Genomic DNA, 72,089 nt, shown 5'->3' on the forward strand with positions numbered 1-72,089 from the left:
TCAGTCGACTGACATTTGACGATTAGTCGACTGATAGTTGGTTATTTTTTTTGGAGGGACCCGATAACTTATATATTTAAAAAAAAGGGAGGCAGTCGACTTATGTTCCCAGAAACCCACTCGTGTGTTTCTTTCTTCTCTATAGCAGTTGAACCCTCTTTTTCTTTTCTCTATCGTCTCTTCTCCTCTTCTAAAAATCCTCAATGAATCGGTGCCCCTTTTTTTTCACTCGCCAGACCATCTTTGCAACATTGTCCAACTTCTAGAGTGTCGGATAACCTCTAAAAACCCTCGAACGTCACTATTGTAATGTCGGATTCCTCATAGCATCCCGTCCTTCACTGCGGCAATGCCATCTTTTGCAGGTTCCATCTTCTTTGTCTCCTCTTTCTTGACGACGATGCCTCGTGAGAAAACTGCTTCCAGACATATTTCCCCTTCCTCATCCACACCCATAGCCAAGGCTCAACATAGATTCTCTCTTAACCTCCTTAGAAATCATCTTTTTTATGACACATTTGACTCTATTTATGCCCTTCCCATCTTACCCGGTAGAAGTGTTCTTTTTCACATTTATTCAAGATATGATCTCGAGGCATTGTTTACAAAGATTTCACATCTTTTTATTCTTTGTCCGATCATGATTATTATCCTTTATTGATCCATTTATTTTACACAAATTTGTAAACAGATCACGATATCGGTTTTCTTTCCTTTCTTGTTAGAGATGTTGAAATCGAGTTTGATTCCAAACTCCTTGGACAGATTCTTGACGTTCCATCTTTGAAAACTCTTTTTAATTTCATTGACCTTAATGATGAAAATATTTTTGAACAAATTCTACTTCCAGGCACTCCTTATTTTCCTCCTTTCAAAAATAAAAACCTCCAACCTTGTGCTCGAATTGCAAGAAGAATTCTTGCTCATAATGTCCTCCCCAAAACTGGATCTTTTGATTATTTTTCAATTCATCTTTCTACTGCTCTATATGTTTTATTTGGAAATATATTTGCAAATTGGGCACACGTCTTTTTTACTACGTTATGAAAATAAAAACCTTTTCTTTCGTATGGTGTATCCTTACCCGAATCTTCAAATATTTTAAAGTGCCTCTGCATAATGAAAAGTCTATTTCTCAAAATGAAATCTTTGATGAAACTATTTTTAAACGAATAAAACTTTTCTATATAGTACCTTCATCCTCTGGATCTCTCATATCTCCTGAACCATCACCATCTCCTATATCGCCTCCATCTCAAGGCAAAAGGCAGAAATTCTCTACTGGAAAAGATGATGATGAAATTCTGAAACACATTGAAGCTTTGAAACTTCAACAACATACATTTGGTGAGGATGTTACTCACCATCTTTCATCTATTCAGTATGATATAGCTGAAATCAAGGAGATGATCAAGCAATACTTCTCTTGAACTTTGTTTACTGATAACATTTTTTTTGGGTTATAATATTTTGAACTTGTATCTGCATTTTTTTTATACTCTAACTCCACCTACTCCTTTTGATCATGACAAAGGAGGAGAAGAAAAACAATATGCACGAGAAAAAAATAATGTGTTAACAATGTTGATATTATGATAACTTCTTATGTTTTGATAGCATATTGATAGGGGAAGTAAGTTTTATATCTGTTTATCAATGCTCTATCTGTGACTAGTTTGTCATCATAAAAAGGGGTAGATTGTTAAGACAAAGAAGTTGTACACGACAATTCAAGTACAAGATTTTGATGATGAACAACTGGAACAACTGAATTTCAGCTAAGGCAATGAAGAAAGATGAAGAGAATTGAAGAATTCGTTGAAGAATCTGTGAAGACAAGTATGTAAATGTAAATCTCTTTAAAAGTCTTAGATTCTTGTAAGAGGCTTACTTTGATTGCATATCTTACTTACATTTCACCTAAAAATACTTAAGAAAAACTTTTCTAAAAGAACCCTTGGCGAAAATCATTTAAAAAGCTCTTTACCCATATTTTCAGGTTTATCAGTCGACCAATAGACTCATCAATCGACTGATTTTTTGTTCTAATTTTTCAAAGCAAAACACCAACTTTTTGACTAGTCGATTAATTGACTCTTAGTCGACCGACCAGAATGTTCAATTTCTAAAAAAATTTAGCAAAAGTTGATTGAAAGTTTTTTCAGTCTACTGATGATTTTCATCAGTCGACTAACTTTTCTTTAGTCGACTAAGTTTCAAAAAACCAAAATTTAAATCTGTTTGGCTAGACACAATAGTCAACTAACTTTAACTGCCAGTCTGCTAATATTTGATTTCAGTCGACTAATAACTATTTCAGTCGACTAATATAGTTGTTTTCTAAAACTTTTAAAAGGTGCATCTTTTCAGTTTTTCAAATGATTTGACCATTCAAAACTGACTGTTTTGACACCCTTTCGTACCACCAACGTATGAAATTCATCAGCTATAAATAAGAGTATGATCTACACTCAAAATGATTGAATTGAATCAAATTGCATTTATTTGAAAGATCGAATTCTTTGTTTTTCACTCATATTCATTCAAGTATTCGTTTTCTCACTCACTGAGTATTTTTATTTTAGTTTTCACTCTAATTCTTTCTGTGAGTTAGTGAAATTGTGAGTTTAGTATTTCAGCAGTCTTAAAAGTCTATTCCACTCCATTTGCATTCATAAGAAAGGCTCATAGGTTGATTGTAAGTTGAGTATTTTAATTTTTTTGTAAAAGGACAGAGTCTCCTTGGTTTAAAGGAGAAGTTTTCTTTCAGAAGTGTTGCTGAAACTGAGACCAGTTTTGGTCTGTTTGATCTTGTGGTGACACAAGTGTGATAGTGGAAATCTCAAGCGGGTTTTGCTTGGAGACTGGATGTAGGTCTGGAAGACCAAACCATGATAAAATTCTTATGTTCTTTGTGTGTGATTGCTTTGCAGTATTCAAATTCCTTTAAACTTCAAAGACGAAGATTAAAAGCACTATTCACCCCCTCTAGTACTCGTTGCATCGATCCTACAAGACTTTCTTTAGGGAGGGGTGTGAACACCCCAAATTTTCCAAAATTTTATAAAAATGACCATTTTGCCCCTAACCCTGTTTTCTGAGAAAATCAAAGCAGTTTCAAAGCTCATTCTTCAGATTTTCTGAATTAAATTCCATATTGGCATATTCAAAGTTAATTTCGGATCCGAATCCAGTGCTTTAAAACCATATTTCTTCAAAATCAGGATCAAAACCCATTTCTGAAGAAATTTTCTCAAAATGGCTTTTAAATTCTCAGAAAAATTTCCTTTTGTAAATAATTTTACAAAAACACAAAAAAATTAGTTTTTAATTTTTTCTCGTGAATTTTAGGATTTTTATTCTAAAAATACAAAAAAAATTGAAAAATAAACCAAAGACCAAAAAAAAAAAGGGAAAATTTACAAGAAAGCGAAGGATTCTTAAGCCTTTTTGCCAAAAAACTCATTTCCCAACCATTTTTGCAAAAATTTCTTAAAAGGAGTCCTCTTATTGGAAAATGAGAAAATCTACAACGGAATCCTCCCGCGCCTTCTTCCTTCTCCTCTCCATCGTTCGATCTGCAACCGCATACCTTCATCTCCACCCTCAATTCTCAACTGATCTTCCTCTTCTCGAATTTTCCATTCTCCCTTTAAGAAGAGGCGAGCTCCTGTCTTCAAGTATCCATTTTTTTTTACACCCATATCCATTATCTTCCTGGAGGTCGACTCTCCCTTCCTTCAGATCCATCTCTTACAATCCATCATCGGTCTTTCTGCAAGAACGCCCATTCACCCATTATCGACCCACCTTCATCAACTTCCTTTCATCAAGCATCGGTTCTCTGTCCCTCACATCTACCTCTTCATATCGGGTATTTATTTTCTTTTTCTCGAGCATACACGATCGATCAACTGCCTTTATTGTGTTTCTCTCCCCCGAAATCCCCTTCTTCTTCAACAGAGAAGGGCTTCCATAGTAGGAAAGGGGAGAACCCCCCCTCTTGGCTCGGCGAAACAGGAATTGAATCCTTCTGTCAAAATCACTACAAAATCAGGAGGCTGATCTATTCTCCAGAGGAGATACCACCCCTCGATCAAGTAAATAGCAAGTAAACGATCCTCCTGCCACACGTCTGGAGGGCTCACCTCTCCGATTTCAACCTCTGTTGATCTAAGGTAAGAGTGCTTACCCTCCCTTCTGTTTCCTTTGTAAAAACATCATTTCAAGCATTTTTTAGGTTGATCTTCATATAATATCCATTTCATTCATCCTGCTTTCAATTTCGGCTCACTGAGTGCACTATTTGCAAGGTCGACCTGCATATAGCAGGACCGGCCTGCATATTGCAACATCAATGGAGTGGATACACTCCCACATTTTTTTTTCTCTTTTTTTTTGTTTCTTTCTGTCTTTTGTTATTATTTTTGTTTTGTTTCTTCCTCTTATCTGAAATATATACCATCTGTGGATTTCTACTCACGTATTAGTTTGTAGCATTTCGTTTAAATTGGTATTTCATTTACTTTTGTTTCGATCCAACAAATTTCTGTTGATCTCATTTTGGTTAATTTCTCATTTCAACAATATTCCATAGCATTTTGTTTACCCTGTTTCGGTTTTCTATCTTCCATCCCTCATCATGCTGGATTCCAAGTATTTCAACTATGTTCTATTTTTTTTCTCTCGCATCTGATCCCAGGGTATATTCCAATATTTAGCAGTTTTTTTTACATTATCATCATTCTGTTCTATGTCTCATGCTTCCCATTCAAGGGAGAAATCATAGCTCACTAAATCCTCATTGTCGATCAGTTATGTTATTGACTGTCTCGATGATCTCCAGACTCTTGCTAGTATCAGTATATGTTACGATGGTGTTAAGGGATTTTTCATCCAATTCATTTCCTACTCATAACTGTATTATTTAATGTGAATCATGTGTTTGTTTTACTTTTTACTTCACCTGCATATACGGTCTCGTGATACACATCATTTCTATCCATGGTGATTTATTCACCACTGTTGCGTTTCGTACATTAACATTCACCCCATTCATATACCTGCGTATTGAGCACAATGCTCAGCTTGATATCCATCATCACCTCTGTAGGCCACCATTTTCTTCTGTTGAAAATATGAAATGCCATTCCCCTCTTGGAGACTTAGGTTCACGTCTTTCTTATTTGCTTATAAAGACATTTGGGTGAAGAGTTACATACAACAGAAGGTAGTTCTGGTTAATGTAAATGGATTAAGATATAAATATCATATGATAGATTGGACATCTCCTGGAGCGTAGCCATGTGGCCGAAATGAAAATGCTCCTTGCAAAACCATGAAACCAGACATTTTGGTGGAAATGAAATAATCTCTTAGAAGATATTCAGTAGTTCTCATCTTACCACAGAAAATGTTTATCACACTGGGGATGTCACACGAATACACTGTGTATCTGTATCCCCTGGTCCAAATACTATTGCTTTAACATAATCTCTATTACTTTTGCTTTGAGGTAGGGGTAGTTAACCTCTCTGAGTGTACTGACTTCCCTTTAAGACCTCCTTTATCAGCCTCTTGTGAAGAAAATCTTTTTTTTAGTGTGAAGAATATACCAGTTGTTCTGCAAAAAAAAAATAGTTAGTAAAGGGAATTTAGATGATTACCTTGCACCGTTGGATCTGTGTTTTGATTCAGGAATTCTAACATGTGTTGTTTATAGCCTCTTAGATGAAGCAATGTAACATCTCTTCCTTGATTTAGAGCAACAAAGCCATTAAGAAGCTGTAAGAGTCAGATATATATTTCTCAGATGATCTACAAAAAGTTGATGCTATGCTGAAAGCATTAAATGTCCTTTCTAAAGGGATTGTGATGATATCAAATGCAACATCAGGTATCCATCAGAATAATCTAGAATCTTTTTGCCAACGGATCAAAACAGTCCCTGGAATCTACATTTCCAGGCTCGGTAATGAAGGAAGAAATACCAAAAAATAGCTATGAGTCCGAGAATCTTGTTGATATTGAACTAAGTCCAGTCATGTCACCTGTAGCCTCGCATGACAGCAGCATATTTGCCTCCATTTTCATCTCCTCACCTGCAAAATACACTGTTATATGTACACTATCTTACCTCTTTTCACAGCCATCTGCTGTATCACATCTACAGCCCCATGACCTCTAGTGAAACAAACTGAGGTTCTGCTGAAAAGAAGTTAGTAAGTGTCTATATTGCAAGGCAAGCCAGCACAATTTCTGGAATGTTATGTGATATGAACTCTCCTTGATAACCCATGTATGAAGTTGAATGAGGTTTTGTTCCTCTACGAGTAAGACTAAGTTAGCATATCCATAGTTATATCGTGTGATCATCTCCAAAACTGAAACAGTAGTGTTTAGAGTATTATGCATATAGCCCAAACATCCATTTTTTAGCATATTACATATGCATCTTTGGACATTCATTTCTTCATTCCAATACATGTGTTTTTCTCATCTATGATATATTAAAGTTTCATTGGCTTAGAGTATAGGCATGAACGTTCCCATTATCTTGCATCTTTAAAACAATGTGATGCTTTCCTTCTATACACATCCTTTGGCTGGTGCTAATTTTACCTTTTGCAGGAAATCTGTGAGAAAAGCTATCATTTAGGGTTGTAAACTTGATTTTATATGTTGTAATAGCTAGATTGGAATGAAACTTATATTTCCTGCTTTAGGTAGAATGAATGAGCATTGTAAAAATATCATGAATTGCTTATTTCTCATGCATTTTTTTTCTCTCATTTCTCAAATTCTCACAATGGTGAAACACGAATGACACGTGCACCCTTTCGTAAGAGGTAAGTTAATTCTAAGTTGACCATTTACATCAACGGCCATAGTCGGGGTGTAAACAAAACTTAGAATTTTTATCTTTTACAAAATAACACTGGGTCCACACTGGATCCACTTTCAAAATTCATCATATTTCCCTAAAATATTTTCTTCTTTTATCAGAATTTAACTTAAAATTAACTCAAAATATATACCAATGGCCATAGTCAAGGTAAATTGAGGGTTAATTTCATTTTAAATTTTATAAAAGCACCAAAAAGGTATTTTATCCTTCATTTGAATTTAGATATGACTATTATATAATACATTCAATGACCATAGTCAGGAGTGTATTATATCATTAATCTTATTTAAATTCATTTGAAGAATGAAATATGATTTTCAAATCCAATTTCAAACTTATTCAAATTCATTCATCATATAGGATAGAATTGCATCATATTTTCAAAATTTCCTTTTAAAAAATTCCAAGTGATTCTTCTTCTTCATTTCTCAGATCAAATCTTATTCAAATCCAATTCTATCTCACTTCAAGATTCAAAAATTCAATTTCAAAGTCCAATTTGACTTTGAAATTCCAAAATCATTTTATATTCAAACTTCGAATTTCCAACTCAATTCAAAATTCAATTTCAAAGTTCCATTTAAACTTTGAAGTTTCTGATTTTAAATTCAAAAATCAAGTTTATCTTCTTATCTTCAAACTCAAAAATCACAAGTTGAGATTGATTTTGAATCTTGATTCTGCTTAAATTTTAGATTCAATCTGGGTTCTCAAAACCCAGATCCATCTTCAAAAGTCCCATTTGGACTTTCAAAACCCAAATCCAAAGTTAGATCAACTTGGATCCAGTTTTCTAAATACAATTCTACCTTGGATCTCAGACTTCAGATCCGAAATTTCCTTTAGGATCTAGAATCCAATTTCACCTTGGATCTCAAACTTTAGATCCAATTCCATCTTAGGATCCAAAATCCAGCTTCCCTTTGGATCTCAGATTTCAGATCCAAAATCCATTCTAGGATCCAGATTCCAATTCTACTTTAGATCTCAGATTTTAGATTCAAAATCCATTCTAGGGTCCAGAGCCCAACTCTACTTTGGACCTCAGACTTCAGATCCAAATTCATTCTAGGATCCAGAATCCAACTTTATCTCGGATCTCAGATTTCAGATCCAAATACCATCTTGGATTCCAAATCTTGAATCTAATTTCATTCAAAATTCCAAATCCAAATTCCACTTTAATTTCAATCCTTAAAACCAATTCCATTTCATTCCAGATTTCAAATCAAGTTCCCATCCTAAATTCAAACTTCAACTTTGAATTCGATTCAGAATCCAGATATTGGATTCAGATTTTATCTTGAAATTCCAACTTTTAAATCAATTCCATTTCTCAATTTTATTCAAATTTCCCAATTCTATCTTTCCTTCTGATTTCGAACTTCAAAGTTAGAATTCAATTCCATTTTCATTTCTATTCTGATTCAAAGTCCATTTATGACTTTGAAAATTCTTTTCTTCTTCTTTTATCTCAAAACTTCAAAATCATTTTCCAAATCCAGATTTATTTTCCCAAGCTCTTGATTATTTCCAAAAACTTAGAACTTTTTAATCTTAAGTTCTAAGTTAGAAACCATTTCTTCATTCTATCAGCAGATTCATCTCAGAAACACTTGGGAATTCTTCAAAACATTTTCAAAAAAAGCATACATCTTTGCATTCGCACAAGCATGATTCTTTGTGCATTTAGACTTAGAATAATTTCTTAGATAAATTCTTAGCAAGACAAAAAGACATGAATTCGACCCTTGGTTCGATTACCCCTAGTAAAGGCGCCAGGAACGGTCGAACCTCGTACCGACGAGCGGATTCCGTCTCCCAGTTTTCCCGCAAATATTTCAAAACGGAGGCGAGTTATTTCAAAATATTTTCAAAATTAAGGTCAAGTGAGACCCGCAAAAGAGTTCCTCCTCTTCTTTTCTTTTCTCTTTCTTTTCTCTTCTCTCTTTCTTTCTGTCTTTTATTTTCTCTCCCTTAAAAAAGAGGAAAATAAGAGGTTGGAAAGGAAGAGAGAGAATATTACGAGAGGAAAAATTTTGCGATGATCACAAGGGGCAATTTTCTCTAGAAGAGTTCTAATTCAAGTTTTGGTTTTAACTTTTCTTAATTGACTCTAACCTAATTGGGATTCTAAATAAATAAACCCAAATGTGATGCCACCTAGGTGGGCCCCATATTTGATTTTAAAAACCATTTAAAGGTTTAAAAAGATTTTAAAAATGAAGTTAAAATAAAAGGATAAAATCACAAGTTAAGAAGTGAAAATGAAGTCCTAAACCAACTAATTTTTTGAAATAACAAGAAGCAAAAAATAAAAAGAATAATCCCTAGGTGATGCCACCTAGGTGGGTCCCTTTTGGAGTGAATTGGATCTATGATCCATTTTGAAGATCAAGTTTGATAAAAATTCAAATCAGAATTGGATCTGGATCTAGATCTAACACATTGAAAAAGGAGTTTTTTCTGAAAAGGGCATTTCAAAATGTCAAATGTAAAGTATTGGGTTTAGATTAAAATATAAAAATAGATTTTGAGCCCAGGTTTTAAATTAAAAGAAGGTTTGAATTCGGATCTGGATCTGAAGTTTTAAAATAACAAATAGATATGGATCTCAGATTATGAGTTTGATCCATGTTTGAAAATGATGAAAGGTCCTGGATCAAAGATAAAAACACTTAAAATGGATCCCAGATAATGAAAAGAATAAGTTGGATCCTGGATCAAAGATAGAATTAGAAAGTGGATCCAGATCAAGATAATGTGATAAAAATGGATCCTGGATATTAAATAAAAATTAAAGAATAGATCTGGAATACAAAATGATTGAATCCTAGATATTTGATGAGATAATCCATGTTTAGAAAGCAAATTGGACTCTGGATATAGATAATAGAATAAATTGAATAAAGGATCCAGGTCCGAAGATAGAAAATAGATATTGGATATCAGATCTAATATCGAATCTAATGTCCAAATTAGAACATAAATGGGATCTAGGATATAGATATAGTTTCAGAAAAGGAATTGATCCAAGTTTGTACTAGAAATTGATTGAATGGCCACTCCGAGACAATTAACTAGAATTTGAGCTAGAAATGAGCTCATTTCTCAGGAAATGAAATAAATTTAGCTGAAATGAAATGACACTACTTATCGTGAGCTCAAAGGAGCTAGAAATGACTGATATTCTTACTCTTCTGAACTTAAAATGAGTTGAGTTGACCCTAATTGACAAAAGTCTAAGGTGACCTAGGGGTAAAATGATAATTTTACTAGTAAAAATAGGTGAAATGATACTTAAACTTGAATGGACCTGGAGGCTAGACTCGTATATTGTACTACAAGGTCGGCATCTGTGAAAGGGGTTTGTCCGAAATGGACCTAAAAAATTTATGGTGTTTATAGTGATCTTTTCTTCGCCAAATGGTTTGGGTAAGAAGGGTCAATGACTTGATGAATACTTTGACCTGTTTGAATAATAGTATAAAATTTGAGGATGAATTTTTTTTAAGGGGAGTAGGATGTAAAACCCATAATTTTTAAGGATTATTAATAAGTAAAGAACTCATTTTTTTATCTTCAAATTAGAAATGTGTTTCAAGCTTTTGAATTTTATTTATTGATATATTACATATTCATTTGTTCATTTCTGGCCAATCAGGGTATAATTTGCATTTATAGAACTATTTTGGGCTATAAATCACTATTTATATATATATGTTATTTAAATATATTTTTGATAGAGTTTGTATATTATTAGAGTGTATTTGTGTGTTATGTGGTTGTTGGTAATGGTTTAGAGGGTAATTTGCCATTTTTGAATAATCTTGGTATAATTGGTATTTTTGAAGTTTTTGACATTTACGATCGCACACGAAGGGTTCGTTGTATTGCTTTGGTAGCAGTCTTTACGGACTTTAAAACCCCGCGATCTTTTGGGTTTCAATTCATTGTTCTTCACATTATTAAGGTAAGATACCTTAACTGAGCTTGTAGAGAGCATGTTTAAGTACTAATTGTGTAAGCATGATATTGTTGCGCTAAATATTTAAATGAATTACAAATACAAGTTATGTGCACACACCGTACTTAGTTGTGGATATCTAGCATTGTTATGTATGCATAAGTTGCCCTATATGTTTAACTGATTTGAGTGCAGGATATATAAAAAATGTGATACTTATGCAAAATATCAAAACGACTATAAGCAGTGTGCATTGAATGCAATGCAATGCGAAATGCAAATCGGGTAAATGCCCAAGGTAAGTATGTAGTGCAAATGCATCACCCAATAAATTTATTTTATAATATGCAACTCCTTCATGTTCACACACTTCACTTAGTTGTAAATATCTAGGACTCTTGTAATGGTAGTTTGAAGATCATGCTTGTCATGATTGTAGTTAACGGAATATGGAGTGTGTTTACTGCAGGTACACCTGTCTGTGGGTTTTAATGCCCGTAAACTTATGAATGTATAATATGTACGCAATGTGTGCCATCATACTTCAGTTTGCACATACTATGTTGCTTTGTGTGTTTGTATGAATTTGATACAAGGTGCACATATAACTACTATGGATATGTGTAAGTCGTGTTCGATGCATACTGTAAATGTTATATATATTGTCTTATCATATGATAGACTCATTTATTCTTGTATGAAAGAATGTATGTGAATATTATAAATTGTTTAAACTTGTATGTCTTGTTTGCTTAAGAAACTTGTGTGTATGATGTACGATGGGATGGTCAATGAGATTTTGACCTACTTTCCTTACACAATTATATCTAAGGTGATATATTGATTCATGTAGTGAAACAATGTATATATAACTTGAATCTTGTATGCATAACTCAAATTACGTAAGAGTTACGTATGTTGAGGTTTAGTTGCTTCGTATTATAAAATGTGCATATTCACGTATGCATGCATAGAACTAATGTTTTGTTTACGCATGCTTCGAGGTTTAATTTACAAAATGCAATGTTCTTTTTAGCGATAATATAATGGATAGGATAATATGCTTCTGTATGATATGATTTAAATGCCACGTGATATGAAATTATGAATGCAAGCAATAAATGTTTAAGTTCAATAGTGAACTATGATTCATGAAACTATATTGGTTAAATATGTGTTTTTATGATTTAAGTGTCATATGAAGTAATGTATGATGTGATGCATATTGATTATATACATGTTTATGCCCGTGTTGGTGGCTATCGACCCTGAGAGTGGTCAATTGTATTGATGCATATATCATAATAGTTTTCATTGGATATGGTACCTATTGAGGAACTATTCTCAAAAGATTCTCTTTGAGGGTGTGCATAACCAGATCAGGTAATCTGGCTAGAGCAGTAAGTCTCTATGAGGAATTGCATTATCCAAGAGCAGGTAGCCCACGAAGATGGTATATTCCTTTGAGGAAGTACATTATCCAAGACTAGGTCTAGGGTTGTAACTCCTTGTGAGGTTATACATTTCCCAAATCAAGAGATTCAACGTAGATCTTGTGAATATTTATATGATTAAATGAAATGTTATAGTGACTTGTGATGATCTTCTGAGTTGATTGAGATAGCCAGTTATGAATCTATAGATTTGGCTTTTCTATTGTAGCATGATTATATATTGAACTCGGATGTGAGAATCAAATCCTTATTGATTTTAGATCTTGATATGAGGTTATGATTATGACGTTTATGTTAGTGTATATGTGAATGACATATCACGCCTACAAATGACTAGTTTTGACTTATTAGGTGAATGATACATCACACCTAAATAGTTTCATTGCAAATGACTGCATTATGATTGTTTGAGTGAATATATCACACGTATATATTATGAATATCTAACTAAATTGCTTAGAAGGTTTGTGCGTTTGTTTCAAGCTGAAATGATCAAATATGAGTGTTACGACAATGAAGCCATACATGATACTTCAAGTACAAGGTTTTGATGATGAGCAAGTAGAATCAACTGCATTTCAGCTAAGGCTATGAAGAAATTGAAGAATTCAGTGAAGAATCCTTGAAGACTAGTGTGCAAATGTTTAATTCATTAAAAGTCTTAGATTCTTGTAAGAGCCTTACTTAGAGTGCATATTTAGGTTGCATTTCACCTCAAAAGTCTTTAGAAAAACTTTTCAAAAAGAAACTCTTTTGAAAATCTTTTTAGAAAACTCTTTTCTTAAATTTTCATGTTTATTAGTCGACCAATAGACTTATCAGTCGACTAATCCTTTCACGCCATATTTTCTAAAAAGTCATTCTTGTCAAATTAGTCGACCGAAGGTTTTATCAGTCGACTAGACAGAATGTCTGTTTTCTGGAAAATTAGCAGCAGTCGACTAATGGTTTTATCAGTCAACTGAACAGAACATATGTTTTCTGAAAATTTAGCAGCAGTCGACTAATGCTTTTTATCAGTCGACCGAACAGAATGTTTGTTTTTCAGAAGTTTTTAGCAGCAGTCGACTAAAAGGTTTTTCAGTCTATTGATGATATTATCAGTCGACTAACTTTTCTTAAGTCGACTAAGTTTCAAAAGTTCAGATTTTCAAACGGCTCGATTAACAGATCAGTCGACCGACGATAACTGTCAGTCTACTAATAACTAACTATTAGTCGACTAACTGATGTTTCAGTCGACTAATTTTGCCGTTTTCCTGAAACTTCAAAAAGGCGTGTCTTTTCATTTTTCAAACGTTTTGATCGTTCGAAATGGACTGTTTTGACACCCTTTCATACTCTCAACGTATGAAATCTTTTAACTATAAATATGAGTGCATTTTACACTAAAAAACAACAATTCAATCGATTTGAATCTTGCTTTTCACTCTTATTCAGTCAAGTATTTGTTTTCTCACTCACGTGATATTTTCACTTCAGTTTTTCACTCAAATCACTTTGAGAGATAGTGAATTCGTGAGTAGAGTGTTTCAACAACCTCAAAAGCCAATTGCATCTCATTTGCATTCAAAAGGAAGGTTCATAGGTTGTATTGTAAGTTGTTATTTCTTTTGTGTAAAAAGGACTCCTTGGTGTAAAGGAGTTGTTTGCTTTCAGTGGAATTGTTACTGAAAGTGGGACCGGTTATGGTCTGTGTGATCTTGTAGTTTACAAGGTTGATAGTAGAAAATCTCAAGCGGGTTTTGCTTGGGGACAGGATGTAGGTCGGGTTTGACCGAACCAGGATAAAATCTCGTGTTCTTTGTGTGTTTGCTTTGAGATTTGCAAAATCCTTCAATATTCCGCAGAAAGTTTTAAAAGCACTATTCACCCCACCTCTAGTGCTCGTTGCCTCGATCCTAGTGCACTTTCATTTGGTATCAGAGCGAGGTTTGCTATTACTTTGATTTGACCATCAAATAGCATGGCAACTACAACATCTCAGCACAAAGAAGGAAGCTCCTCTGTTCGTCCTCCTCTCTTCGATGGAACAAACTATGGATACTGGAAAGTAAGAATGACAATATTCCTGCAATCCATAGATCTCGATATCTGGAGAGTTGTTTCAGAAAAGTACCAAACTCCATCAACTGATTTCAGCCGATGGACCGATGATGAAAAGAAGACTGCTTCACTTAATGCCAAGGCAATGAATGCCTTATATTGTGGCGTTGACAAGGTAGAGTTCAATCGCATCTCTCAATGCTCTATAGCTAATAAAATCTGGCATACTCTTCTCGTAACACACGAAGGTACATCAAAGGTAAAGGAATCTAAAATTGCTTTTTTAGTTCATAAATTTGAATTGTTCAAAATGAAGCAAAATGAATCTATATCGGACATGGTAACTAGAATGACCGATATAACTAACACTTTGAAATCCCTTGGAAAAGAATATTCACAAGTGGATTTAGTCAGAAAGATTCTAAGGTGTTTAACTCCTGAATGGGAAAAAAAACCCACTGCTATTAAAGAAGCAAATGATCTCAATACTCTCACTCTTGAAGACTTAGTTGGTAACCTAATGGCATATGAGGTCCAACTTCAAGACAGACAAGAAGAAGAGCCTAAAAAGAAATCTCTTGCTTTTAAGGCTACTTCTGACTCAGAAGATTCTGAAGAAGATGAAGATATTGCCCTCATCACAAGGCAATTCAGAAGATTCATAAAAAATGGAAGATTTCAAAAAAAGGCAAAGAAAGCAGATTCTTCCATTCCCAATGAAGTAAAGTGTTGTAACTGCAAAAAGGCAGGACATATCAAGAAAGATTGTCCTCTTCTCAAATTCAAGCCCAAGGACCAATTCAAGAAGAAAAAGGCATTTCAAGCATGTTGGGATGATAGTGACTCCTCTTCCGATGAAGAATCAAATGAAGAAGTCGCCAACATGTGTTTTGTAGCACAAGAAGATTCGGTAAGTCAATTTGACTATGATGAGTTATTTGAAGCATTTAATGATTTATATGCTAAATTTAAGAGTCTTAGTTCTAAAAATAAAGAGTTAAAAACTGAAAATTTAACTCTTGACTCTCAAAATAAAGTGTTACTTCAAGAAATAGAAGATCTCAAGAAGGAAAATTCTTGCCAAGCACTTGAGATAAAAAAATTGGAGTTAGAACCAATCTCTTACAAAATGAAATATTTAGTCTTAAAGAAAAGTCAAATGATCTTCTTTCAATAGTGACCAAATTCATGAATGGTCAAGAGAATCTAGAAAAACTTCTTGGTTCTCAAAGATGCTCGGTTAATAAAACCGGATTGGGATATAGCTTCTTTGATACTCAAAATAGACCAAACTATGTGGTGAAAAATCAAAGACATTATTCTCAACCTTTTGTTCATAAAACTAAACTTTCTAGTTCTAATAGAAATGCATCTAGAAATGATTATTCTAGACATGTTTATTCTAAATCCTTTTATAGAAAGAATATTTATTATCAAAGGAAACCAAAATCCAAATGGATATGGGTTCCTAAGACTAACTCTCATGGACCCGAAAATAGAAAGGGGTCAAATGCTCTGTTTTCTGATTTTGTTATAGGTACACAACATAAGGAGCAAATGGATATTGGACAACGGCTGTTCCAAACATATGACTGGAAGGCCTGAGTTATTTTCCACCCTCCAAAATAAGGATGGAGGAACCGTCACCTTTGGTGACAATAACAAGGGAAAAGTGATAGGTATTGGTAATATTGGTAATCCAAAATTTCCCTTGATAGAAAATGTTCTTTTAGTAGATGGTTTAATGCATAATTTAATATCTATTAGTCAATTATGTGATAAAGGTTTTCATGTTTCTTTTGAAAATGATTTATGCTTAATTTCTGATTTTCAATCTAAAAAGATCATTTTTAAAGGTAAAAGAAGAAACAATGTGTATGAACTATATCTAGATGAATTACCCTCTTTTAATGAAAAATGTCTTATTGTTTCAAATGATATTAAATGGTTATGGCACAAGAGACTTGGACATGTTAATTTTAAAATTATTTCAAAATTATCCAAGAATGATCTTGTAAGAGGCCTACCTAGAATACCATATAAAAAGGATCACTTATGTGATGCTTGTCAAAGGGGTAAACAAATCAAGAGTTCTTTTAAAGCTAAAGATATAGTTTCAACAAAACGTCCTCTTGAACTTTTACATTTAGATCTATTTAGACCATCTAGAATTCAAAGTTTGAATGGTATCAAGTATGCTTTTGTTATAGTAGATGATTATTCTCGGTTTACATGGGTGATTTTTCTAAAAAGAAAAAATGATGCTTTTTCAGAATTTTCTAAACTTTGTAGAAGAATTACAAATGAAAAATCTACATCTATTATTAAAATTCGTAGTGATCATGGTGGTGAATTTGAAAATGAATCTTTTCTAAAGTTTTGTGATTTACATGGTATATCTCACAACTTTGCTTTTCCTAGAGCAGCTCCACAAAATGGAGTTGTTGAAAGAAAGAATAGAACTTTGCAAGAATGTGCTAGAACCATGTTTCAAGATAAAAATTTACCAAAATATTTTTGGGCTGAAGCAATTAATATAGCATGTTATGTCTTAAATCGTGTTCTTATTCGACCAATTTTACATAAAACATGTTTTGAATTGTATTATGATCGTATACCAAAGATCTCATATTTCAAAATTTTTGGTAGTAAATGTTTCTTGTTAAATACCAAAGATAATCTTGATAAGTTTGATTCAAAATTAGATGAATCAATATTTCTTGGATATTCTTCTAGAAGTAAAGCATATCGTATTTTCAATAAAAGAACATCTTGTATTGAAGAATCTCTACATGTTGCATTTGATGAGAATTGTGAGCAGGTTATACCTCTAAGCGAAGAAGAAGAAGCAATACTTCAAGAAGAACCCTTGATAGAGAGTACTTCTCAAGAAAATATTCCTCTTCAACCGGTTTGGAAAGAAGTTCCTAATCATCCACATGAACAAGTTATTGGTGAAATAAAGAGTGGTGTCCAAACTAGAAGGCAGTTAGAAAAATATATTGCAAATGTTGCTTTCATATCTAAATTAGAACCAAAGAATATCAATGAGGCATGTGATGATGAATTTTGGCTTTTAGCCATGTCTGAAGAACTTAACCAATTTACTAGGAATGATGTTTGGGATCTAGTTGATAGACCAAAGGATCATCCAGTAATTGGAACAAGATGGGTCTTCCGAAATAAGCTAGATGAAAATGGTGAAGTCATTCGTAACAAAGCAAGGCTAGTGGCACAAGGCTATAATCAAGAAGAAGGCATAGATTTTGATGAAACCTATGCACCAGTGGCTTGATTAGAGTCAATTCGTATGATGCTTGCTTTTGCTAGTTACATAAACTTCAAGTTATATCAAATTGATGTTAAGAGTGCATTCTTAAATGGACACATCAATGAAGAAGTTTATGTAGAGCAACCTCCAGGCTTTGAAAATGTGAAATATCCAGAAAAGGTCTACAAATTGAAAAGAGCTCTGTATGGACTCAAACAAGCACCAAGAGCGTGGTATGAAAGACTACGAAATTTTCTAGAACAATCTGGTTTTTCCATTGGTCGGGTAGACTCCACTTTATTTATTAAACATTTTAATTCAGATATTCTTATTGTGCAAATTTATGTTGATGACATAATATTTGGTTCTACTAATGATTCTCTTTGTAAAGCATTTGCTAAGGCTATGCAGGAAGAGTTTGAAATGAGCTTGATGGGCGAATTAAACTACTTCCTTGGACTTCAAATAAAGCAAACTGAAGAAGGGATCTTCATCAATCAGGCTAAGTATACAAAAGAACTTCTCAAGAGATTTGGGATGGACTCATCGAAATCAAGAAGGAATCCTATGAGTACAACTACTTCTCTTGATAAAGATGAAAATGGTAAAAGTGTAGATACTAAGCTCTACAGAGGTATGATCGGATCTCTATTATACTTAACTGCTAGTCGACCTGATATTATGTTTAGTGTTTGTATGTGTGCAAGATTTCAAGCTAATCCAAAGGAATCTCATTTAACTGCAGTAAAACAAATTCTTCGTTATTTGAAAGATACTTCAGATTTCGGTTTGTTTTACCCAAAATCATCTTCCTTTGATTTAGTTTCATATAGTGATGCAGATTTTGCAGGAAGTAAATCTGATCGCAAGAGTACTAGTGGAACTTGTCATTTCTTTGGGAAATTCCTTAGTCTCTTGGTTTAGTAAAAAGCAAAATTTAGTATCACTCTCAACAACTGAAGCTGAATATATAGCGGCTAGTTTAGCATGTTCACAAGTACTTTGGATGAAACAGACCTTAAAAGATTTTGGTTTGAATTACTCTACAACAACTATTTATTGTGATAACACTAGTGCTATAAATCTTTCGAAAAATCCTATTCAGCACTCAAGAACTAAGCATATTGAAGTCAGACATCATTTTTTAAGAGATTATGTGTTAAAAGGAGATATTTCGTTAAATTTTATTTCCACTAAAGAACAACATGCCGATATCTTCACTAAACCTCTTAAAAATGAAAATTTTATGAGAATTAGGTGAGAACTAGGTATTTGCTCGTTTTTGGATTTATAAAAATGCTGATTTTTGAACACAATCTCAAAATCGCACTATATTAGTCGACCGATAAAATTCTAGTCGACTGATGTTTTATATTTTGGAATGTATCGCACCATATTAGTCGACCGATATATTTCTAGTCGACTGATGATATTTTTAGAATAAGTCACACTTTTTTAGTCTATCGATAAAGTTTTAGTCGACTAAACTTTTTTTTAAAAAAAAAATTTAAGTGAAGGGACCCGACACCCCTTGGATTTGTTTTAAAACCCGTTTTTTTTTTTTTAAAAAGAGGCATCGTTTCACTTCGTACCTTTTCGTTTTTTCTTAAAAATGAAACCCTTAAAACCAAAAACCCCTCTTTCTCTTTTGCCTCTCTCTCTCTTCCGAAAAACCCTCGGAGTGCCGTTCGACTCCATCATCGTCGGGATTTTCTTACCGTAACAGGGAGACGCCGGAATCTTCTGGCCGTGATCTTGAAACGCCGGAATCCTCTTGCAGTGACTGGCGCATCTTCAAAACACGCCGGAACTCTCTTGCCGTGTTTTAAAATAGAGATACGAGTTAAAAGTCTATTTCTGCTTATGCTATTTTTGCCCTTACTCTTTTTTATTTTGACAAAGGGGGAGAAAAAGATAAAGATAGCATTACTTTGAAATTGCAAGGAGATCTTGAGAAAAAGATGATAGCAATTACATTACAGGAGATCTTGCATGAGAAATGCAAAATTAAGAGAAAAAGAAAGCTTTGAATGAATGTATTTCTAAATGCATGATGAATGGAAATGCAAACCAATCAATATGTATTATATGTGCTTTAAATGTGCTAACTTTTAATGTTTTGCAACATATTGATTGGGGGAGTAAAATCTCCATCTATGCATCTAAATGCTTCATCTTTGATTAAGTTTGTCATCATCAAAAAGGGGGAGATTGTTACGACAATGAAGCCATACATGATACTTCAAGTACAAGGTTTTGATGATGAGCAAGCATAATCAACTGCATTTCAGCTAAGGCTATGAAGAAATTGAAGAATTCAGTGAAGAATTCTTGAAGACTAGTGTGCAAATGTTTAATTCATTAAAAGTCTTAAATTCTTGTAAGAGCCTTACTTAGAGTGCATATTTAGGTTGCATTTCACCTCAAAAGTCTTTAGAAAAACTTTTCAAAAAGAAACTCTTTTGAAAATCTTTTTAGAAAACTCTTTTCTTAAATTTTCATGTTTATTAGTCGACCAATAGACTTATCAGTCGACTAATCCTTTCGTGCCATATTTTTTAAAAAATCATTCTTGTCAAATTAGTCGACCGAAGGTTTTATCAGTCGACTAGACAGAATGTCTGTTTTCTGGAAAATTAGCAGCAGTCGACTAATGGTTTTATCAGTCGACTGAACAGAACATGTGTTTTCTGAAAATTTAGCAGCAGTCGACTAATGCTTTTTATCAGTCGACCGAACAGAATGTTTGTTTTTCAGAAGTTTTTAGCAGCAGTCGACTAAAAGGTTTTTCAGTCTACTGATGATATTATCAGTCGACTAACTTTTCTTAAGTCGACTAAGTTTCAAAAGTTCAGATTTTCAAACGGCTCGATTAACAGATCAGTCGACCGACGATAACTGTCAGTCTACTAATAACTAACTATTAGTCGACTAACTGATGTTTCAGTCGACTAATTTTGTCGTTTTCCTGAAACTTCAAAAAGGCGTGTCTTTTCATTTTTCAAACATTTTGATCGTTCGAAATAGATCGTTTTGACACCCTTTCATACTCTCAACGTATGGAATCTTTTAACTATAAATATGAGTGCATTTTACACTAAAAAACAACAATTCAATCGATTTGAATCTTGCTTTTCACTCTTATTCAGTCAAGTATTTGTTTTCTTACTCACGTGATATTTTTACTTCAGTTTTTCACTCAAATCACTTTGAGAGATAGTGAATTCGTGAGTAGAGTGTTTCAACAACCTCAAAAGCCAATTGCATCTCATTTGCATTCAAAAGAAAGGCTCATAGGTTGTATTGTAAGTTGTTATTTCTTTTGTGTAAAAAGGACTCCTTGGTGTAAAGGAGTTGTTTGCTTTCAGTGGGATTGTTACTGAAAGTGGGACCGGTTATGGTCTGTGTGATCTTGTAGTTTACAAGGTTGATAGTGGAAAATCTCAAGCGGGTTTTGCTTGGGGACTGGATGTAGGTCGGGTTTGACCAAACCAGGATAAAATCTCGTGTTCTTTGTGTGTTTGCTTTGAGATTTGCAAAATCCTTCAATATTCCGCAGAAAGTTTTAAAAGCACTATTCACCCCCCCTCTAATGCTCGTTGCCTCGATCCTAGTGCACTTTCAATGAGTTGACTTATTGTTCATAAGAATTATGAATGTATATGAAAATGATGCAATGATCTGAATGTCTTAGATATATATATATATATATATATATATATATATATATATATATATATATATATGCGATGACTTATATGACTTGAATGCATATAGATTATGCTTTATTATGTGAGTTAAGGTTGAATAGAATATTAAGTGATGAAATGCTTTTAAATGCATTATGTTCGAAAGCTTGAAATGAATGACTCATAGGACGGTGTTCCCTTGTCTATCACTTGATGATTGATGAATAATATATCATGACCCCATTTTATAGAAGACAGGTAATGCGGGTAAAGTATGATGAGTAGTTGGAAAAAATGACTGGTCGAGCTGCATCCTCGAGGGTCCACTCTTACCTTGCGATCTTGGTAGACATGATCTTTTCGTTTTAAGTACTTGATCATGTAGAAACTGAACTATTGCTTTTATACTCTGATTTGAAATGAAATTAAAACTCTTTATATTTCAGTCTTATATTGCACGTGGTTTGAAATGTGTATATCCCATACATTTTGATTTGATTGTTATATTTAGTGTAACCCCGCCCAAAGTCTTAACCATTTTTTAAAATCGTTTCCGCATTATAAGATCTGATTTACTTATACTTATAAAAAAAATTGGTCTCAAAATTTCAATATTTGAAAAATAATTAAGGTTAAAATTTTTAGGGCGTTATAAGAAAGGTTTAAACCTTTACCCAAAGGTTGCGTATGATCCTTCAGTTGGCCTTTTGTTACCAATCATTCATCACGGTCATTTGCATGTCTCAATCTTGTACTTTGTATATTGTAGGAATAACTGGATCGTGTGGATATCAATCTAATTGATGTTATGAACAATGGGCTCGTTAATAAAAAGTCTATCTTATCAATTCAAAGACTAGAATCATAAAAATCTATATGCGGTAGAAGGTTATTTAGAGAGGAACTGAAGAATGAAAGTGTCAAATCTTGTTTACAGATCCAGTGTGGCTATAGGGTCTCATAAGTGGAAATCCAAAAGCCACAAGATGGTGTCGCCGGGTTTGACGACCACCTAACAGAAGTGTTTTCTCCACCCCTTTACGTCGACAACAAAAGGCTGCTAGGATCTATAAACCTCTGGTATTTTCTTAATCCACCGATTGTGTAAAACCTGAGATTTTTCATTAATAATTAAAATAAATAAATGATGGATTATTGGTGCATTTATGACTATAATTATGAATTTTTGATTTATTTTATTTTGATTAATTATGAATTTTTGTCTCAAGTTATTAAAAAAATTTCAAGAATAATTGAAAAATCTAAAATATGTGGACTAAACAAGAAAGTAAATAATTTGTATATTTTTAGATTATGGATTTTGGATTTGGTTCTAATCTCATTGGATTAGACCTATAGGGTGAGATGATCTGAATAACATCATTATTGTTTTGATAAAAATTTTGGCCGATCAGTAGCTCATATATTAAATCGGAGTTGACCTTGACTTTTTTCATTTTGAGGGCATCAAAATAGACTATCTATATGCCCAAATTGGTGTTGATTTTAGCATTTTATCATTGACCAAAGTTTATGCCTAATTATAGATTAAAAATTAACATTTTTTGACATTGACTAAATTTTCTTGTCAATCTGTATGTGTACAATTAAATCTAAGACCACTATAATGATTTACGTTTTGAGGGCTATCAAATCGACTATTTAAACATCAAATTATGTTGAGTCTTTGGGTCTGTAGGCCTCCCAAAATGGTACCATATCACTAGAGCCCTATGCAGGGTAAGAAGTTTTCACTTTTCTTCACTAGCTTAATTAATTTTGAAATTTATTGAATTAAGTGTCATAATTTTATTGTATTAATAAATATTAACCTCTTATATTAGAGATGAGACTCTTACCTAAGCCCATCTATAAATAGAGGCGCTCATGAAGAGGATTAACAAGGTTAGTTCTCCCTCCCTCTCTCTTTCTTTCTCTATTCTTTTTTCCTTTTTGTTTTTTGCTTTCTCTCTTCTCCTAAAACGTCTAGGAGATCTGGAGTAGGGTTGTGCAACCATTGAACCTGCACATACTTCGTTGGTGGAGGTGGTGTAGATATCAGATTACCTATTTTCCTCATTTTATCCAAAAAGATCTATCGATTCTCAGGTAAGATTTACGTAGTCGATGCTTTTTACGCACTTGGAGCATGCATGATTAGATTAATTTGTTTCTAACAACATATGATCATGTTCTTGATCTATTCTACACATTTTTCTTGGTTGAAGAAATTGTTTCTTAGGTTCAAAAAAGGTAAATCATGAGTTTTTCCTAAAAATGATTTTAAGAAACAGACATAATTAGGGTTTCATGTATTTATATATTAGATTCAATTATAATGTAATTTTATGGTGTTATTTATGTATTAATTCATATTAAGCCTAATCAAATAAAAAATAATAAGATTCTAAAGGTTTTATGATCTTAAAATGGGTTTTTACAAAAATATTTTCTGAGAAACAAAAATCTGTGATGTCTGATATTTTATTTCTGACCTATTTCAAAAATAAATCAATATCTTTATGAATATCAGTCCAAAAAATCCAATCCATAACTTAAATCACCAAATCTAATCTCCTACGAGATATACGAACCTAATTAGAGTTCTTGTTCAAATTAAACTATTGAATTTTGCCTAAATTTAACTTGATTTAAACCTTATTTTTGCTTGAATTTGGCTCAAATTAAAACGTTAACAAAAAAAATCCACAGGTGTTACAACTGGCTTGTGTGCAACAGTGCTACAGCAGGGCACACAACACCCTCTTGAGCGTTTTTGCTGCTCACGACAGCATGCCAGAAGATTGACAGGCCGGGTCTACTCAACCCCCAACTTGCTAGTTCGGGCATTCGCTGCGACAGTCACCATGACTGTCGCAGCGAATATATATATATATATATATATATATATATATATATATATATATATATATATATATATATATATATATATATATATATATATATATATATATATATATATATATATGGCAGACTGATTGTAGTCTACCAAACCACAACCGATTAATGCCGTGTGGCTGTCAGCATGGCACTGCACCTTGCTGAACACAACAACTCGTTTTACTGAGCAGGGTGGGCGACAACAACTGCTGCACCTGCTCAGGTGCGGCAGACTGGATTCAAACTGAACCAGCCTGCTTACCATGAGTATATAATCAGCCAAGTGCCATTACTTGCTAGTGCATTGTTTGTGATCGCAGTCTTTCTCCGGACTGTGGTGGCATATCTGTAGTTCATAGAATTATAATATATATATATATATATATATATATATATATATATATATATATATATATATGCACACGAAAAGGACATATGTGTATGCAGTTGTTGATATATATACATACGAACTTGTTGGCATACTATTTTGCGTTTATGGATTTCATACTGGTAGGAGGCTAATATATACTTGCGTTTGCGTTCAGGTGAGCTGTTAGAAAATTTTAAAAAGATTGGATTTTTGAAAGACGTTATACATCACTAGTTCAAAACCCACAAGTGTGATTTCTATGAAATGGAAGCTGGGCGTACTCCCTGGTGGGCAAAAGGAACGTAGAGTTTTTTTTTACTTTTCACACCAATGAACTTGCAACCGACTCGTTCAACTTATTTTCACCACATTCGATCATAGAAGTCCCAACCTCCCTTCAAAAAGAGAAGGCGCATTCCTTGTATCTAGTTAATTTATGAGACACATGCGAAAGCACCCATCCATACACGATGCTGTTACATTTCCCCACAAAACGGAAAAGAAAAAGCTTCGTAATAATATAGGTGCTATGGTCAATAAGTTTGCTACTCTCCCATATATATATATATATAAGGGTGGCAATCGGGTCGGGTTGGTGGGTCGGATTGTCAGCATACCTCAACCCAAACCCGACCCGTTTATTAAACGGGTTGGCTGTGGCAAACACGAACCCGACCCGTTTAATAAATGGGTAACCCGACACGACCCGCCAACCCATTTAATAAATGGGTTGGGTCGGGTAAACGGGTTTTCAGGTTCGCGGGTTGACGGGTCGGGTTGGCAGGTTGACCCACCCGCCTAACCCGTTTATTAAACGGGTCAGCCGGGTTGGCATACCCCCAACCCGAACCCGACCTGTTTAATAAACGGGTTACGCGGGTCGACCCGTTTATTAAATGGGTTGGCTTAAGCCCAACCCGAACCCGCCTAAGAGACGGGTTGGCTGGTCGTGTCAGAAATTGCCACCCCTATATATATATATATATATATATATATAGAGAGAGAGAGAGAGAGAGAGAGAGAGAGAGAGAGAGAGACTTCACGATACATTAAAATCGGTATATCATGAACAAGAAATGAGAAATAACATTTTTCCGAACCAATCAACCTTAAGATTCATTGTTATCCCCTGATTACTCAACAGGGATTGATATTTTACACACCAAATCTTTGATTTTTATTTTTAATGCCAACAATATCATCATCACTTCCATGTCCATTTTATCCTTATCAATTCACAAGCATAAATGATCTGACCAGAACAGATACTACACTTGATCTTAGCCAAAAGGCGGAGACAGAAGCATAAATCATCAATAACGAGAATGACAATGTTGAAAAATTGCACAAATCTTCATTATATAAAGCAAAAAATAACACGAGTTCCATGGGGATAAGCTTTTGCTAATCAAAAGAAACATACACATTCAATAGAAAACAAATTTCAACCAAGGAAAATCCATGTTATACATACTACCCCTGAACCACCCGGGCAGGTTATATGTGCACCCCAGGAACAAGCACTGTAGCTACAGTGCATGTTCCGGGGTCCCGACTGAGTGTCGCGTGGTGCTCAGTCGGGTGTAGGGGGTGCCGTACACTGCTGTACATCAGCCTATGGGATGTACGGCAGTGTACAGCGCCCCCGTACACCTGATTGAGCACCACACGGCGCTCAGGACCCCGGATTCTGGGGGTGCACACGCAACACCCTCTCCTGAACCACGGAGTTAAAACTGAGAATGTGTCCTTGGAAAACTTGTGAAGGCTCGACACACTTATAGGATGAACCAACAGGAACAGTACGCCAAAATTCTCTACAAGGAAAATTTGTTTATTGCATGAAACAGCAAAAGAAAATCATAATCAAAATCAAAGACCAGAAATTCAACAAAAATTGAACATGTAATCCAACCCCTGTTTAGAAAGCTAAAAGCAGCAGCTGTAACTTCTGCAACGTTTTCATATTCCCGCAACAAGTAGTACATTCTACAGTCTAGATGTTCAATGAAGGTGGCGCATCTCAATTGGACTGCAACAGAACGATGCCTACATACCCAAAGCAATTATCTCAACTGTGCAGCAGAACAAAGCAGCCCAGACGCATCGGCTCCAACCACTGCAAGATCACAGACGGTGCAAAGCTGTCCCTCGATAGCTGGAACAAAACATGATGTACAATATGGGCAAACAACGACTTTCTGTCCACGGTATATGGGAACAAAAGTAGCCCCACAAATGACAAATGGGTTCCTGAAATCATAATTGAGCTGGTTGGCGTCCTTCATATTCCTTTCACAAGCCTGCATAACTTGTCGAGCTTTGGATGCTTGAGTAGCTGGGGGGTCTGTGTCTAGAAGCCGCCGAGCAAAGTTGGCTGCCGTCACGTAGTTGCCTCCCTTGAAGCAGACACTCATTGCGTTCAACAATGCAAGTCTCAAGTGAACCTTCTGGAGATTGCAATGTGTGAAGTAAGCTGCTAACTCTTGATGTTGATTCACTTTATCTCTAAGTTCTTTCCTGCGCACCTCCATCTGCAAGCCTAAAACATACTCTTTCGCAATAACAATCAACTCCTTCACTTCATCAACATCTCTCCTTGATTCTACAACAATGAGAGGGATAGTATGCAATATGCTGAGGAAGAGCCGCAGAGCTTCACTGAATTTTCCATCAGTAGTAGCCTTATAGGCACTTCTGAGTTTTTCATCCAACTGGGAGAACTTGTAAACAAGTGCTGGAGGGCTCCTCACATTGGGGCTCGCAGATTCATTCCACCCTTTTTCAAGAGCAAGTGAATTTACTGGTGCTGATGAAAAAGCGCGTAGGTATGTGTGACTTCCCGAGTAGAGATCTAAGAACAAAGGCTTCAAAAGAGCGAAGTTCCTTATTCCCAATTGCCTGCTCAGCAAACGCATAGCAGTGTCGAAGTTACCAGCTGCCGCATGCTCACCAGCAAGAGAAGATTTCTGGGTCCATATCTGACTTACTGGCATTCCTGGTGTTGGTGCAACAAACACCAATGCACGGGAATTGGCAATAGCATTAGACTTATCAAGTTCTGGTGGAAGCTCCAACTCTTCAAGATCCCAACCTCCCTCTTCCTCATTCCCTTCTCCCACTTCCCCATCTTCAACTACAACATCACCATTCTGTCCATTTACATTTGCAATATCCAGATCTTCACCCCAATCAGCACCATCAATTTCTTCATCTTCAGGACTTTCCTTACCAACACTATCGAGTCCACCTTCAAAGATGCCTTTCATTACTCTCAACAAGGGCCAGTCTCCACTGCATGAGATGGGTGCAGGGGGCATGAGAAGTGAAGACATCTTTCCTGCAGGCAGAGCCGGAGTGTTCTCCCCCAACTCAGCTGCAAGCCTTTCTGATGTTTCTGTCAACCCATGTACAGCAGCTGTCATGTATGCAAGAGGCAGATGGCCTGACGATTCCAAAATCTTCACACGCTCCTCGATGCTGCCCAAATAAAGAGCATTATGGAACTGCCCCATTACATCATTCTTGAGCTCAGCTATCCTCAACATTTTAGACAACTTGTCCATGTTCCCAGTAATGAGATAGAGAAAGGAGAGCCTGTCAAAATTCTTTGTCCTCTGATATGCATATTCAACAATGCTAGCATTGCCTTGTCGAAGAGCCTCCACACCTAATCTGTACCAGTGATCTTTCTCATCTATCTCCTTTGCAGAAGCAACTGCGATCTGAATGTTGCCACTTTCTAGGGCCAAACTGAACCGGGTCCTCTCATCTTTGACAAGATGAAGAGCAACTTCTGGAAACCCTTTTTGCTGCAGATATGCAATCATGGCTTGTCCACAAAGCTGATCGTTCTTAATCATGCTCATAACATTGTCATATCTCTTCTTTAATAAAGAAAGCTTGAAAGCATACTCAGTTGCATCAATAGCTATAACACGGCTCTTTCCATCACGATCCAAGCAGTTGATGGTGTTACCAGAAACCTTTGTGATGTATATTGGAACATCAAGGGTCCTGATAATTCCATTATCTCCATTAGGAAGACAATACTTGATGTGATTTAAAGTGGTATAGATGAAGACACCATTGTCATCCCAGGCACCACTTTTCACACGAATTGTCTCATGCAAAGTGCAACGATGCACAAGCTTCTTGCTTGCAATAATAATTGCATGCTTACTAAGTAATGCAACACTCTCCATATCATTGGACCACACAACATACTTGACAAATGGGGCCTGAAGATCACCAAGGATGGTCCTCTGCTGGAGATCAAAAATTACCACTCTATCTTCTGCCCTACAAAGCAAATTTCCTGTGCCAGCATAAAATATTGCATCTGTAGCAATAGGCAGGCTGCTCTTCTTCACTATGTCATTTTTTAGATTCTTAACCAATACTTGGTTGTTACTCTTGTCAAGCACGGCAAATCTGTTGCGAGCAACAAACACGGCAGAACCTCCAGCTCCTCGCTTTGCATCTTGAGCAGTATCACCCCTGCAAACACTGTCTTTGAGTATGATATATAGTTCATATGATCCACCATCTACATCTGAGCAGATCAAGACTGCATTTTCTGTAGGACTATATGACAATGTTCTTGGCCCTTGATTCAAACTAGTGGAACCAGGTCTCCTGATGGGGATTACTTGAGTATCTTTCTGAGTAGAGAATTCATAAAACCGCAAGAAACGGTCTTTTGTGTAGTACAGGGAATCACCACTCACTGCAAAAGCAGGCCGTTCTCTCTCCAGCTTGAAGACAATCATGCCACTATCATGGCCAGCTGCCAGCAGATTCATTTCAGGATGTGCTGCAAGAATCCAAAACCTGTCATGCTCTCTACGAAATGTTTGAACACCAGTACGTTTTGTTACATCCCAAACTCGAATACTTTTGTCCTCCGAGTTAGACACTATAATATCCTGCTTCACATGGAACATTACACAAGAAACATTATTCATGTGTCCTCTCAAGGTGTCCACTTCCCAAGCCTTTGTATCTAGGAACAAACAAAAGAAAATGAAATGTCCATTGTCACAACTATAAATGTAGAGCCACAACCACTATTTAGTGAAAAAACAGAGGAACAAATGCATCAAAAGAACTATCCAAATCAACAGTAGTCATAGGGTTCAATTTACATACCATTCATACGCCAAAGTTTAACTTGTCGATCATCTGCTCCAGAAACAATGAGAGGCAAACTGGGATGGAATGAAGCCCAGTTGACTCCACGATCATGACCCTCCAAAACATACTTTACAACAGCATCCACACCCCCAAATAGATCAGAATTCATCTGAGTCAACCTTAAAATATCATCTGCTGGGGAAACAGTTTTCTTCCTCAATGCTCCTATATCCCACACTCTGACTGTCTGGTCCAAAGAAGCTGACACTACCAAGTCCTCTTTAGGATGGAACAAGGCACACATGACATAATGGTTGTGACCGGTTAACACAGAGATGCAAGTGCGTGATTGCCAATTCCAGATCCTGATGGTCTGATCATCACTGGCACTAACAATCCATGGATACTCATTGTGAAATTGAACAGTACGAATGTAATCAAGGTGTCCAAGAAGGGTAAACAAACATCGATGCATTTTATAATTCCAAACTTTGATTTTGTAGTCATCCCCTGCAAAATCCACAATATGGTTTACTAAAACAATAGGAATGTTTTCTATCAACAGTGCCAACTGTGCCTGCAAAATTCACATAACCAACTACAAAATTAATGCTTCTCCCCCTCGGAATAAATGCCATATATGCTACAAAAGCTAGTAGCACTGACCAAGTATCAGTTGTTACAACAGAGAATGGAAACAAGGGCATGTGATAGTGGAGTACCAGAATGTATATCACCACCATAATTAGAAGAATATATAGTAGCACTATAGTTAGAAGATAAAATTCATCTACCATACATATGGGACACTACTACAGTCTGATAGGCAATGTATGTCCCTCAAAACATGTAAATATAATGAAAATTATGGTAAAAGATACCAACTCACCTGAAGTTTGACACTTACAAATCAAGCCACAATGACAGAAAAATGTCATCAATCATGAATAATGCAATTTCGTTATTTTCTTTAAAAAATTCCAGAAAATCACCAGAAATGTCCTTGAAAGATTTTCAACTTCCATTTTTTATTCTTATCCACCAATTTCAAACCTCCCTATCCTGCCCCTTAACCAAATCAGAACCTCTTAAAGCTCTCAAGTTCCTGCCCACTGGATCACAATACAGGAATTTGTCACTATGTTTGGCAAAAAAACAAGCTTCATAGAAACAACAAACTCAGTGAGATTGTAAAATAAAAATGGGAAAAGCAATGTTTTCATCATCGATGCAAATCAGTCAATTTTCTATCGTATCGACCAGAAATTGATACGGTACAGGGATGATCCAGCTTTTTTTTAATTTAAAAAAATGGTTAAAATATATTTCTTAAATATTTTTACATATTTTTAATATTATTTTAATATTTTTATGACAGGTGTCATTTTCTTGTTAAAAGTTGGTCAATTCAGTTCAATACATCACCGAATCAGAATCGAACAATTCACCTGAATCATTTTCAAAACAATTCAAGGTCCGACATGATATTGACAACATTGGGGCAAAGCACAGCTGCAGAAGCATCAATCATTGTCACTATTCCTGAATCAAAGAGCATAATTCAATAAGGACACTAGCAAAACATCAAAATTCTCTAAAACTAATAGTGTACAATATCAGCAGAAGGAAAATGCAATTACATCTCCCACATTTATTGACATGACATATCACCCAAATTTGCTTGTTTCGACCAAACAATATAAAACATTCAATGCTGAATATAAAAAGCAATACCAATCTGAGCCACTGGATCGGTAAATGCCTATTGTGAATTCTTTTTAATATGCCAGCATTACTGTATCACAGGAATGCCCCAGTCATCTCTTGCAAAATAAACTGGTTGTGGCCAAGGAATGTCATGGTGTCCTTGAATCAACTAATTCATTTATAAGTCCTCCTGTCAATAATAATTTTAGCTTTTTCGTCAGCAGCAAATGATTTTATGGCACAAAACTGATGTGAACTATTCAGCAGCTCACATGTGCTCCACATGATATTTCATTTAAACATGCAATTACATTTTGCATTAAAAGCATTCAACAACACCACTTACTGGAACAAATGAAAAGCACTTTGACGTTTAAATTTATTGAAGAAACATCAGAAGAATAACAGATGAATTGAAATTTCATACAGGGGACTAGCATTCACTTTGAAATTCTATCAGAACTTAGGAGCGTTGGAGTTGGACTGATGCTGGAAGTAACCGTCAAATTAAGGAACTATCACTGCAGAATCATAAACAAATGAAGTTCATCATGCATGGGAAAAGAACAGCTAAATATCAGTGCATTTCCAGAGCGCAGCAGAAAAACTTAGAAGGTATAGTACTAAATGAAGAAAAAAAGACAAAATGCATCTGAGTGAGCTTAATCAGTCTGAAATGTAGTACACCAAGATGACTGAAACAGCACAAAAGGATCACACATAGCCGCCGGATAATAACTGGATTCTAAACATACATCTCACAGCCACAGTGGGAACTCTTTCTGGTGTTATTATAATCACTACAACACCCGAGAGATCTGGCTATAGATTTGCTCACCGGATCAATATAACAACATGAATAAATCCAAAATGCATATTATTCACCATGGGCTCGCATTAGACAACCCAATATAACAAAAAGAAACAAGATCTATGCAAACAATTCTTTTTCCCCGACACAAAGAGGAAAATGTAACGACATCACCAGTTAAGCAGAGTAAGAACAATAATACATCACCTGCAACTTAAATTGAACGGAGACACCACACAAATCCCAGATTCAGAAATAGGCTATCTCGACTCAACAAATTTAAGAACAAAAGCACAAAAACTCCACGTAAATGAATCACCATAACGGACACACACCTCCAGAGACGAACAGCGGCTGCGTCCGATGGAAATGGACCCCACGGACCGGCCCATCGTGCTCATCGAACCGATCGATCAGTGTCCCCATCCGGTAATCCCACAACTGAATCACTCCGCTGTGGAGACTCGCGAGAATCCATGGCCTCTGGCTGTGGAAACTCAGCCCTTTCACTCTGTTACTTTTTGTCTCGAATTTAGTCAGCATCATGCGCAAACTTCTCAACCCTACGCCTAACCCTAACTGTAGCCCTAATTATTACAACCGCACCAACTATCAAAGAAATGCAAACTCCGAACCCTGCATCGCCAAAAAGAACAATCTCAAAACTCCATTAAAACAAAAAAACAGAGAAATTCAGAAACTCCACAAAAACCAATTTTCATCTCGAAGGAAAAAGTGAAAATCGGCTCAGATCTAATCATCAATCTCGGATCAAAACAAAGAAAACGAAGACGAACGAGAAGCAGTAATAGGGTAACCTCAGATCTGAAATTGGGGGCTCGGATCAAGAAGAAGCTATCAAAAGACGCCTCGATCAACAGCAGAAGAATGTCACCACCACCCTTCCGGGGGAAGATTTCTCGGGTTTGGGGAAGGAGGATCGGAATTGGGGTTTGAAGACGATGGCTAGGGTTTAATAGAGGCCTTTCGCAGATTCAGATCTCGCGGGAGTTGCAGAGAGAGAGAGAGAGAGAGAGAAATGGGCTCCGTGCGCGCATTTGACGCGTTTGATTTATATATTATCGTCTGGGAAAGGTGGGGTAATTATTTTGACGGTTCAGATGTCCTGAATGATAGTTTATCACTCGTCCTAACCGTCCAATTCAGAACCTGCCGATATGCGGTCCCCAGGTCCTGATGTTTCTCAGGGTGCCACCGGGGTCATCCTGGCCGTCCACTAATGGTGAACGATTTAGCTCTTATCATGAGCCCTGGCTAACTAGACTCGGACCCGTCATGATTGATGACCGGAGGCCAATGTTGGTCCGTTAGGTCTGAGCTATGCTCATTGGCCATTGGGTTTAGGGGTGTAAATGGGTCAAATCGGAGTCAGATCTTGCTAGATCTAAACCCGAATATAAAATAAATACAGTGGAATTGAATCCAAATCAGATTCAAGGGGGTAAGGTTGAATCCAAACCCAAAATACATGTGGTAACGTGAGACTCTCACTAAGATTGCACGAAAAATCGAACCAATATTTTTTTAATAGAGCATACAACAAAAATTCAAATATTTATTTCTTTTAAATATTTTCTTAACCTCTTTTTTTATTTAGCAAATATTTTCTAGCACTAAGGAAGAACAAACATTTTTACAAAAGTTTCATTCCATTCATGTATTCATCACTGATTACAAAAATTCAGGGAGGTGCACTAACACTGAGTATCATAAAATTATATTCAATTACATTTATAATAAAATTCTAAAATACAAAACACTCCTAGGAAGAGAAGGGTACATGATCTAGCTCCAAAGATACTTCAGTTATGCGCATCTGTTGTTGTCAAGCTCACCTAATCATGATTTCCTGAAAAAAAGAAAATAAGTAGGGGTGAGACAAACCACAAGCCTTAGTAAGTAACACGGTCACCCACTACGCAATAGCGAACATGGATAGGTCACCAAGCTAAACTGAACTCCAACTAAGTCCATAGCTAACAACGAGTCTCAAGTCCTAACTCGGTAGGATTTGACTAGATATGACCTCTAACTCGAGAGGTCAAACAAACAACTAAACATAACCTAAATTCATATATGTAAAATTTTCTTTTCTTTTATTTAGGTTCATTTGTTGCTCTCTACCAATGCACATTACAATTTTTCTTAGTTTTCACTTTCATTGTTATTTTCGCAAAAGCACCACTGCCTGGGGTTGCTATAGGCTTGTCGGTCGATGGGGAGGTGTGCATTCAGGAGTGATTTGATATTTTATTTTGAACCCCACAAGAACATGGATCACTAGCACCAAGGTACAAAAATCTTTGGTCAAGCAATTCCTTGCCTTGGAAAAGAGTCGTAGTGCACTACCGCTAGAGTACGTAGCTGGACCTCCACAACAAAAAGAAGTCCACAACCCTTAAGCTACCGTGGTTGGGGATTGGTCCACCCTAGTGACCAAAGCATGATCCACAAAAGTGACACGCTACTGCCAATTGAGAAGGAGAGCAACTCAACACAATCCCACAGGGTTGGGTGCAAGCTTGCTCTCTAAAAAAATTAAGAGTCACTCAAGGTGACAAGTTACCCCATCTTTGAGGGCGTAACCAAAATATATGCATCTTGTTTATTTTAATTTCTAATTTATTATCAAATTCTTAATTTCTCAAAGTACCCTTTAAGTACTCAGAGCCTTGCCAAACAAGACACACTAAAATTTATTTTCATAATGTCATTTTCTAGAGATAGTATAAACATCTCGTTGCACTCTAAATGAGTTGTTACTGTGACTATCCAGTAAGCTCTCACTTGGGAAAATCATTTCTCAAGGTCCATACCTAGAAAAATAAAGAAATTTGAGGATATTAGTAAATCCATAATTTACGAATCCTAAACCTCATACACGACCCCCAGGCCCTTGTATAGGTTAAATGTTCTTTCTTCTTTATTTTATATACTTTTTTTTATTTTTATGTCTAATTCATTACTCAAGGCTTTAAAACAACTAAAAATATAATTTTTAGTTTTCTATCTTTCTTCTCTCTTTTTTTTCTTTCTTTCTGCTATTTATTTATATAATATTTTATTATATATATTGCTTTATTATTATTATTATTTTCAATAGCCCTAAGGGCTGAATGCATGATCATCTCTAGATTTACTTATTTGTATCTAGATAGATTATTCGAAGCATACCCAATTCTCTATTTTTTTTAAGCTAACTATTTTTTGTTATCATTATTATATATATAATTATTTTTTAATTTTTTTATACACATGAACTATATAAAAATCAAGCAAATAGAAATATTCATTCTAAGTGCAACATGACAGAATTATTCAACCATGGCAAAAATTTATTTTTATTCACATGTAGGGCATAAAAGCAAGAATTCTCTTTTTTTTATAACTATGACTGGCCGTACAGTCTTTTCATATTTTGACTTAGAAGTAGGCCTATTCTACAAATGAGGTCAACTTGTAAAGTGTAGACAATTTTGTCATGTTTGTATCAAGCTAAAATTTTAAATTTTTTGACCACTGGTTGTCGAGCTACGACTCCAACAAAAAAGCAAGTTGTAGACCTGGGTTTTCTCTACTTGGGATAGATAGTTAAAGACAGTCCCGAATAAGGCTGAAATTTACTGTTTCTGGGGATAGACAGAACATAAAAGTTTTAAATGTACTTGTTAGTGGTTGAACAAAAAAAAATCAGGATTTTCTGAGTTTGAATGACCCAAAAACGGATTAAACAGTGGGCTGGACTGATACAGACCTAGACAGTCACCCGAGTGGTTGTCCTCATTATTCCTGAACATTTTTTACAGAGACAAATCTCAAATATAGAAAATAGTAAAACACAAAAATTTTAAATAAAATTGTTAGTCATCCAACGCAACAAAAATTAGAGTTTTTTGAGTTCGGAAGACCCGAATACAGATTAAATGGTGGGTTGGATTGACATAACCCTCGACAGTCACCTGAGTGGTTGTCCTCTCTGTTACAACATATTTTTGACACTGATAACTTTCAAATTTGGAAAGTGTTAAAACACAAAAATTTTAGATAAATTTGTTAGCAATCTAACTCAATAAAAATCATTTTTTTTTAGTTCGAAAGACCTAGATACAGACTAAACGGTGGGCTAGACTGACACAATCCTGGACAGTCACCTGAGTGGTTGTCCTCTATTCCAGCATATTTTTGGCAGTGATAATTTTTGAATTTGGAAAATGTTAAAACACAAAAATTTTAGATAAATTTGTTAGCAATCTAACGCAATAAAAATCAGAATTTTTTAAGTTAGTAAGACCCATATATAGACTAAATGGTGGGTTGGACTGACACAACCCTGGACAGTCACTTGAGTGGATGTTCTCTCTATTTCAATGTGTTTTTGACAGTGATAACTTTCGAATTTGAAAACTATTAAAACATAAAAACAACAACAACAACAACAACAACAACAACAACAACAACTACGCCTTCATCCCAAAACAATTGGGGTCAGCGATATGAACCAAAAAAGAAATTCATTTTGGGTCTTCCACATGAATCCTTTAAAAAATTTAGATAAAATTATTAACAATCTAACACAATAAAAAGTAAATTTTTTTTGTGTCTGGAAGACCCAAATACAGACTAAATGGTGGGATGGACTGACACAACCCTGGACAGTCACTTGAGTGGTTGTTTTCTTTGTTCCAACATGTTTTTGACAGTGATAACTTTAAAATTTAGAAAATATTAAAATACAAAAATTTTAGATAAAATTGTTAGCAATCTAATACAATAAAAAGTAAATTTTTTTGTGTCTGGAAGACCCGAATACAGACTAAATGGTGGGTTGGACTGATATAACCCTGGACAGTCACTTGAGTGGTTGTTTTCTTTATTCCAACATGTTTTTGACAGTGATAGCTTCTGAATTTAGAAAATATTAAAATATAAAAAATTTAGATAAAATTGTTAGCAATCTAACACAATAAAAGTCAAAATTTTTTGAGTCTAGAAAACCCAGATAAAGACTAACTGGTGGGTTGGACTGATACAAACCTGGATAGTCACTTGAGTGATTGTCCTCTCTGTTCCAATGTGTTTTTTACAGTGATAACTTATGAATTTAGAAAATATTAAAACACAAAAATTTTAGATAAAATTGTTAGCAATCTAACACAATAAAAAACAGATTTTTTTGAGTTTGGAAGACCCAAATATGGATTAAATGATGGGCTAGACTGACGCAACCCTAGATAGTCACTTGAGTGGTTGTCCTATCTATTCATGTGTGTTTTTAATAGTGATAAATCTAGAATTTGGAAAAGAGTAAAACATAAAGATTATCAGAAAGTTCAATAGCTTTTTAACGAGTTAAACCACAAAATTCTTTTACTTCAGATGACAGAGTTATGACCAAAATACTAATAGTGAGTGTTTCTAGACAGAATTTTGAGTTACACCAATACATTCATTAAACATTACAAATAAAAATTCTATTATTCTGATTTTAGTTTTAGGGTTTATAGTGTGACCTGCACAAAAACACTTCTAAAAGTATTTTCTACAATATCAAGATCTCTTCCTCCTTAACCCAACTTCAGTTAGTCTAAATGAAAGAAGTATTGCAAAACTAAGCCAAAAATAAAAAATTGCATATTCATATTTATGTATGTTGCAAATTTTGTTTTCTAGACTATCTAGCATAACATTTCATCAAGACAAAATTTTACCCAGTCTACAAAGCTAGAGAAAATCACAGACCTTGCAGTCATTACATTTTTTTTGACAAAGCATAACTCGAAACGAGCCTATAACATGCCACTACCGCATAAAAGGGGCTAACACCTACATTGATTCACAAAGTCTGACAAGTACAATTCCTAGGCACTGCTAGACCAGATCATACTTACAACCCATAAAGGGGCATTTACAAAGGCACAAAGGCAAAAACATACACTTATAATGTTAAAAATAATAATGGCTAGTTGAACTAGCCGTTAGGTAATTCTAACAGCTGGTTGGTCTTACCCGTGACCAATATGCCCCTAATGGGCATAATACTAAAATATAAAAAATATAGAACTAAAAATAAAGAATAAAAATCAGAAAAAGGCACAAATATTCTAAACACATTCTAAAAAATAAATATATACATATATACACATATCCTAACATTCTGGATGTTCAACCATTTCCAGTATAATATTAGCTTTGGAGCATTAACTTCACAGTTATGTGAGATGAGTCTAATGGTGCTTACTGCATTGCGGTTTCATAATCAAGTCAATGACATCTCACACACAATTTGAATATTTAATCTGCTCTTGACTATCTTGGACATTTAAAGGCTTTCTATAGGAGGAGAGAAGAGAAAACCACAAGTGATGAAGCAGCCATGCAAGCACCAGCCAAACAAGGTGGTAGCCTGAATCCATTGAATGGAAAAAGAATTCTAGTAGCTATTGGCATTCCTAGAACATTGTAAACCAGCACCTATACTTAATTCAGCCAGATTGTTGACATTGTTTTTCTTGATAGATCGATTGCAGTGATGACATCAATATTTCTCTTTAACAAAACAATGTCAGCTGCTTCTATAGCCACATCTGTCCCAGCATCAATTGTCATCACAACATCAGTAGCTCTGACAAAGCAAGTGAGTCATTTATACCATCGCCACTATCATGCCTTTCATCATCAATTTATATAGAACTTGAACATGTATAAGAAGCTGCTTGTTTGTAGACATACATCATTGAACTCCATCAAGTTAAAGAAGTCCTTGAAATCCTAGAAGACAAAATCTACTACTTGTCGCTAACAAAATTTCAAAACCCAAGTTACACAACATTGCTTCATGGCAGCAAAATTTCATTATATTTTACAAAAAAATTTGAACTTCTCAATTCCAAATCCTACAAAATATAGTAGATGGAAAGGTAGTCTCAAAAGTTTCTCAAGACCAATGTGGTGAAAAGAATACTTTGTGCATTGAAAAGTCCAAAAATCAAGGTTACAAATCAGGAGAAGGATTGCCAAGATATACTGAACAAGAAAAAGAGCTTGCAAGAATATAGATGCAACACAAATTGCCATAAACACTAAAACCCCATCTAAAGTTGAAAGAAGGCTAATACAAAAGGTTTTAGTAAAAACTTGGAGCAGTACCACTTACACCCAATTATGTGAATTCAAGAGAAACTAAGTTTGCATCAATGAAAACAACGCGCTCAGTAGTATGCTATGTCACACGGACTCGGCTCCAAGGTCGCCGCACCCGTGTCGACACGCACCGACACGGGTGCGGACACGGGTGCGGCTCGGACTCGGTCAACCCAACCCTGGGTGCGGTCAACGCACCCAGGGTCATTTTGGTCCATTTTTTGGATTTTTTTTTTTGATTTTTTTTTAAAATTTTCTGGGCTACAGCTGTAAGGAAAAAAACCCATCACAACTAAAAAACCTGTACACTTTCAAGTTTTAAGTACAGAATGGGCACAACTCAAGTTTTTGTGGTTTTTTCCTGTATGAAGAAAGTGAATTATTACAGTGTATGAAGAAAGTGCCCAAAAGTGAATTATTCCTGTATGAAGAAAGTGTACAGAATGCCTTCACAACTCATCACCTGTCCCCTAATGGGCACAACTTTGACCGAGTCTTATATATATATATATATTTTATTTTTTTTTTAATATATATATAGCCGAGTCCCCGTGTCCAAATTTTTTGAAATTGTGCCGCACCCGTGTCGCACCCGCACCCGCACCCGCACCCATGTGACATAGGTAGTATGCTGGTTGTTGACACAAATACATCCTACTCCTTGAAAAGTGCCTCAATTTTGGAAATGTACCAGTCAAGAACCAATAGTTTGGGACATAACAAATTTTTTAACATTAACTAGAATTCAGGACATGTTAGTGACGTTCTTATGTCCCCAACATAATTCATCAAATACAAATGGATAATACATTGCAAGCATGGGTTATGTGATCCTTCAGATAAGATACATACTAATCAAGCATCACAACCATTTTTGCAAAATAAGCACTGAAAATATGAATGGAGATCCTCTCTATCATTACTTTTTTTTAACATTTGTTTTTTTCTTTTTTTTTAATCCAATAAATGGATTGGCCAAAATGGGTGGCACAATTAAGTCTTCAAATGTTAGCTTCATTTCCATGCAAACCTTAGGAGCCTAGATTCTGTCCTAAGCTGACATCATTGCATATAGGATCTAAGTATGGTTTGGTAGGACCATATTGAAGAACTTATTCCATGCTTAACTTAGGTCTGAAATACAACTCTCCTCAATTCTAGGGATTGAATGCAAACAATGTATGCAAGTGTGTGCTTCTCTTCATTTTAAAAACTATCTCTTTAGGACTTACATTAGAGCCATCTGATTTCTCGCATGTTGAACATGTTTTTGAAAAATTTCCTACCTATATTGTCCCAGTCTTCACGTTGCTGGGTTGTCTCACTGAACCATAGTTCGGGAGAGAGCATCACAACTGGGCCACTTATTTGGGTTCGCGCCCCCCTACCACGTACCTAAGGGCCATAGTCCGAGGTATATCGGTAGGTGCTCAAGGATGTTGGGAAGCCATTACCTTTGAACCGAAGAAATATTCTTATGCCATGTACTTTGAGTTTTGGCTTGAGTATATCGGCGTATCTTGATTGGAATCAGATGATCTGAACCTTAAAGTTAAGATTAAGGTCCTACGAGCCATTTCAAATATTGCATTTAGAGTCGGCTTCTAGGGAGTGCCATTCTGTGCATCATTGCTTGTATAATTTGATTCTTTTGTAGATATTATCTTATAAAATCCTATTACAAACCTTGGATATTTTTTTCAAAATTTCTTCTATCTTCCAAAATCCAGGATTGTATATTTCTCATTCTTTATTTTTTTCGTAAATTTTTAAAACCCTGGATATTCCTTTAAGTTTTCCTCTATTTTTCAAAAGGGCCAGGTGTATTTTTTTTCTCTTTTCTTTTCTGATTTATTCAATTTTCTTTGACCTGCCTGCAATTTTTTAAAATATTCAGGTCCTGTCATCCATCTTCAAAAATGTGTCTTTAAAATTCTATCTTCTCATCCAAGATCTCCTTTTATTAAGAAATCCCTTCTCAAAACCTTTTAAATATCTCCTTCATCGTCTATTTTTTCCAAAAAACTCCTCGAGTTTTAATCCTTCATTTATTCTACAGAAAGCATCAACATTTCATCATGGTTCAAACGAGAGCAGGGAGAAGGGCAGCTCAACAACACAATGACAGCGAAGTGGAAGAAATGAACTCTTCCAGGTTGTCTCGAAAACATGATTCAGATGAAGATGATGTTGACCCGACGATGTATAAGATCTTTCAAAAGATGATGGCAAAAATGATGTCCGAACAAGCTGGGGCAGATTCAAAGAAAGCATCCTCTAAAAACAAACTCAAGAGAAAGCCAGTAAAGAAGCATGTCAGGATCAACAAAAAAAAAGTTCAGCAGGACAACACTTCTGAGAGTACAGAATCAGCGGGAGAGGTTTCTGAGGAAGAACAGTTTGTATTCGTCCCAAAGCATCTGCGGCAGCCCAAAAAGGTGGCAAAGGAGCCTGAGTCAGTCAACAAACCTAAAGATGGGGTCCCGACAGAAGATTCAATTCACGTATTGACGAAGATGGTCAAAGATCTGCAGATTCGAGATAAGGGAAAGAAGGTATATACGAGACAGGACTTCTACCTCAGTTTAGATGGGGACAACAGCCTGGAAGACCTCCCTTGAAAGTTTATTAATTTTGATGGGTCTGGCAATCCAAAGGTTGTAAACACCCCAAATTTTCACTCACCTCTCCGACATTTCCTGTAACGCCCCAAAAATCCAGGACTTGTAACTTTTTAGAATAGTTTAGAAAGCTTTGAAATCATACAATAATCAGAGTTTAAATAATACTTCAGCGGAAAATGATATTTTTAAAACCACAAGTCAATGGACCTTGAGCGCATTACAGCGTAAACTTTCCTTTTGTCAAATCCCGCACAACCATTGAAATCAATGGTTTTGAAACAGAGTTTCAATAATTGAGAATTCGTTTGTTGAAAACAAGAAGAAGCTTACTAAAACAGTTTTATTAACTCACGGTACAAGAAAAGAGAAATTTTGAAACACACTTTATACCAAATTTACCAACATGTCCTCAGGAGCGAAACGTCAGGGAAAGAGCTCTATCTTGAACTCATCGCGCCATCGTGTCATCACAAAGTGTATCACCTATACATCACCTGCCCATAAAACGGGTCAGTTTCACTAAAAACTGGTAGGTGCACAGACATGACAATATAGAACATAGTTAAGCAAAATAATTTAATATGTCAAGTAGACAGCCAATTAAATAGCAATTTAATTTCAGTAGAGTCATAGAGCAAACTATGGTAGTTAACGTCAAACACACAACCAGCGTGATTGATGTTAACTTGGTTAAGTGTGCTACTTGCAGTAAATGAACATTCATTAATTAGTTTCATACATCATTTTATTTGGTTTAGAATCTAATTGCACTGCATATATTTTATTTAGATGTTAATTAAGATTGCATGGAAAACTGGCTAATGTGTTTATCGAATTTTCTTTATTGTGTTTTATTTATTGATTAGTTAAGTTATAAGTTATTTAATTCAATATGCTAGCCTATTTCATGGTTTAGTTGGAGTGTGTATTACTCAAGTTTTAATATATAGGGTTGGTTAGTCTACATCTAGTTTTATTTAGTTGTTGCATGCTTAAGAAGGTTTTATGTAGTTAGTGCTGGTCACATTTATTTTGATTTCCATTAGTTAGTTTGCTTTAGTTGAGTTCAAGTTATTAGTGTTCCATGTATTTTGTTTGGTAGTATTTCATAGTTTGTATTTAGTTTCTTTCTTGTTATAAAGTTTGTTAGTTAGTTCTGCTAATTTGTTCTCTAGTGATTTAGTTAGTTTGTTAGATTAGCCAATTAGAGCTTTGTTTTGTTGATTTTTATTTAACTAACCCTTAATTTTTGTCTAGTTTTGTTCATTTTCTTTCTCATTTTTATGCTTTGTGATTTTTGTTTTGCAGGGAAGCATCCGAATGTGCGATGAGCCCTTAATAATACCCTAAAAGAACCCTCTGAGGTCCCCAAAAGGTCCCCTCATAGAGCCCCTCCAGGCCCCTTAGAGATCCCTTCCACAAAAATACTAAAAACCAATGATAAAGAAATAAGGGAAGCACTGAAGATAAAAAGAGACTAGAGGCTCAGAGCACTAAAGACCTTTTCTTTTATTTTAGCTTAGGATTTAATTAATTTATTCAATTTATTGGGTTTGTAATAAAACCATTTATTTATTTGTTTAAGCCCTCCGTAGAGGGCCATACTCTTAGTTTAATTATTTAATTAATTGATTTTGTTTTAGCAATAAAGAGTAGTTTAGCTTTTATGGAATATAAGTACTTTCTCCCATTCCCTGAGATTAACCCAGACTTCACCACTCGTGCGAGCCAGTTTTTATTATTTGGTGTCTGGCTTTCACATTGTTTTTATTAAAAATATTATTTTAAAAATCTATTTCATAAAACTTACACCAACCTACATTACCTGTCCCCCATAAAACGTGGTCAGACTCTCTAAAGTCTAGTAAAGCAACCCAAACTCAAATCTAAAGAAAACATATCAAAGATTTAAAGGTAAATACATGATATATTATTCATTAATTGTCAAGTGATAGACAAGGAAACAACATCCTATGAGTCATTTATTTTAAGCATTCGAACATAAAGCATTTAAAAATATTTCATCACTTAATATTCTATTCAACCTTAACTCATATAATAAAGCATAATCTATATGCTACAAGTCATTCCATAAATAAATAAATAAATATATATATATATATATATATATATATATATATATATATATGCATATAAGAAATTCAGATCATTGCATCATTTTCATATGCATTCATAATTCTTATAAACAATAAGTCAAATCACATTTGACCATTCTATTTAACCTTAACTCATATAATAAAGCATAATCTATATGCTACAAGTCATCCCATAAATATATATATATATATATATATATATATATATATATATATATATATATATATATATATATATATATATATATATATATATATGCATATAAGAAATTCAGATCATTGCATCATTTTCATATGCATTCATAATTCTTATAAACAATAAGTCAAATCACATTTGATCATTCTAACGTGAAACATATACACATACCTTATAAATAATTTAGTTAGATATTCATGATACATAAGTATGATATATTCACTTAGATAATCATAATGCAATCATTTGCAATGAAACTATGTAGGTGTGATGTATCATTTACCTAATAAGTCAAAACTAGTCAATTGAAGGCATGATGTGTCATTCATATATACGCTAACATAAGTGTCACAATTATAATCTCATATCAATATCTAAAATCAATAAGGATCTGATTCTCACATTTGAGTTCAGTATATAATCATGCTACAATAGAAAAGTCAAATTTATAGATTCATAACTGGCTATCTCAATCAACTCAGAAGATCATCACAATTTATCATAATATTTTATTTAATCATATAAATATTCACAAGATCCACGTCGGATCACCTGGTCTGGAAAATATATAACCTCACAAGTAGTTACCGCCCTAGATGGATGGTCTGCCTAGTCTTGGATAATGCACTTCCTCACAGAGACTTACCACTTTAGAAAGATTACCTGATCTGGTCATACACATTCTCATAGAGAATCCTTTGAGAATAGTTCCTCAATGGGTACCATATCCATTGAAAACTATTATAATACATGTATCAATACAATTGACCACTTTCAGGGTCGATAGCTACTAACATAGGCACACAAATGTATACAATCAATATGCATCACATCATATATCACTTCAAATGGCACTTAAATCATAAAATTACATATTTAACCATTAAGGTTCCATGAACCATAGTTCACTATTAAACTTAAACATTTATTGACTACATTCATAATTTTATATTATGTGGCATTTAAATCATATCATATAGAAGCATATTATCCTACACATCATATCATTGTCACAAAGAACATTGCATTTCATAAATTAAATATTAAAGCATGCATAAACAAAATATGAGTTCTATGAATGCATACGTGAACATGTATATTTTTTAATGCAAAGTAATTAAACCTCAACATATGTAACTCCTACGTAGTTTGAGTTATACACACAAGATTCAAGTCATATATACATTGTTTCACTACATGAATCAATATAGAAAGCAAGCATTTCATGTATAATATGTCACACACACACACACACACACACACACACACATATATATATATATATATATATATATATATATATATATATATATATATATATATATATATATATATATATATATATATATATATATATATATATATATATATATATATATATAACATTCACACAAATCATGGTTCATTCATGAAAGCACAAGATGTATCAGTCCATGCATAATGATATTTGCATAATCCTATCATGACCAAGATTCTATCGCTCATGCTTTCGTGTATGATTACATAATTATTATTTTACACTAGCATTCAATATGGTCATGTCAAATACATCAATTTATGGAACATTCATGCACATAAATGCATGTTCAAACATGTACCTGCAACAAACACACTCTATATTCTGTTATATAAAATCATGATGAGCATGATCTCTGAACTCTGATAAGAAAATCACTTCTATTCCCATACATTTAAATCAAGCTCAACATGATCTCTGAATTATAATCACAACAGTCCTAGATATCGACAACTAAGTGGTGTGTGTGAGTAAGAAACTGTTGCATACAATAAAAATAAATTTATTGGGTGATGAATTTGCACCATGTACTTACCATGGGCATTTACCCGATTTGCATTTCATATTGCATTGCATTCAATGCATATTGGCTTATAGTTGTTTTGATATTTAGCGTAAGTGTCATATTTTTAGTATATCATTCACCCAAATTAGTTAAACATATAGGCAACCCCTAGATATCTATAACTATGTATGGTGTATGTGTATAACTTGTATTTGCAATTCAGTGGAGTATTTAGAAAAACAACATCATGCTTACACAATTAGTGCCTAAACATGCTCTCTACAAGTTCAATTAAAGAAACTTACTTTAATAATGTGAAGAACAATAAATCAAAACCCAAAAGACTGAGGGGTTTCAAAATCCACAAAGACTGCTCAAGCAATGATGCACCGAACACTTGGTGAGCGGTCAAAAATGCCAAAAGCTCTAAAAATATGAAATCTCCCAAAATCTAGAAAGATAGTGTGAACCACCAATAAATATTAATTGCTAAGCAGAAAACACTGCATACACCAACATCTCCATCTCACCAAATTTGGTTACTGCAAAACATAGATTAAATATTTTAAATAGTACTTTTGATTAAAATAACCAAAATGCCCCTTGGTTAAAAGTTAAGATTTTAAATTTGCTAAATTCATGTAGTAAATTTCAAAATTCATCGATATCATACCAATATTTTGTTACGACAATGAAGCCATACATGATACTTCAAGTACAAGGTTTTGATGATGAGCAAGTGGAATCAACTGCATTTCAGCTAAGGCTATGAAGAAATTGAAGAATTCAGTGAAGAATCTTTGAAAACTAGTGTGCAAATGTTTAATTCATTAAAAGTCTTAGATTCATGTAAGAGCCTTACTTAGAGTGCATATTTAGGTTGCATTTCACCTTAAAAGTCTTTAGAAAAACTTTTCTAAAAGAAACACTTTTGAAAATCTTTTTAGAAAACTCTTTTCTTAAATTTTCATGTTTATTAGTCGACCAATAGACTTACCAGTCGACTAATCCTTTCGCGCCATATTTTCTAAAAAGTCCTTCTTGTCAAATTAGTCGACCGAAGATTTTATCAGTCGACTAGACAGAATGTCTGTTTTCTGGAAAATTAGCAGCAGTCGACTAATGGTTTTATCAATCGACTGAACAGAACATGTGTTTTCTGAAAAATTTAGCAGCAGTCGACTAATGCTTTTTATCAGTCGACCGAACAGAATATTTGTTTTTCAGAAGTTTTTAGCAGCAGTCGACTAAAAGATTTTTCAGTCTACTAATGATATTATCAGTCGACTAACTTTTCTCAAGTCGACTAAGTTTCAAAAGTTCAGATTTTCAAACGGCTCGATTAACAGATCAGTCGACCGACGATAACTGTCAGTCTACTAATAACTAACTATTAGTTGACTAACTGATGTTTCAGTCGACTAATTTTGCCGTTTTCCTGAAACTTCAAAAAAACGTGTCTTTTCATTTTTCAAACGTTTTGATCGTTCGAAATGGACTGTTTTGACACCCTTTCATACTCTCAACGTATGAAATCTTTGAACTATAAATATGTGTGCATTCTACATTAAAAAAAATCAAATTTAATAGAATTATATTGAATTACTTCTTGTTTTTCACTCCTATTCATTCAAGTATTTGTTTTCTCACTCACGTGATATTTTCACTTCAGTTTTTCACTCAAATCACTTTGAGAGATAGTGAATTCGTGAGTAGAGTGTTTCAACAACCTCAAAAGCCAATTGCATCTCATTTGCATTCAAAAGGAAGGCTCATAGGTTGTATTGTAAGTTGTTATTTCTTTTCTGTAAAAAGAAGGACTCCTTGGTGTAAAGGAGTTGTTTGCTTTCAGTAGGATTGTTACTGAAAGTGGGACCGGTTATGGTCTGTGTGATCTTGTAGTTTACAAGGTTGATAGTGGAAAATCTCAAGCGGGTTTTGCTTAGGGACTGGATGTAGGTCGGGTTAGACCGAACCAGGATAAAATCTTGTGTTCTTTGTGTGTTTGCTTTGAGATTTGCAAAATCATTCAATATTCCGCAGAAATTTTTTAAAAAGCACTATTCACCCCCCTCTAGTGCTCGTTGCCTCGATCCTAGTGCACTTTCATATTTTACAAAAATCTTAAAAATATTTTTTTTATTAGAAGTAATATAATTGATTATTAAATATCTAAAACAATTTAAAAACACCAATTTTACCCTTATTAGCCACAAATGAGTAATTAAGCATTTAAACACCAATAATGAGATTTAAATGATAGAAACACATTTCTAACTCAAAGATAAAGATGATTTATTTATTTATTAATAATATCCAAAATTTATAAGTTTTACACCTAAGCCACTATGGTCGGAGACCGGTCCACCCTGCCTAGTCAAAGTGCACGAGACCAATATGGGTCACACCCCGTTAACCTGGCTGGTCAACCAAGTTGGAACGACTATGTCTCTCATGGTAAAAATACCTCTAAAAGGCTAAAAAATTACTCAAATTGCCCCTAGAACTTGTCGAGGATGTTCCGAAGTCAATTCAAGTCCGATTTGATGAAAAAGTCAAAATTCATCAAAATTTCATTACGAATCCATTCCTAGCCTCAAAAATAGTTTTTCAGATCTAAACTTTTGAATTTATTTTTGATAGAAAATTTCTCAAAAATTAGGGTTTTTACAGGATCCAAGAATAAAGAAAAGAACAAAAACAAGTTATTTACATGTAAAAAGCGTAATCAAGTGGGATTTTGATTCAAATCAACTTCATAACAGACTTACAATACTGATATGAATTCAAAATTATTTTAGTTAAACAGATCTGAATCTTATCAGAATGATCATTCAAAATTTACTTGATCTGTATCCAAAAATAACATGTCGAACTTGGATAGAATATCCAACTATATCCAATCCGTTTGCAGCCATAATTGTGTGTCTATGCTATAAGTAAAGCTGCTAAAAGAGCTAAATCGATCAAACTGAGGGTGTTCAAGCTTAGCTCATTCTTGTGGCAAGCAACAACGAGTATAAGCTCTTAGCTAGCTTGATTTAAAACAAAAGGTGCTCAAGCTGGCTCATTAATCAAAAAAATATCTTTAAATTAAAACAATATAATTGGACTTTAACCCTATTGAGCCAAGTCCAACGTGGCTCATTAATAAAATAAATTCATTGTTTCAAGGTTGTAAGCAATAGGGTTAAAGAGAGGAAAAAGCCCCCCGTGTGGGCCCCCATGACCACCATGCAATAGCACAAGTTCTGATTCTTCCTCCAAGTTTAGATGTAGTAGCTTTGATGTAGTGATCATTTGTTAGAATATAAGAGGACATAACGTTGAAGCCTTGAACCTCACTTTTCAAAACTCAACTACAAGCTGCAATCATGTGGGTGGCTGGAAACATATCACCCAAGTATATTGAATTTGAAGACGACCCATTTCCAGAAATGGCACGCTTAGATTCCTTAATGATGGATATGCTATCACCATGTCAATATATTGATATTTTTGAGTTTGAAATACATGGCCCTATCATACTACCTAGAGGAACTCCTTGTATTGAAAGTGGAGAGACTTGCTCAGCTGGAAGTCTAAAAAATTGATTCAGGGGAGCGAGCAAACTGTTGGTTTGAAGCAATCGGTGGTTGTGGTCGTTGGAATCTAGGATTTTGAGTTGTAGTTGGTGCTCCAGAACTTCTATGAGCCATAAGCTATGTGACAGCATTCATATGGAGTGTAGGTGGTCCAGCATTACTCATCTGAAGAATGGATATAAGCACATGATTTATCTATGGTGTAGGAATTTTAGCTGTAGCTGGACCAAGCAAAGCTGTTTCAACTATGTCTGGAGTTAATTCTCTCACGTCATGCTACCTTCTCAAGCTTCAAAAAAATAGAGAACTCTAAACGACCGAGGAATTCTGTCTGGTTAAGATCGGCATGCATACACATCTTTGCAAGGATCTGTTTAGGCAAATTCAATATCATCATCTCCAAAAATACATGCAAATTAAGCAGTCTTATCCCTTCCTTTGGTGCATATGTTGCAATCCTCATATTCCACGATACCAAATTCCTTTCATTGCTTCTAACCTCCTGTTCCTCTATACAGAAAATCAGATTCAACTGAAGTGCTACCTTCTCTTGCTCGGCCAACACAGGTTAGCTTCAGCATCTTTCTTTTGAGAATGACAGAAATCCTCTGTATCAGAATATGAGTTTTACTATTCACATCCACCCAACTGTAACTATATAATTCTTTCAACTTAATTTTCTTTATCATACTTCTTAGACTCTTCAAGTCCTCCCACTGCCCTACAATTGCATACAAATTGATGTGTAGAAAATTTTCACTACAAGGATGAGGGTTAATAGCGGCAATTTTTCTGGACACTATTGTTCTATCTGTCGCCGCTATTGAACTATAACAGCGAGAATAAGTCACTGAAACAAAATGACATTTGTTGACCAATAACGACAACATTTATAGGTCGCCGTTAAAGGGTGAACCAATACCAGCGAAGAATCTCGTCGAATCTGTAAACACTAATAGCAGCGAGGTATCCTATAACAACGAGGTTGTTTTAACGATAAGATACCCTATAACGGTGAGCCAGAGATCTCGCCGTTATAGGTTACCTATAGGTTATAACATTCTTGTCTCACTGTTATAGCCTATAATGACGAGCATTAACTTGCTATTGTAGGCTATAACAGGGAGAATTAACTCGCTGTTATAGGCTGACTATAACGGCGAGACAGGGATCTCGCCTATAATTGCGAGACAGAAATGTTGTTGTTATAGGCTATAAACCTGCAAATTGAAAACTAAAAATTAGTTTTAAAAAATTGTTTTTGTAATTAAATACATACACTTCAAATATATTAAAATTAATAATTGAAACATACATTCAATAAAAATTAAACAAAAACTTCAAATACATTTGAAAAAACATACACATCAAAAATACAAACCTCATACATCCTCTCCAAGTCTGCAATAAACACACTTCAAATACAAACCCACTACATCCTCAATCATTCAACTTTAAACATATATCCTCAAATATTCACTTTAAATATACATCCTTAAACATTCAACACTTCAAACTATTGGCATACACTTCAAACACACATTTAACAAAAACTTCAAATACACTTTAGAAAATAAACATACACTTCAAAAATATAAACCCCCCTACATCCTCTCCAAGCATGCAATAAACACACTACAAACCCACTACATCCTCTTCAAGCCTGCAATAAACACACTTCAAATACAAACCCTTACACTCCATTTCATCATCTCCAAGCTCGCAACAAACATATAGGCACATAAGCATTCATTTCAAAAAAATATATTTTAGAACTTAATCACATAGGCACATAAATCTTCATTTCAAAAAAAATATATTTTAGAACTTAATTACATAGGAATATAAGTATTTATTTCAAAAAATATATTTCAGAACCTAATCACAAGCATTCATTTCAAAAAATATATTTCAGAACATAATCACATAGGCACATAAGTATTCATTTCAAAACATATATTTCAAAACATAATCACATAGGCCTTCATTTCAAAAAATATATTTCAGAACCTAATCGCATAGGCACATAAGCATTCATTTAAAAAAACATTTCAGAACATAATGACATAGGCACATAAGCATTCATTTCAAAACATATATTTCAAAACCTAATTTCATAGGCACATAAGCATTCATTTCAAAAAATATATTTCAGAACCTAATTATATAGGCAATCATTTCAAAAAATATGTTTTAGATCTTAGTCACATAGGCAGATAAGCATTCATTTCAAAACATATATTTCAAAACCTAATCACTTATTTGAGTATATTTGCCAATCTTTGATCTAAGAAGTTGTTTTACAAAGAATTGAAAGCTACTTTTTCAATATAAAATTGAAATTGAAAATGCACTTTTTATGTTACAAAAATGAAACTTTATTTTAGTGTAAGGGAATTGATTCAATAAGGATAATGTGCCCCAACTATGTTTAATGTGTAAGGAGCCCAAAAGGATAGTTGGTGCTATCATTGGTTGTTCTTTGACAAAGCTTCTAAAGTAGTTCAAGATGACCCTCATTCAGGAAAGTAGCCAATATGGTATCTTGGAACTTTGTCTCATTACCCACTCACCTTTGAGGAATTAGCGTAAGAAACTTTAAGCATCAAAATATGCCTCTTCCATTTAAATGCTCTATAATAACGAAAAGTGGTGGGCTTGGCCACTATAGGAAATGGAATACAAGAGGTCGGTGTAAGCTTATCACTAATTTTAGTAAAAAGGTGAAAGTTGATCTTTGAAATGAAATTGTTTCCTTTTGGGATGATTTATGGGCTGCAGAGCAACCTCCCAAAAGCATATTTATGATGATTTACAATTTGGCAAATGTGTAAGCTATATTTCAGGTCTCAAAATGGTGCTTGGGACATTTTTTTTGCTCCTTTGTTCACTTTGGCTGCATTTTGTGCAATTTTTAAGTAGTTGGAAAACAAATATAGGGAAGGACACTTATGATAAAGTGCAACTCCTTTCGTTCACTTTTTCTTATTAGTAAAATACATCTGCATTCTCAAAACAAAATACACTTGTACAAGAAAACAAAGACATTTTTTAGTGCAACTCCCTTCGTCCTCATCACTAACATGCTCACCAACAGATTGCAGAACTTAACCAAATGAGAAATAGATAATAGTATGCACAAGACAAAATTTTAGTTGCTCTACAAATATCCAGAAAGTTTCAATTAATTATGCAAGTAATAGTCTCCCATTACCTTAGAAAATTGAGATAGAGATGCCAAAACCCTAAAAAATTTAAAGAGAGATGTCAAAACCTTAGAAAATCAAAGAGAGATGTTAAAACACTAAAAAATAGAGAGAGAGAGAACACGGACCAGAGAAATACAGAGGGGAAGAACTTGATTCTATCCCTCTCTAACCAAACACGAAGGAGTAGGGATCAGAAGGTGGTCGTCGGTGGTGTTACCTGAGTTGGGAGGAGGATTAGGAGGTCCTCAGTGGCAGTGTCACCCGAGCAGGGAGGAGGATTAGAGGTGGTCTAGTGGTTCGGAGGTTTGATGAGATCGCAAAGAGAGAGAGAGAGAGAGAGAGAGAGAGAGAGAGAGAGCATGTCAAGCCCTTTTTAAATACAACTCTATAAAGGTTGCATAACTTTCATCGTTATATAGTAAAACCCTATAACAACATGATCTAGATCTTGCCATTATTAATCTATAATAGCGACATTCTATGGACATTAAATATTGTCGTCAAAGTATTTTAATGACAATATTTAACAATAAAGAATCTTGTCGTTATACATATGTCTTTAGCGGCCATATAACTCTTGTTGTTATAGTGTAAAACCCTATAACGATGAGTTTTAGATATTGCCATTATTGATCTATATCCATGAGATCTTTTGCCCATTAATTATAGTTGTTAAAGTGTTTTAACGACAATATTTAACAGCCAAATAATCTTGTTGTTATACACAAATCTTTAATGGTGACATCCTGATGTTGCCATTATAGATATAAGCAATAATGATGAGATATGTGCACGGGCAAGGCATTCAAGGCTCGGTCTAGCTTGTTGTTATTGATGAATCAATAATGGTGAGATTCATTGTCGTAGTAGAGTAATAATAATGTGATATTTATGTTGCTGCTATCACCTATCAATTAGCAGGGACAAAATTCTCGCCTTTATTGCTTGATCAATAGCGGCGAGTTTTATTCTTGACACTAAAGTGTTATCGCTATTGACCCTTATTTTTGTCGTGTTTAAACAAATAAGATACCAACATTTTCTCATAATTTTTTTTTGTATTTTAGAAGAGATATGGGACCACTGCTGTGATATGAGTTTGGATCATCTCTTTCACAATGAGAGGGTAAAATCCTCACAAGTCTTTGACCTTTTCATGTTTGGATCCTTTCAATCCAAACTACGATGTGTAAAGTATGCATTCCCCACATGCCAAGATACGATTTTATGCAAATAAAAGCAAAGATTGTGGTTAGTATATGCTCAAATCCTATTTTTAATGAATGAAAAAAATTGAGATAGAAGGTGAATGAACAATTTTTTGAACTTGGGGGTCAGATTGGTCCTTATGTCCTTCGTTTGACAGAACCACCATGTTATTGATCGATCTCCCAAGGGCTGAAGCTAGATGCTAGGATGTTAGAAGGATAAGGTCAAGTCTTAAGAGCTTCATGTTGCTAGTAGATAGGAGATCTCCCAGCTAAGTAACCCCGCAACTATTTATAGAGGCACCAAGAAGACCTTTCAAGAGGTTAGAAAACCTAGAGTTTTCTTAATTCTAAGCTTTCTAATCCTATCCTTAGGATGAGTCCTACAATGTTAAGGGGAGTTATTAGGATATGATAAGTCTCTAAATGGCTTAGGATAGGCTTTATCCTTAACTTGGGCATCTTTGGGTCATTGGACTAAAGTTCCATCCAAATTCGGACGATGGCCAAATGTGGTCTAAATCTTGAGAGTGAACATTTGGTGCGAGTGGGCCAAAAAAGATAATTTTTTGGGTCTCCTAAGTGGTTGAGGGGACAAGGCATCAAACTTCTATTGGGCTTCTAGGGACAAACTTGAGCTAAGATGGGTCTCTTAAGTAGTTTGGAGGTAGATATAAGTTAGGACTCCTAGATGAATTTGGATAGGGATTGTGATAGAATAGATCCTAGATGATTTGGGATGAGGTTTCTTGAGATAGAAGATTCCTAGTTGGTATCTCAAAAGAATTCTATTTGCATGAGTTCTATATGAGTTGGAGATAAGAGCTTCTATATTTGGATAATTTTATCTCGACTTGGATTACCTGCTGCAACTGAGTTGCCCCTATTCTGACCATGCTATCTGGACTACAATTTTCATAAGTGTCATTTAACCTATCAAACATCACTTTTCCAGACTGTACTTTTTGAAATAGTCTAAAACTTGTCGAGGAAAGATGTGCCTTTTAGCCACTCTGAGGCATGACACACAAATCTATACATATGCTCTCCTCATGGAGTAAACCCTCTAAGACAAATTTATCTAGTTTCTAAACTAGACTAGGTTTAACAAGATTTTGCAAATCTTAGAACTGATAAAAAAATTGGTGTCTACAGATGCCTCAATTTGTTATTAAGCGAGTGTTCCTTGGTTAATGACAAAGAAGTAGACATACTAGCTTGTCTTGCTTAAAATTCAGACTTAAAACGATTCGGTTAGCTTTGCAATACTGAGCTCAGACAACTCGTCTTCTTGGAATCAAACCAGATTTGCAATATCAGTTTCTCGAGACCAAAAGGCTCTAATACCTAAGTTGTCTTGTATGGAACTGAACTAGCTTTGCAATACTAGTTTCCTAGTACAAATAGGTCTCTAACTCTGAAGGAATCCTTCCCACTCGCTTTGCAATACCAATGTGTCCTAAGAGAACAAGGACTTTTATTGGTCTCCAACTTTGCTGGAGATAGAAATTCCAACTTTGATGGAATTCTTGATACACTTAGCCTTGCACACTACAAGGATGAGGATCAATAGAGGCGACTCTTTTCGGGCGAGACAAAATCTTGCCACTATTGATAATGCAATAACAACGACATTTTGTCATTTTTAATTGATCAATAATAGCAGAAACATAAATTTCTTGTCGTTATTACTCTACTTAACAGTCAGAAGATCTTGCTGTTATAGATTAATAACGGTGAGATATGGATCACGTCGTTATAGGGTTTTACTATATAACAATGACAATTATGTTGCTGTTATAGAGTGACATCTATAAAAGTGGCCCAACAGACCCTTTTTATATTTCTCTCTCTACTATCTCTCTCTCTAATCTCTCCACACACCGGACCACTGCCGACCACCTCCACCATCGACGTCGGTTGTTCCAGCGACCCCACACTCTCTCTCTCTCTCACCCCCCATTTCTTGTGTGGCCCATGCCACTGCCACTGCCACCACCACTATCAAGCTAGTTGGACCTCTGACAACCTCTTCTTCCTCTTTTACATCACCACCACTGGGCTAGGTCTTCTTCTTCCTCTTTATTTCTTTCTAATTTTTTTTTTCCAAATCATAAATGAGTGGTTGTTTTGATTTTAAGGGTTTTATTTATTTATTTTTTTAATTGGCATAATGCATGGTGCTTTTTAGGATTTAGATTATTGATTTAGTTTTTTTTTAAACAACGTGAATGTTTAATTAGGATTTTAGGGTTTATTGTGTTTCTTTATTATCATTAGGCATGTAATGAATGCTTGTTTTTCATTAAAATGTTTGATCTTACACCTATTTTTGATGATTTTACCATATGTATATTTGAGTTTACTGCAGTTCTTTTCTTCTTCACCCTATGTTTTTTCTGATGTCAATCGTGTTTTAGATGAATGTCATTTGAATGGTTTAAAATGAATGACTCACAATGAGCCTTATTCACTGTTTGAGGGTTGGCATTCATTTTTAAGATGAACAACATCCAAAGGGTGCCTCTGACCTGATCAGCTCTCATTTCTAATCGTATAATTTTAAATATTGGTTGCCTTTTTTCCTTGTTATATCATATGTTTTTAAATATTACAAGTGTCATCTTTAGTGGAAAAGTTATGGTATAATCTATTTATTATATTATAATATTTAATAAATAATTTTTTACCATTTGAAATTGATCATTTTTATCTTTCAATTAACCATAAATATTTTAATTGTTATTAGATACACTATTTTTTATGAAAATAAGAGAAAATATCTGTTATCATCACAAAATTTTTCCCCTCCCTTGCGAGAAAGAAACGAATTTCGCGAGTCAAACTCGACCAAAGTTTTGAAAATGATTTTGAAAATTTACTCGCCTCCGTTTTTAAAATTTGCGGGAAAATTCCGTGGAATGGGATCCGCCTGTCGGTACGAGGTTCAACCGTTCCTGGCGCCTTTACCAGGGGTAATTGAACCAAGGATCAATTACGTGCTTTAATTTGACTCAAATAGCTAAATTATGCTCTATTTTTACTAGAATGCACAAAGAATCAGGCTTGTGCTATGAAATTTTTTAAAAAATGCAAGTTTGAGAAACTATGATGTTTGCTTTGGAAAATTGAAATGCATTTGGAAAATGATTGGAAAAGTGCTTGAAATTGGAGTTTTTGGGAAAATCATTGAATTTCATTGGAAATCAGAAATTTGCATTGAAAAGTGATTTCTTAGGAAAACTTGAAAATCTGAGAAAATTGGTTTTGAGATTGGAAACTTGGAATTGCTTTTATAAGAAAATGGATTTGAGAATCTTGAGAAAATCTAAGAAATTTATTGGAAAATGACTTTTGAAATGGAAAATGAATTCTCAGGAAAACTGGAAAATATGAGAAAATCGATTTCTGAAAACTTGGGATTTTGAGAAAATCAGATCCTGAGAAAGACTTGGAAATTCTTGAGAAAATTGAATTTTCTGAAATTGAAATTGGAAAATGAGTTTGAAAATAATGCAATTTGAATGATATGAATGAATGAATATGAATTTGAAAAGGGAATTTCATTGAGAAATTGAGAAATCCTTTTGAAACTTTGAGAAATGCAGTGCATTTTTGAAGTTAGCCTAAGAGTGTAGGCTGAATGTGGCTGATATAAAGATCATAAATCTTGGTTTTCTTCGTATTCTGACTATGTCCATAAATACGAATCTCACCGAGTTTATAAACTCCATAAGAGCTTGTGCACGTGCCATTCGTGTAAACCATAGTGAATTTAAAATAATGTGCATGAATCATACATCACATATTGAAATTTGCAGAAATTAAACTATATGCAATGCAGTCCTATTCTAAGCAGAAAATGTAACTCTTATTCCAAATATTACATTGCTTTTTACATTGAATTGAATAAGATAAATAAATGAAATAACTAAGTCTTCTTCTTGAATGTTCCTGCAAAACTAGAAAACAAGGTTAGCACAAAAATATAGGTTTTTCTGAATTTATCCAAAAATATGGGAAATTATCGGATATTATTCAGATATAAACCCCAAATCATACCCCCTTTGATATAAACATGATAAATAATGAATAAATTTCGAAAATAAACTTGAAAATTCGAAATTAGGGTCAAAATGACCAAAATACCCCTGAATACCTTGAAATCAGGGTTTTCTAAAAGAATTTTTATAAATTTTGGAATTTTGAAAATCAAATGAAATAAATCAAACATAATATGATAAAATATGATGATATGCATGAAATTTTGGATAATTAGAAATTGAAATTTCGAAATTTAGGTCAAAATGACCAAAATACCCCCGATAACAAGACTATGTACTTGAAACCAGGGTTTTCTGAAATAAATTTTGCAAAATTGAAAAATATGAAATTAAAAGGAGATTGAAATTAACCCTAATATGATTCTACATGCTTATGTACATGATAAAAACCCTAAAATGGCGAAAATATCATAAATATCAAATTTAACCTGATTTTCGCTTCTGAATTTAAAGATAAACTAACACATGAAGCAAATGAACTTGTAATTAAACCAAATTTGTCATGGACACCTAAAATAACCCTAAAAACAGAATGGATCTCAAAAATCTATTTTTTTTGTATTTTTAAAATATGAAAATTCAAATAAAAACCCTAAATTTTATGATTTTTGCCTAAAATATTGATTCTAAAGGAGATTGAGGATATCAAATTTCCATAAAAATTTCCCAAATTTTATGGGGTGACAGAGGACAGTAAGGCAAGGATTTTTGCCTTTTACAGTTTCTGGTTTTGACCTATGGTCGGAGCTGTACCACTCCGGCAAGTCGGATCAGAATCCGGCAACTCTAGGATTGAGGGGAAACATACAAGTTTTGGGAGAAAATATGGGAAAAATAGCAAAAAGATGGGAAAAAGGTTGAAATTATGGTAAAATGTTTCTGATAAACAGAGAAAGATTTCCTATTTTTACAGAATTGGGATTCGGGTTACGGTTTGGAAAGGGGCATGCTGTTATCAGAGACCCAAATCTCTGGAATTTCGGGATATTGAAATCTGTTAGACAGAAATGCAAATTTTGGAAAAAATACTGAAACAGTTCAAAAAATTCTTAAATTTTGGGAAATGACAAAACACTATGTGAGGAACAACTTTCATGTTGAAAGTTTTTGCAGACGAGCTATGTATTGAACGGATTTGGTGAATTAAGTTTTGTCTATACCCTGACGAAAGAAAATCAAGATTTTCCCAGGGGTCTGAGAAATCCGATTTTTTTTAGAGAGTAAAACTAACTGAAAAAACTTCAAAATTTCCAGATCATCAGTAGATTCGATTATGAATCCACTGTGATTTTTGGAGGATGATCCGGATCTCTCACAAGGGTGGTGCCGGAGGTTCTTGTCTGCCAAAGCAGAATTTGGAATTTCCAGGGGGTTAAAAACTCAATGTCAATCTTTTATTTTTTTATGAAATTCCGAATTTCAAGCTAATCCAATTTTTTTACAGAAGTTTAATGACACATAAATATAAAGATCATAAAATCTACAAAATTTATTGATAAATGAATCTACACAAAATAACATCTAGATCATACCTATAACCGAAAACTTATATATTCTAAACTAAATGTTAACAAAAACCACACAAAGTGAATAAAATGAATAATGAAAATGAATTAAATGCACTACATGAAATATGAGAATAAAATAAATTTGACAGGGTATGATCCATTTTAATGTTGGCTATTGGTGGTAGAGGGATCCGATCCATTTATCGGATGGATTACCTCATTTGCATAGCCTTGTCATAACAAAACCAATATTTCACGTTTTTAAATCCATAAAGCAAGGTCTCTTACCAACGTAAATCCAGTTTTAATTAGTTTCACATGGTATTCATAGCCTAACACAAAAAAAACTCATGTTAGCAAGAAAAATCCTCCAAATAATAAAAGGAATAGGCACTTTACCTTGAAAGCCTTGCTTATTTACATCAGTTGGAATGAATGCAAACGGAGGAGTTAGCTGCTTGGGCTGAAGCAACTTAGCCTTGTTGGAGGCTGCCAATGGTTGAAGATGAACTGCAACAAGTGAAGTGGTTGGAGGTACTGCTTCAATGGTGTTGTAGGCACCGGCTGGAGATACTTCAACGTTGGAAAAGGTGGAGCTGCAAGGTTGTTTGCTATGGAGGCTATTGGCTGGAACAATGGTTGATGGTTGTTGTGTTGGAGGTGAAGGCTGGACCGGTTGGGATGTAGCAATGGTGGCAAGGGCTGCTGGGCGTGAAAAGGAAGGCTGGATCTGTGTTAGAGGTGTTGCAGGGGAAGCTGGATGCTGCTGAAGGAGGGCTGTTGTTGGAGGCCTAGCTGCTGCTGTGGTGAAAGATGGGCTGCATCAAGTGTAGGTGGTGCTGTCAAGGAAGGAGAGGTGGAGAAGCTGCTGTGGATGTTGCAGCAATGGTGAGGAGCTGCAAGGAGGATGGCTGTTGTGGCTGCAACAGCCAAGAAAGAAGGAGAGAGCTCAAGGGAGAGAGAGAGACGTGAATTGAGCTTGGGAGGCCAGCCGTTCTTTTTTTCCTTTTGTTTTTGATTGGTAACTTAGGAAAGATGATATCTTTCCCTAAGTTACCATTGATTAATGAAGAAGGTTGTGTAATGCCCAAGGCTACAGCCGTATGGCTTTGGAGGAAGAAAGGAGTAAGGAAGGGAAGAAGGAAAAGGAAAAGGAAAGAAGAGGGGAGAAAGAAAAGGAAAGAAAGGGAGGAAAAGGAGAGGGAAAGAGGAAGAGAAGGGGCTGGATAGGGTATACGTGAGTGGCTGGGAGAGGAAGAAAAGGAGGAAAGAAAGAAAGAAAAAGAAAGAAGAAAGAAAGAAAAGAAAGAAAAGAAAGAAAAAAGGAAAGTAAAAAAATTAAAAATAAAAATAAAAATAAAAAAGAAAATGGAGGAAGAAAGAAAGGAAATGGGCTGGATTGAGGGATAGGGTGGTCGACCCCCTTGTGGGTCCCACCTTAGGAAAATAAAATAATAATAAAAAAATAAAAAAATAAAACAAACAAAAAAATAAAGAAAAAGGTAATTTTTTTTTTCTTTTTTTATAAATTAAAACAGAAAATGCAAATGGATGGGCCATCTCAGAGCGGGTCCAAATTCCACTTTTGAAATAAATTTTGACGATTAAAGGGGTAAAATAATCTTTTCAGAAACTTTCCAGATGAAACGAGCTATTTTTGGCAGTTTTTGAAACGAGCTCGGATTTTGAAGTTCAATACCTCGTTGCGAAGCAAATCCAATGTAGAATTTAAAAATTTAATTTTGGAAGAAATCCAAATTGTTTTTGTTGAGAAAATGCTTCCAAATCTATTTTCAGACAAAACGAGCTATTTTTGGCAGTTTTTGAAACGAGCTCGGATTTTGAAGTTCAATACCCCGTTACAAAGCAAATCCAATGTAGAATTTAAAAATGTAATTTTGAAAGAAATCCAGATTGTTTTTCTCGAGAAAACATTTCCAAACGAAATGAGCTATTTTTGGCAGTTTTTGAAACGAGCTCAGATTTTGAAGTTCAATAGCTCATTGCGAAGCAAATCCAGTATAAAGCTTGAAAATTTGATTTTGAAAGAAATCCAGATTATTTTTCTTGAGAAAATATTTCCAAATTTAGACTCCCGGGGTGAAAATGTCAATTTTGGAAACCCGAGGTTTGAAATTGATTTCTGAAAACTTTTAAAACTCAATCTGGATTGAAATTTATAAAGCTGGAGTTCTGGACTTCGAAAATGAAATGAAATGTGATGAAATGTTATGAAATGCTGAGAAATGATATGAAATGATGAGAAATGACATGAAATGCTATGCGAAATGCCAACCCTTAATAAAGAATTTTGGATGTCAGACCCCGATTGACACTTGTACCAGTTTAAAAAGCATTAAAATTGATAAAATTTACAAAATCGCTCAAGAAATGGTTTTCGAGACTCTATTGGGTTAGAGTGACACTGAAAATTGGGGTTCGAGCTGAATTAAACTGAAATGAGCTGGATTGAGCTGGGTTTTAGAGTTTCAGAACTCCAATGAGTTGACAATGATGCTGACTCAACTGACCTTTCCGATTGAATTTTCAAGAAAAGTTGCCATTTCTAGAGAAATGGTACGGAATGATCACTGGAGCGAAGTGAATTACGAACCTGAGCTGGATTTGAGCTAGAACGAAGGTCAGTAATACTAATATGAACTAAAATCAAAGCTTGAACACTAGCTCAATTAACTGAACTCAACTCAATTTCAGCAGAAAGAGCTAAAATGGACTAAAATGGGCTCATGAACACTTAGAAATGGTTTTGAACTGAAATTGGAGCACTTGAACTTCTGGTGAGCTCAAGTTAGACTCTGGGGAACATGACTGACTGGGAATGACTGACTTGGAGACAATTGGCTTGGATTCGAGTGAGAAATTAGCTCATTTTTGAAGAAATGATCCCATTTTGGCAGGAATGGTCAGAAATGAAAATGGTCTGTTCATTGTGAGCTCAGATGAGCTTGAGATGACTGATATTTTAACTGTCCTGAACTGACCAATGAGCTTAGTTGACTCCGACTGACTAGGGTCCGGGATGACCTAGGGGTAAAATGGTAATTTTCCTAATGAAAATGGGTAAAATGTTGATTTTTTGAAACTGACTCGGGGTTTGACTCCTACACTGACCTACAGGGTTGGCACTACACGAGGAGGGATTTTTAAGAATAGATGAGGAAAAATTAGGGTGTTTACAATATCATTTTTATTCTCTTACCCACCTTTGCTTTTTGTTTCAAAATTAGTTACAACATAATATCTTTGTGTTAAATTGTTCACACACACACACACACACACACATATATATATATATATATATATAGTAATTAGAATATTTAAACCAACAAAATATGTAAATTGGTATACACCAAGATTTTTATATTTTTTATAAAAAATTTATAATTTTTTTGTAAAATTTCACCATACAGATGTAAGATCTGTGATTTTTTTTCTAGAATTTCGAGTTAAATATATCAGATATTTTATATATATTCATCATATTAACCTAATGATACAAAACAAAAAAAAATCGCAAAGCCAATCATGCATAGGATACATACACAAACCTACATGACGATTTTCACCGAAAAAAGTTTGGAGAGCCATAACGAGTTTGCTAAGGCAAATGAGTAGTTTGTAATAACAAAATCCGCTTCATCTCGTTGAGACAAAGTCGGGGGATCAAAGTTGGTTTCTTCCAAAACATACTAGTGGGCCCCACAAAATAATTGAGGCCCCATACAAAAAATCCATAAAAGCAATTGGTGGGCCCCACATGGACACATAAGTTATTTTATTACTTTTTCCCTAAGCCTTGGATAGATAAGCCTTAAGTCATATTATTTTTACTATTTAGATTTGGATCTGGATTAGATCCAGTCCATACCCAAGGCTCACATAATTGCCTATAAATAGAGGAGAGCACTCATCTTTTAGAAAAATCTTCCCCCCTCTTGGTTCTTTCTCTCTTCTCTCTCTTAGTTCTAACCTAGGTCAAGCCTATTTGACTTAGACCAAGCCCACTTGAGGTGAGCTTAAGCCTGCCTAGCATGAACTGAGCCTACTTGGGTCATACCACTTGACCTAGTCAGGTTAGCTTTTCCCTCTCCTCTTTTGCTTTTTGATTCTTGTTTGGATCAAACCCATTTGACCTAGACCGAGCCCACATGAGGTAAGCTCGAACCCACTTGACCTAGACCGAGCCTACTCGGGTCAAACTTGACCTTACTAGGTTAGCTCTCTTTCTTCTTCTTTTCCTTCTTGACTAGCTTACTTGGGTCAAACCCACTTGACTTGGATCGAGCCCACTTGAGGTAAGCTTAAACCTAGTTGGTCCTAAGCTAGGTCTGACTAAGTCTAACTCATTTTTGTCCTATATCTCTCTTTTCTCTCTATCTTTGAGAGCCAAGTGCATAAAGGTGCACATCGTGAGTCAGTGCCATTTCTACCACTCTTTTTTCTACTCTTTTGTACTCTCACGTGAATCGACCTTATCATGACCGTACCAGATGAAAGTATGTGTCGACCACGACCTAGGAGTGACTTTACATTTAGCCTTATCTACAAATACAAGGTAGGGTTGTACGCCGATAACATTGGTATTAATATGTTGAAATTCATGTTATGGAGAATTGGTTTACGCCATCTCTGCCACCATGTGCACTTGTGCCAGGTGTCGATTCATGTATCCTTGCGACTATGTTCCCATGTGTATGATATAGGGTCTTAATACTAAGGTTATGTCATCTAGGCCACCATGTGTGCTTATGCCAGGTGTCCACTCATGTATCCTTGCGACTACATCCTCACATATATAATATATATACTATATATGTTTCTTTCTGCAATTTATTTTGCTAGGCTCATTGTTCTGCACCTAGGCCACATGCTTATTGAGGCAAAGCATCCTGAAGATCTGAACATTGAAGACAAGTTGGATCCAAATCCAACTCATCAGACATGATCCAAGGTGTGATCCATTGTAGATCCAATTGTATAGGACTATCTGAGTCCAATTGGATCTCCGAGAACCCAAATCTATTTTAAATGTTGTATTTTAATTTTTGAGATATTTTGCATTTATCTTCTCACAGATTGTATTTTTTTTATTCTATTTTGTTAAATTAAGGAATTATATTAAATATTTTTTATTTTTTATTATTTTTTTAAGTGCCGAATTCTATGGATCTGGATAGTTCTAGTGTCGTGTAGAATCTTTTTGTGGCACTATGTGATCATCGCAAATTTTTTCCTTTCTTGTAGTTTCTCTCTCTTCCTTCTCTTTTTCTTTCTAATCCTTATTTCCTTCTTTTTGAAGTGAGAAAATAAAAGACAGAAAGAAAGAGAGAAGAGAAAAAAAAAAAGAAGAGAAGAGAAACTCTTTTGCGGGGTCTCACTTGACCTTAATTTTGAAAATACTTGAGAAAATAACTCGCCTCCATTTTAAAATATTTGCAGGAAAACTGGGAGACGGGATCCGCTCGTCGATACGAGGTTCGACCGTTCCTGGCGCCTTTACCAGGGGTAATCGAACCAAGGGTCGAATTCATGCCTTTTGCTTTGCTAAGAAATCATCTAAGAATTTATTCTAAGTCTAAATGCACAAAGAATCATGTTTGTGCGAATGTAAAGATGTATGCTCTTTTTGAAAATGATTTGAAAATTTTCCAAGTGTTTCTGAGATGAATCTGATGATAGAGTCAAGAAATGGTTTCTAACTTAGAACTTAAGATTTAAAGTTCTAAGTTTTTAGAATAATCAGAGCTTGGGAAAATAATCTAGACTTTTGAAAGGAAGGATCTTGAAATTGAGATAAAAAGAAACTTTAAAGTCGTAAATGGACTTTGAATCAGAATATAGGTGAAATGGAATTGAATTCTAACTTTGAAGTTTGAAATAAAAATGAAATGTGGGAAATCTAAATAGAATTGAGAAATGGGATTGATTTAAAAGTTGGGATTCAAGATGGAATTTGAATCCAAAGTTTGGATTTTTAAATTGAGATCAAAATTGAATTCTGGATTTAGAATCCGAAAATGGGAATTGGATTTGAAAATTTGGGATGAAATTGAATTGGTTTTAAGAATTGGAATTGAGAATAGAAGTTGATTTGAAATCTAAAATTCAAGATGAAATTTGAATCCAAAGTCTGGTTTCTAAATAGAGTTGAGATTTAATAATGAAATTCTGGATTTAGAATCCGAAATGGAATTGGATCCAAGATTTGGAATCCAGGATGGAATTTGGATCTGAAGTCTAAGATCCAAGGTAGATTTGGATTCTAGGTCCTAAATAGATTATGGATCTGAAACCTGGGATCCAAGATGAAATTGGATTCTGAATCCTAAAATAGATTTGGATCTGAAGTCTGAGATCCAAGGTGGAATTCGGATCTGGATCCTAGAATGGATTTTGGATCTAAAGTCTGAGATCCAAGGTGAAATTGGATTCTGGGTCCTAAGATGGACTTTTGGATATGAGATCTGAGATCCAACAAGTGGAGATTTGCACTTGAAAATCTGGATCCAAGTTGGGATTAGGATCTGACTTTGGATTTGGATTCCGAAAATCCAAATGGGACTATTGAAGATGGATCTGGGTTTTGAAAACCCAGATTTAATTTAAATTTTTTAAGAAGAGTCAAGTTTTGAGATTAAAAGATCAATCTCAAACTTTTGATTTTAATTCTGAAGATGAACTTGATTTCGAATGTGAAATCAGAAGAGGTCTCAAAGTTAAATTGAACTTTGAAAGATGGAATTTTGAGATATTTGAATTGAATTTGAGTTTGAACTTGGATCTTGAAAACGAATCAAGAATTTCAAAGTTAAATTGAACTTTGAATTTGATTTCTGAGTCAAAATTTGGACTTTGAAGATGAGATAGAATTGATGAATTTGAAAGGGAAATTGAAGAAGAGACAATCACTTGGGTTTTTGAGAAGGGAATTTTTGAAAATATGATGCAATTCTATCCTATATAATGAATGAGTTAGAATAATTTTGAAATAGGACTTTGAAGAGCTATTTCATTCTTTAAATGAATTAAGAATGAGGTTAAAGATATAATATACCCCTGACTATGGTCATTGAATATATTATATAATAACCATATTTAAATTTAAGTGAAGAATAAAATACATTTTTGGTGCTTTTATAGAATTTAAAATGAAATTAACTCTCAATATACCCTGACTATGGCCATTGGTATAAATATTGAATTAATTTTAAATTAAATTCTGATAAAAGAGGGAAATATTTACAGAAAATATGATGATTTTTTAAAAGGATCTAGTGTGGATCTAGTGTTATTTTATAAAAGATAAAAATCCTAAGTTTTGTTTACATCCTGACTATGGCCATTGATGTAAATCGTCAACTTAGGATTAATTACCTTTTATAAAATGGTGCACGTGCCATTCGTGGTCCCATTTGTGAAATTTTTGAGAAATAAGATGAAAATAATGAAAACAGATAATCCATGATATTTATGTGCTCATCCATTCTAATCTAACGCTGGAATTTAAAATTCTCATTAATACCTAAGTTATTACAACCTTTGAAATAAAAATTCCTAATTTTAAGGAGGAAATTAACTTTCTTCATTTTTTTCCTGCAAAACATAGTTGATACAGAGCAAATTGGCAAACTATGAAAGATGGTGGAAAATATCAAATAAAATCAAAGTGCCATGCTTAAGTCAGGTGGAGAATGTATAGACTAATGTATGCATCTAAATATATATGGAGGAATGTATTTATTTACAAGGAAATGTATCTTTTTAAATGAAAAAGAAGACACATTTACCTAGATGTATATGAGAGTATATTTACTTAAATACACATGGAAATCAGGACCCAATGTTCATGTGGAGATGCAGTAGAGGAGATATCAATGCAATGAAGCCGGTTCCAGTGACTATGCTACATATCCTTTTAGAAGTCCACGTCTTCCAGAACTGTTCCTCCAACAATCCCAGATTTTCCAAAGAAGGATCAACCAACCTTCTTGTCCATGAAGACTTGCCATAAAATGAAATCCTCCAAGGCAGAATGTCCTCTAGCCATTAGTCGACATGGAGGTATGGAGATGGCTGTGATTTGCAGCAACTGCTAGTGTGATGATAGTAGGGTGCCATTGGTAAAATGCAACAGGTGGAGGTTGGTGGTGGTGACAAAAGAAGTTTAATGTACAAATGCTGGTAACAGGAACTAAAAAGAGAAATGAGGAATAAAGCTAACTTATATGCAAATGAAATATATAACTAGAAGTTAAGATGATGCCCAAATGCAGCAAGTATAGGAAATAAAAGAAACAGGAAAAAAAAATGCTAATACTATGCAATAAATGCAGGTAACAATGGAGGTGGAAGTCAGTTATTGGGTGTTGGAACATTGGGTTTACAATGATGAATGTGACTATGGCAGTGAGGATGTGCTCACGGTGGAGGTAGACTTAAGGTCAGTGCCTATTGTATATGTGCCTACAGTGGAGCATATATAATAAAACGTGCACTTGGTATATATGCAAACAATGTGTATTTAGGAAACCGATATACAGGTGTGAGATATAGGGGAAGTGAATGAGAATAAATAACAATGTAACAGGTGATATGGTGTAGTGAAGGGAATTAAGTGGTATGTACAAAATGCAGAGGATGTGATCATACATCAAGACATAGGCAAGAATACTGTCAAAATGAAGAAATATGGGTATAGTGGTATGATTCACAATGGTTTTAATAAGCCGCTATGAAAAATGCTAAACCTCAGCAATTTTAATGGATTGTTGTGAAAGGCAAAACTGCAATAATTCAAGATAAGCTGTTGTAAAAGATGGAGGATCACAGTAGTTCTAATGAACCGCTGTGAAAGGCTCATCCCTACAATATTTCAAATAAATTGTTCTGAAAGACCTAAAGCCACAATGGTTCAAAATGAACTACTGTGAAAAAGGAGGGGGGTTGAATACAGGTGAGGTACATCCGATATGTGGGATGACTTTATAATGCAATTTCTGCTTAAAATACCCATAACTTCCTGCTGGAGGAAATCACCATTATCTCTGCGAGCACTAATTAGTACTCTTGTTGCACGATCTGGAAGCCTTATCCTTCTCAACTTGTCCAGCACCAATTAGTGCAAGTGTAGCCCCTGTTATATTGACCAATGTGGATAGTTCCTCCTTCAGACTTGAGTATACCTCATCCTGGTATGAAAGGTAATATATATATATACATATATATATATTTTTAACAGATATACTTCAGTGAAAAAGAATGACAAAGACCAAAAAAAATGGGCTCGAGTAAATGGAATTTAGATGACAGACAATACATATATTGTTTCCAAAAAAAATCTAAGAGTTAATCATGGCAGAAAACTATTCTAATAAACTCAAATTTCAAGAAGATGGGTATTATCAACCTCCAAAGAAGAGGAAAAAGAGGAGCGATAGAAGACTCTACAGATTAAGACTTAAAAACAGGCTGACAGAGGGTGGTGGAGGGATGTAATGTGCCTCGGTGTTGTAGTGTCATATGTGGAAATTATAACAGGGTGTACAGGGTAATGCAATAATGTTATTCATATGCTGTATAATAAATAAATGAGTGTGCAACAAAGGTGTAATGTACCTAAGTGAATATACCCCAAGTGACATACACACTAGGGGAAGTGTTGAGCATGTGTTTGCTGTAAGCAAAGGGGAGATGGGGGGGTTACATATGCAAAACACAGGGAAATGTATGGTTGTTATTTCAGCAAGTGAGTGGGTAAACACATAGATGATGAGTGGAGTGCTAACGTATAGCAGAAAAATGGATATATAGCAGGTACATAAGGTGCACATAGACTGGGTGTGGCTTAGTGAGGTTTTTTTTTTTTTTGTGATGAGTGTTATATGGTAAGCATTATACTTACTAATAATGAAACAACACACCTTGTCAAGAAGCCAACACTTCCCAATCTTTCACATCTGTTCAAACTATGGATAACACAGGTATCAACTACAATATTTTCTTGTGTCATGCTTACCATTTACTCGATAGTTCATCCAGAAAAGGCCATGAGAATTCTTTGCTTCTCAGCACTTACATGAATAGAGATCCTGTTTTCTGATTGGTTATTAGACAGAAGAAAGAAAATGATATAAATAATAATGGTACCCCAGAAATGGCTATTTTCTTCAGCCGACTTTTAGCATTTAATTGATGACGCTAACCCCTTTGTAGCTGCCCTCGTTTGAGGGGGAGGGCAAGAGTCATACATCTTGCAATATCTCAAACCAATCTTAACAAGGGGGAAACCAAGCATGATCTGTAAGGCTGAGAGGAATGGATTACCAATAAGTAAGCGATGCTTATCATGTTCAAGACTATTCTGGGCATTGATGCTTAATTGAATAATGACTATCTAACTCATCCTATACAAATCTTATGAGATGACAGAATGACGGGAAATCCTCTGATCAGAAATGACATGGCCAAATACGATACAATCTGCAATAGACTTTGTATAACCCCTGATGTTACCATTTCATCTCAGGAAACGCTACCATCTTAATGTTAAACATCAACAAAAAGAAAAGAAAGAAAAATTTATCTGCAGGAAATACATAACAGAATATAACATTCAATCAAAATAAAAATGAAATGCTGTAAAAAAAAAGACACATAGAAAGCAATATAAATAAAGGGGAAATAAATTAGAGAAAACAAACTTTTCCATCAAATGAAGAAGGTATTGGAATCTACGGATTCTTGTTGATATTGCAATAGATGGGTCGATCTTGCTCTACGCAGATCGATCCCATCGTGGTTGCATTAGGACAAAACTAAGAGGAAGGAGGAAACGGGGAAAGGATTTTGACAGGGAATCATAGGAGAAGAAAAAGATAACATGATTACTTACCTGTAGCTTCACAGAAGTAGCCACCCTCCTTTGGCTTAAGATGACCGATGGAGAGGATTAATGAATGCTTGGTCGGTCCTTCTGGTTTCACTTGCAGATGTTGCTTGATGATGGGTTTAATGGGTGTTGATAACAGTTCAGAAAGAGGAAATTCGATGAAGGTAGATTGTAATGGATGCCTCCAGGAAGAAAAACTGATGGATGCCCGATGAGAAGAGATGTCGATCAAAAACCGGATGCGTGAAAGTAGATGATCGACACCAGAGGAGAAAAAGTAGATGATCCTCAACAGAACATCGATGTCTCTTCTTAAAGAGATCATAGAGGCTTCGGGAGAGGAAATGGTTGAAGATTAAGGGTGGAGAGAAGAAGGTTTGTTGAGGATCGGACGATGAAAAGAGGAGGGAGAAACGCGCGGGAAGGAATCTGTTAGAATTCTCCACTTTTTCATAAAGGAGGTCCCCTTTTTAGGAAATTTTATAAAGTGGTTAAAAAGTGAGGTTTTCGGCAAAATGGCTTCAAAAAGCTTAAAAATCATTCGTTTTTCTTGTAGCTTTTCCCATTTTTTTTGGTTTTTTATGTTATTTTTCTATTTTTTCATTTTTAGAATAAAATCCTTAAGTTTTACTAGAAACCAAAGATTGAAACTATTTTTTTTGTGTTTTTGTAAAATATTTACAAAAACTCCGCCTGTGTAGTTATACACTGCCGGTCCCAAGCCCGGATAAAGGAGGAGGGTTGCGGTAGGCCTGTGACAGCCAGCATAAAAACTTTGTCATATCCTATGAAAATGAACCAATATGAGAATTTCGTTGGGGCGTTCCCTACTGAGCGACGCGCTGTACTCTCTAGGCCCGGAGGCAGTGATAAATGTGCAAGGGTTGCTAGGTCGTCGCCCAGAAGCGACGCGTCACACCGGCGCCCGGGTGTGGTGTCAAATAGGCAAGGGTTCCCTCACTTTGTTGGACGGGTGGGGGTAAAGAAGTTAGTCCAAGACCATAAAATTAGGTTAGCCACTTGGAACATAGGGTCTTTAACTGGTAAGTTGGTAGAGTTAGTAGATGTTATGTGTAGGAGAAAGATTGATATTTTATGTCTTCAAGAGACCAAATGGGTAGGTGAGAAAGCTAAAGTGATAGAACCTTGGGGATATAAGATTTGGTATACAGGAATAAATAGGAATAGGAATGGAGTAGGGATTGTTATGAGTCGTCAGTTTATAGATAATGTAGTTGAGGTCCGTAGGAAGGGTGATAGAATTTTACTTATTAAATTAGTATTAGGTACGGATATTATTAATATTATTAGTGTTTATGCACCTCAAGTAGGTTTAGATGATTCCATTAAGCATCAATTTTGGGAAGATTTAGATGGAGTAGTACAAGAGACATCTTATGGAAAAAAGCTTTTCATCGGCGGTGACCTTAATGGACATGTAGGCATTA

General features: G+C 34.8%; 1 protein-coding gene and 1 pseudogene across 10 annotated transcripts; both read right to left on the minus strand.

Moving 5' to 3' along the window:
• Positions 1-25,747: 25,747 nt before the first annotated feature.
• LOC149842388 (U2 spliceosomal RNA) lies at positions 25,748-25,910 on the minus strand (annotated as a pseudogene).
• A 508-nt stretch (positions 25,911-26,418) lies between these two features.
• Positions 26,419-33,313, minus strand: LOC149842389 (coatomer subunit alpha-1-like). Of its 10 annotated transcripts, none has more exons than XM_089999120.1 (6): positions 32,595-32,734; positions 31,893-31,969; positions 31,190-31,283; positions 30,631-30,853; positions 29,757-30,251; positions 26,419-29,610 (listed from the first exon to the last, which is right to left on the minus strand). In XM_089999120.1, exons 4-6 carry the CDS (start codon positions 30,677-30,679, stop codon positions 26,672-26,674), a joined length of 3,483 nt encoding a protein of 1,160 aa, XP_089855246.1. In that variant the 5' UTR covers positions 30,680-30,853; positions 31,190-31,283; positions 31,893-31,969; positions 32,595-32,734; the 3' UTR covers positions 26,419-26,671. The 10 variants fall into 10 exon arrangements, with proteins under 10 accessions (XP_089855246.1, XP_089855245.1, XP_089855244.1 ...); XM_089999119.1 differs by having other exon boundaries at positions 31,876-31,969; XM_089999118.1 differs by having other exon boundaries at positions 31,476-31,969.
• Between the last annotated feature and the right edge of the window lie 38,776 nt (positions 33,314-72,089).

Source organism: Nuphar pumila, chromosome 3 (genome assembly GCF_984573655.1).
Source record: "Nuphar pumila chromosome 3, dmNupPumi1.hap1.1, whole genome shotgun sequence".
Lineage (NCBI taxonomy): Eukaryota > Viridiplantae > Streptophyta > Magnoliopsida > Nymphaeales > Nymphaeaceae > Nuphar > Nuphar pumila.

What these genes read in the sequence shown, in the direction of transcription:
- LOC149842389 (XM_089999114.1), bottom strand. Translation starts at nt 32,805, where the DNA reads ATGATGCTGACTAAATTCGAGACAAAAAGTAACAGAGTGAAAGGGCTG. An exon ending in GCCGCTGTTCGTCTCTGGAG is followed by an intron (nt 30,252 to 32,594) that starts GTGTGTGTCCGT and finishes TGGATTTTGCAG; the next exon opens with GGGATGACTACAAAATCAAA. An exon ending in TAAACTTTGGCGTATGAATG is followed by an intron (nt 29,611 to 29,756) that starts GTATGTAAATTG and finishes GTTTGTTCCTAG; the next exon opens with ATACAAAGGCTTGGGAAGTG.